General features: G+C 42.3%; 1 protein-coding gene across 1 annotated transcript; it reads left to right on the top strand.

Annotated features, from left to right (window-relative positions):
* The first annotated feature begins 9,836 nt into the window (after positions 1 to 9,836).
* Nup58 (nucleoporin 58) lies at positions 9,837 to 42,848 on the top strand. The gene is made up of 15 exons (XM_051160648.1): positions 9,837 to 10,118; positions 12,694 to 12,836; positions 16,585 to 16,734; positions 17,682 to 17,819; positions 19,593 to 19,703; positions 22,289 to 22,313; positions 23,714 to 23,779; positions 24,958 to 25,132; positions 27,901 to 27,980; positions 29,622 to 29,740; positions 30,150 to 30,232; positions 33,616 to 33,817; positions 39,073 to 39,171; positions 40,816 to 40,911; positions 42,329 to 42,848. The coding sequence occupies exons 1-15, from the start codon at positions 10,012 to 10,014 to the stop codon at positions 42,496 to 42,498; spliced, it is 1,764 nt and encodes a 587-aa protein (XP_051016605.1). The 5' UTR covers positions 9,837 to 10,011; the 3' UTR covers positions 42,499 to 42,848.
* Positions 42,849 to 59,014: the final 16,166 nt, after the last annotated feature.

The following is a 59,014-nucleotide window of genomic DNA, read 5'->3' as shown; positions in this document are numbered from 1 at the left end:
CACAGAGAGACCCTGTCTCGAAAAACTAAAAAAAAAAGAAATAAAAAAAAAAAAGAAACAAAAAACTGTTCATGGTAACCCTGGGGGCTAGTAGCTGATCAAAACTTAATTAACAACTGAATGTGCGATCAATCTAACCGATACAGGCTGCCTCTGGCATTGCTTCTCTTCAGCTTTGGTTCTCAACCCTCTACAGGTGCACTTTGCTCTGTTCATGCCAGTAACCCCTGGTGAACTCCCTCAGCTCAGATTTCATCTATTGTATGTTATGAATTGTGGTGTTTTTTACAGCTTGTGCAAATTTTTCTACTCTTATAGAAAGAGCAATTCAATTACAGAAAATGGGACTTTTCATATTGTCCTGTTATCATTCCTGAGCATTTATCAAATTAGTGTATCTTTGGATTGAACTGTATTGGAAAAACATAGCCATCTCTGCTTTAGTCATTAATAAGTAATAAAGATGCGTGTTTACAAAAGACTTGCTTTGAAAAATAGATGAATGTGGTGTGTTGTGCCACGCCTTTAATCCCAGCATTGCAGAGGCAGGGGCAGGTGCTTCTCTGTAAATTTCAGGACATACTGATCTGCATAGTGAGACTGTAGAAACAAAACAAAAACAAAAAACGAAAAAACCAAGCAAATTACTATCAGCAAATGTTTGGCTTGTACACCTATTTTGTATATCTATGTAACCAAGGACAAGTAAAAACTTTTCTGCCAAAAAGGAGTCATGGGAGAAAAGTTTTTTAAAAACATTTAAACAGGCAACCCTTAAGTCCAAATCGATCAATTTTGTTTGGTGTTGGTGTGCATTTATTTTCTCCTTAGGAAATAATTTTAATAACGTGAGATCTTTCACAAAAACATACTTTAAAAAGGAGACAACATTAAGTTAACGTTGGGCAGAAATGAAATACTTCTCAGTAAGAATCTGGCCAAATAACTAGACCTGAGTAGGAAGTGGGAGCCAAATTATCATCTTTAGTTCCGTAAATAGTCATCAACTTACTGCCCATTTTTGTGTGTGATCTAACACCATTATGAATGTTGTATCTATCTTTTTAGAATGTAGGAACAAAAACCTCAGCTGCTTCTAACCCAAAGGCTCACAATTTCATCAGAGAGCACCTGAGACCAGTGCAGAGACTGGTCTGCCTTGCTGTAACCTAACTTCCTGATGTTTCCACCCATGGGACTGCAGAATGGCTTGATTTGTAACATTGTTCTGTTACTATACAAATCTCATAAAATTCCTAACGTGTTATGACATGGTATTTGGGGTAATCTGGCTCCAGAATAAACTCTTATTCTCTTTGAAAGTTGTTCTTATGTTGGAAAAATGTAAATCGTCAAAATATGTCCATTGTGTACAAGTCAACCAAATGTAAGGTACTGCTAGATTCTTCCCTTTGTGTTCTTGAATGGAGAGTAATGTACTTCTGATTCTGCCATTAAAAAATACCTTTAAGAGCCGGGCGTGGTGGCGCACGCCTTTAATCCCAGCACGAGGGAGGCAGAGGCAGGCAGATCACTGTGAGTTCAAGGCCAGCCTGGTCTACAAAGCGAGTCCAGGACAGCCAAGGATACACAGAGAGACCCTATCTTGAAAAACCAAAACAAACAAACAAACAAATAAAAATACCTTTAAGCCTTGATTCACATTCAAGAGTGTCACATTTCCAACTCCTAAGCAGCTATGACCAAAAAAAAAAAAAAAAAAAAGTAAATTTCTCTTTTGGAAAGGCTGTTCTACTTTTAACTTCAAGTTGAATTCTTGTTATTTGTTAGTAATATTCAGACAAACTTCTTTTTATGATTAATTTTGTTTTTATGTATACGTGTTTGTCTGTGGGAATATGCACTACAGAGATGAAGGTGCCAGAGGAGGTCACAATAGGTTGTTGGATCCCTTGGAAGTGGAGTTCCAGGAGGATGAGCTTTTTGGTCCTGGAAACTGATTACCTGGAAGAGCAGCATGTGCTCTTAACTGATAAACCATCTCTCCAGCCCTGACTAATATCTTTTAAATAAAAACAGTCTGCGGGAAGGACTGTAAACTTTATCACAGGTGAAAGCAATCTTGGCGGGCTTTGCCCTTAGACACACCATGGATACTCCCTTAGATTAACCTTGAGATAGACTGGGTGGAGCCATCCTGGGCCTGGAATTCAGGAAGAGGACCAGCCGACTCCACTTGGACTATCGTTTTTCTAATCAACCCTCAATGGGAGAAGGAGACTGCCCTTGGCACATGAGACAGCAGGCAGAGAGGAGAGAGGTGCTGCAGGTTCAGACCGGGCTTGAGAGCAAGTGGATCAGCGAACAGGTTGGACCAGCATGCAGGCCAGAGACACCTAGGGACTCGTCCTGTGGAACGGATACCGGAAGGTTCACTTTTTTCCCTTTAGCCTTTTTTCCCTCTTGTGTAAGCTAGTTAGGTTGTATAATAAAGTTTAATTGTTAAAAAACAGAGTCTACAACAGTCACTCACATAGCATCTGAAATCCAAGTGTAGTTTTATCTACAAACCTGTGTTATAGCCTGATGCTTGGCAGCAAAGACCATATAAAATGAACTCAGAGACTAATACCTCTATGAAAATAAAAGGCTGTACAATTCTGTCCCCTGAGCACCACAGCTGTCGCCACCTTAGTGGGGGCTGTGTGCTACTGCTCTTGTTGTAGAAAAAGGAGATGGGGCGTGTGGCTGACGCTTAGATGAGACTCCAGCTACTTCCTGTGTGTCTCCTTTCCGTCACGTGTGATTCTGGCCACGCTGCACATGGTCTTGGTGGTGCCAGAGTATAGAGTGTGGAAGGCTAACAAAAAGTGTGTGGGGGGCGGTGTTCCATCAGCGTAGCTGTCATCCAGATTCAGGGGAAACCATTTGGAGATGCAGCTTTTTGGAGTCACCCACATTTCATTTTGCAGGACAACCTCGATCCGTGCTCCTATAAGTCCCAAACCTCATCAGTTCCCCACACTAGATTTGGGTGAACTGTAACTTTTGTCTGTCATTGGTGCCTTATCTGAGGTGAGAAGACACCTTTCACATCTCCTCAGGGAAAGTAGACACAGTAATCTTATATGCATACACAGATTTTTAGATCCATTTTTTAAAGTCACCAGCGTATCATTGGGCAAATGCTGAATTCTGCATTATCTTTTCCCCCCTTTTCCTTTTTTTCAAGTCAGTATTGTCTTATCTCTCTTTAAAAATACATCAGTACACAAACACTTGAAGTGCCATGAGTTAATGCTGCGGAGAGTATGCTCAGCACTTAAAAGCGACCTTCTTCAGCTGAGAAGCTGGAACTACTTGCAAGCTCAGGCCTGCTGACATTCTCTCAAAGGAGAAAGGGCTGAGGAGGGTCATGGGGCCCTGAGAGTCCAGCCAGTTCCTCCTGTACCTCCGGCTGTCCTTTGTTGTATGTTTCTGCCCATAGCTGCACACGGCCTCATGTGTCCAGAGGTGCTGCACTATAGGATGTTTGGAAGGTTACCTGAAGGAGTGACCTCATCTATGCAACAATAGAGGGTTATGCAAACTGGGGTGAGACTTATTGATATAATGAGAAGGAGTTTTAGGGTCACATGCTATATGTAGTTTACATATTTAGTTTTATAATTAGATATAATTACAAATATGTTTTAATAAATTAAAAATAAATTAAAATCTAAGTTATGCGCAAAGTGAGTATAAAAACTCACCCAGCAGAACAAAGCAGCAAACATTGTCAAAGAGCATTTATGGGCCAAAGAGACAACAGGAAATCCTCACAGTCAGGTTGTGACTGTAGGATTGATATTATGTTCCACATGGCCATGCTTCCTTTAATTAAATCTGTTAAGACAAACAATGCCACAGATTGTTTAGTAAAATGCACTTTGCCTGATAGCTAAAGATGCTAAGAAAAGCAAATGTAGCAAAGAGGTATAGAATTTGAGGAATGTTTTAAAAAATCACTGTGACCAGAAAAATTCATAGTAGAAAAGAACAATTTGTCATGGACATGAAAATTTTCTTACACATTCCACAGATGTGCTGAGGAGATGACCCGGGAAGACTAACAGCTGGACATATCACACTTTGTTTCCTGTAGATTGACTGAAAAACATTAAAATGTTAAGATTTATTTCTACTACTTTTAATTTTGTGTGTGTGTATGAGAGAGAGAGAGAGAGAGAGAGAGAGAGAGAGAGAGAGAGAGAGAGAGAGAGAGAGAGAGAGATTGTGTGTGTGCAGGCACCAAAGGTATCAGATACCCCTGGAGGTAGACATAGAGGTGGCTGTGATCCACTGGCCATGGGTGCTGGCAACTTGAGTCCTCTACAAAGGCAGCAGGTGCTCTTAATTGATGGGCCATCTCTTCAACACCAACATTCCACTTACAAAAGACAACTATATTACATCCTGTCATTAATAATTCTGTCAAGATTTTAAGCCTGAGACTAATAAAGATCTTATGTACAGGATTTAACCAAATAACCAAGCCAAACCTAGAAAATTCACCAACACTTAAAGAATAAACCAATGATTTTTTTTTTCCAGTATTGGTCATATTTTCTTATTCAGGCCCCTATAAGTACTAATTGAGACTGCCAAAACACTGTCTGATTCTAAATCTTTTAAAAATAAATGGTAAATCACACCATGTGTCAACAACATCATGGTTAGCACATTAAAACACAGTTCTAACATGCTTTGGGATCTGTGTCTTGGCTTTTCTTTTTTTTTTTTTTTTTTTGTTTTTCGAGACAGGGTTTCTCTGTGTAGCCTTGGCCATCCTGGACTCACTTTGTAGACCAGGCTGGCCTCGAACTCACAGCGATCCGCCCGCCTCTGCCTCCCGAGTGCTGGGATTAAAGGCGTGCGCCACCACGCCCGGCATCTTGGCTTTTCAAACCAGCACCAGCTATTTTCAAAGCTCTCCAAATGGCTGAAAAAGCTATGCAGTGATCATGGCTGACTGATGTGGCTCCTCATGGTTCAGCCTCAGCCACAACTGTTGGTTTATGCCAGACACTTTGCTTTCACAAACCTTCTCTAGATGATCTCTAGATGCCCCTATAGCAACTTCCACTTAGACTGGAGGAGGAGGAAGCACTTATGGGTGGCCTACCAGGGGAGGGCCATGACTGGTCCTAAAGAGATGATCCTGTAAGGACAAACGTGGGATGCTCTGTGATGGATGGTACGTCCCTTCTTCTGCTATAGAAATGGGCTGTCCAGCTTCACTTGACCAGTCAGCTGAGAGACACCCTCTTGTGTTTTCTGTTGTAATATTAGGCCTAGCAAAAGGTTTCTCACAACTTCCTTTCTTCCTTGTTTGTTTGTATGTTTGTTTGTTTTGAGATGGGATCTTCCTGTGCAGCTCTGGCTGTCATGGGACTCACTGTGTAGACCAGAGTGGCTTTGAACTTACAGAGATCTGCCTGTCTCTGCATCTGAGTGCTGGAATTAAAGGCATGCATTATTACACCCAGTTGACATGTTTCTTTCTTTCTTTTTTTCACGTACTTTTAGCAATGCAGAAAAAAGAAGCAACTGTGACAACAGCATGGCTGTGGCAGTGAAACATCTGGGAAGCTGGCAGGTCAAGCCATAAAAGCCGCACAAAAAATAGCTGACAGCCCAAGAAAGTAGCCAGGGTGAAAAAAAAAAAAAAAAGGTAAAAGTAGATAGGACAGAGCTGAGGCTAAAGACAGTCAGAAGGATGACTAGAACCAGGTGAGGGACAGGGCAGGTTCTGGTCCCTGAAAGATGGGTCTTAGATGTGACAGGACACGGCATAAGAGGAACTGTATGTAACACAGCTCACGTGCTGAAGAATCCCTGGAGTGAGGCCAGCCTGGAGGCTACAATTCCATCTTGTACCACAGGCTAAGGTGGCCCGTTCCTTGGGCCATCCCTGAATTGTAACAATCACACAGCTTAGGATGCCAGGACCTAGAGCCTGCAGTAGAGCCGCAACACTAATGGGTCCTGCCTGCTATGGCCCTCGCTGATTATCAGACACTGAGGGCTACACAGGCTATCAAAGGCCAGCTTCTCCCTGCTCACTCCGGGATTTCTACACATGTAGAGGAAAAGGACACAGCCCGATGGTTAGTAACACTTGTGTTTTAGTGTGAGAAGTGACTCTATTGCTCATTAGATTTATTCCAAAGAGTAGTTTAAAACAGTGAGCTTTAGTTGAAACAATTCTCCATTTGTAATTGCGGTGGATTCATTCCTTGGTACTGTAGGCATTTGTTAAAATTAACCCTGTGGGGGCTGGAGAGGCAATGGCTTAGCAGTTAAATGCACATGCTGCACAAGTATGAGATGTGGAATTCAGATTCCAGCATCCACATCAAAGCCAGTTTCACATTGTAATTAGAAAATGGTACTTTTAGGGCTGGTGAGATGGCTCGGTGGGCAACGTGCTCGCAACAAAAATCTGACAACCCATGTTCAATCCTTAGAACCTCTACACATATCCTGTGCCACACTTGCATGCATACACACACACACACACACACACTTTTTAAAAAGCTGTATGGGTGATTTGTCTGCATGTTTGTGTAGCATGTGTGTGCTTGGTTCCCAGGAAGGCTAGAATTGGATCCCCAGAGACTGGAGTTACAGATGGTTGCGAGCTACCATGTGGGTGCTAGGAATCAAAACAGAGTCCTCTGGAAGAGCAGGCAGTGCTCTTAATCGCTGAGCCATCTCTCCAGCCCCAATAGTAAGCCTTTACTTTTCATTTTGTTATTTTGTCTTTTTTTTTTTTTTTTCCAGAGCTGAGGACCGAACCCAGGGCCTTGCGCTTGCTAGGCAAGCGCTCTACCACTGAGCTAAATCCCCAACCCCTTACTTTTCATTTTGTTTCCTAGAAACTTTCTCATATGTGTGGCAATCTTTGTGCCGAGTGTGAGGATTAAAGACCCAAGCCGCCAGGACTGGCTCTGTCTTTGTGCCCTGAGTGCCTACTGTTTCTCAAATAAGTTGCTAACGTGGTAAGGGTGTTGAATTAACACGTTACACAGGATGGAGATGTAAAGTAAATATCTAATCAGGACGTCACTACTCAGAAATCAGTGTTGGCATAACAGCATCACACACACGCACTGCTCTGAAAGGCACATTACACTGTATAGCAGACAGCAAGACTCTCACAGGAAAGCTTCTTACGTAATTTTACCTCAAACCATTGTCATAGGGCTTTCACCCCCTTCTTGTTTCTTGACAGTTATCATTCCCTCTCTCCCAAATTGTCTGACAGCAGTACTGACTTACGTCTGTTGTGGTGATCAGGTGACAAAGGACACTAAGTACCTTACCAGTGTTAAGGGGAAAGTACCGTTTCTTCCCTCGTATCCAAGGATGACAAAAATGAAATACAATGAAGTCAGCTGTCTGATATTACAGAGGAGAAACAGTCGAGACAGATAAAGCCAGACAGACTGACTCCAGAGCTTATGCTTTTATTAACCATTCCATATCGGCTTGCTTTTCCAAATCCACATTAAAGTTCCATTTATGGTAATATGAGAGGCTAGAAAATCACTCTGCTTAAAGCAAAACCTCAGGTAATGGACACTATAAAAATCAATGCTTCTACAAAGCATTAAATAGCTGGCAAGACAGTGACAAGTTATATATGGAAATATGAAGGGATGTATGCATCCATAGAGGTGAGCGGGACGCTGTCGCTGATACTGGCAGGTCAACTTACTATCTGCTTTGACACCCTCCCAGGATGCCCAGCTAAAAGCCCAGGTGCAGGGCCCACTTTAAGTGGGACTCCAATGCAAGACTTATCTACGTAAAGCAACAGTCTGAAAGAAACACAACCAATCCAGTGCCCCAGAGAAGGAAATCCAACCTGACAATGAGACCAGGAAGGGGAGCGCCTGTCTTAGAGACATTACTGTTGCTATAAAAAGAAATCCCAAATCGTTCAAGTTTACCAGTGAAGACTCAGGAGCCAGATGCTGGGTGGACACCTTCTAGCTCAGAGAGGCAGAGAAAGCACCCAGCTGACCTTCCTACTCAGCTTACATCTTGAAGGAAAAAGCCCTTCTTACCCAGCTCTATTCCTGTGACTTAAGTGTGTGTAGGGTCTTCTATAACTGGTCCTGGTGAATAACCAAGAGAAAAGGCAACCGTCTTTTTTGTTTTAGCAGTCTATGGGACCTTTCTATCAACCCACAGATGGTGCGTTTGTTTGCTTGGACTACTTTAACTAAATACAATACACCGGAGTAGTAAAAAAAAAAAAATTTACTTGGTGCTATTGTGGAGTTTGAGAGACTAAGATCAAGGTGCCTGCAGACTGATTTCCTGCAAACGGCCTTATTCCTGCCTTTCAGAAAGCCCTTCACGAGGTGGAGAGCTCCTTAGGGCTTAGAAGTTACTAATCTCACCATATGCCAGACACGCCTTCTGACATCATCTTAGTCACCTTCCAAAGGGAAATGGTGAGGAACAGGACATGATCATTTTAAGTTATTTGGGAAGATGGGGCTACACTATGAATTTGGAGGGTGCTCTAATTCTTTCTGATTTTTTTTTTTGAGACAGGGTTTCTCTGCCTGTTTTGGAATTCTCTTTGTAGACCCAGCAGGCCTCAAACTCACAGCAATCCACCTGCCTCAGCCTCCAGAGTACTGGGATTAAAGGCGTGTGTCACCACGCCTGGCGAGGGTGCTCTACTGTGAACGTCATCATTTTAAGTATTTGGGAAGAGGACAGGGCTGTTATGAATTTGGAAGGTGCTCTAATTCAACCAACTGCAGGTCACAATGGCCGAAGGCAACACAAAAGAAGCGCTCAGTTATGGGGGGGTAGTGAGAAAGTAAGTTCCCAGGATCTGTCATATAAAGGGCACTGAGTGCTAGACTTAGGGGCCACTGGGCTTTTGTTCAAAGAACTACGATGGCAAAGGCTGTGTGTGCTTTAGAATAAATCTGAAGGATTTGATGATAGGATTAACTTCATTGAACGAGACCCTGCAGGTAAGCAAAGCACTTGCTGGAATAACATCCAGTTCCTGACAGTTAAAGGGTTACGTCATGACGGCAGTGCCCCCAGACCGCCGCCAAGAAGCATTTTCTGGTGCCCATCTTGCTCCGGGTCCCCGTACATTCCAGCTTACTTAGATCCCACGTTTCTGTCCTTACACTTTCCACTTCGCAGTTCCTCTAGCAAATATAGCCCAGGCTGCGGGAAAGCCACACGGCCACGAAGCAGCCATCAGGGACGGTCCCCAAGACTGTCACGCGTCCCACTCTCTGCCCTTTAGGACTTGGGGCAGCGTGGCCTGACCTCAGACTCGGGGGCAGAAGAAACAGGCAGTGTGACGCGGCTCCGAAGAGCCCCTTCCCGTAGGCTGCGCACTTCGGAAGAACCAGATGGAGGGGCTCTGGCCGGAAGTGTGTGTAAATTAGAAGCCATGGATTTCCGGACCGTCAAAAAATATAAGACACCTTCCTTTTTGTCGGGTGCAGTGACACCCAACGAAACCCAGACGCCCCCTAGGAGTAATGTGACAACCAAGATCCTCCGCCGTTCTAGGGCTCTTCGCACGGTTTCTGACAGGAGGCCGGACTGAAGCAGCCCTTGAGGCTCTTTATTCAGGGAAAAAAAAAAAAAAAAAAAAAAAGCATAAACTATCGCGAGAACGTCCTGGCACTTCCGGGGCTTACCTCTTTAAGAGAGTAGGCGGAGTGCCCACCCTACTTCATCCTAGCAGCCTCGCTCTAGCACCGCCTCCACTCCGATCCCAGAGTCCCCTGCGCGGCGGGAACGCTTCCGGTTCGTTCGTAGCGCGGGCGGCGTCGCGCATGCGTTCGCGCGTGGTTCCGCCCCCTCCGGCCTAGCCGCGGCTCTGCTTCGGGTTGAGCTTCCCGCCGGGTCCCCACTGGGCAGCAGCAATGTTGCACGTTCCTTCTTGGCAGTGAGGGGGACGGAAGCATCCCAGGCCTCTCCACCCTTGCCGACGGCTTCGCGCCCAGAGCCGCCATGTCCTCGGGGTTCTCCTTTGGGTCCGGGACTCTCGGCTCCACCACTGTGGCCCCGGGAGGGACCGGCACGGGCAGCGGATTCTCCTTCGGGGCCGGCGCGTCTAGGTAAGGATGCTGACAAGCTTCCGGTGTCCCGGTGCTTCCCAGCGAGCCCCGCAGCGGCCCGGCGACGGTGGGGCTAGGGACCACCGCCCCCCTGGGACCTCGGGGTGCGCCCCAGACCTGCGGGAATCGGCCTGGCATCCCGGCCTCGCCTTTGTTACTCTTCAATCTCAGAGATAGAATGGGTCTTGAATGAATGACAGCTTGTCGCTGGCCTTTAGAAATTAAAAAAAATAGGAAGAGAAGTTTTTTTTTTTTTTTTTAAAGTCCCTTCATTGTAGTATTTACAGTTTTGAACGTTACGGTGCATTGAATTTATGATTATTTTTGTCTCACGTGATTTTTCAAGTCTTTGTGCCACAGGGTCCAATCTATCTTTTTAAGCTTTTACAGTGTTTATTAGTAGTAATTTTGTGCCATATGCAGATTAGTATAGCATCGTAAATTTTGTATTATAACGACCCACATTATCTTTTCCTTTCACTACAAGCTTAAGTAGTATATTTTTGCAGTTTTCGTAATCTATTCAGGTAGTGGCACATGTATAGCTAGGGATTCCAGAAAGCCATTTTAGGGAAAGAGTTAATCTTTTGTAAAGAGTTCATAAAATCAGGAATTGCCTACTCGAAGGACAAGCTATCACCTGAAGCTTCAGAAGAATGTGGTTACAGGAAAACTCGGGTTTTTTTTCCAGCCCTTGTTAGATACAGCAAATCCAAAATAACAGTACCATCAGGCTGCCCCAGTTAAATCATATTTTTGCGTTTACTTTCTTAGTCGTACCCTCTGTGTTATCTAGACACAAGCCACTGTATGCTATACTGTCTCTTTTTAAACTTTCACTTTGTTTTCTTGTTTGATTTAATTGGTCTTAGGTTTGTCGGTTTTTATGGCGTATCTCAGTTTTTTTTTTTTCTTTAAAGATTTCATTTATTTTTATTTAACGTCTGTTGGTGTTTTGCCTGCACCTGTGCACCATGAGTGTGCATTGTCCTCAGAAACCAGTAGAGGGCATCAGACCGCGCAGCCCCCTCCACCCCCCTGGAGCTACCACGTTTTTAATATAAAATGTGCGTGGGAGGTTGGGGAGCCTGACCTTGGTATGCTACAAGCTAAAGGACAGAGGCTATGTAAGTCACCTGGTGTGGGTGTTGAGAACTGAAAAGCCTTACTTTGCCCTTAGCACTGACCCCCCCCCTCCCGCCCCCACATACTTAGTTTTGATTATTGTCAATAATATGTGTTAAAAATACTTTTTGTTTGATGTCCTTGGGAGACCGACACAATAGAGTCCTCCGGCCTTTACTCATCCTAAGTTCTAGTTCTTTAAGAAGTTCCTTTGTCGCTGTGACCGCTCATTAGGCGTCATAACTCAAGCTGCCCCGTGGAACGAGTATACGTTTCTACTGCTTAAACTGCAGCTTTCCCCTGTTGGGCTTCCAGTGCGTGCAGAAAGCTGCTTGGCTCTTCTGGCTGACTGTGGGATTGATGGTTCCTGGACTTAAGGAGCTTGGACTGTGGTTGTTACCAAACCTGGCATCACTTTGGCTTCCTGAAGGGGCAGAATTGGTAGTAATAAATACATAACACGAGTACTGATATTTTCATTGTGTTTTATGTGTCATAAACACTATTAATTTTCCTACATGATTTTTTTTTTTTAGATTTATTTATTATGTATACAAATCTCATTATAGATGGTTGTGAGCCAACATGTGGTTGCTGGGAATTGAACTCATGACCTTTGGAAGAGCAGTCAGTGCTCTTAACCTCTGAGCCATCTCTCCAGCCCTCCTACATGATTTTTTGAGGTGTCAAATTGTTGAAACTTTTTGCTTATTTTCATAATTTTTCTGCCTGTAGGTAGCAAACTTGGGCTGTTGAGGGTTGATATGAATAATTGATTTGAGCTTCACATTCCCCTGTTTTTACCAGCTGTTCTTTATTCAGGGTTCCAGAACCTCTGTCAAGAGTTTCGCCTGTAAGCTTAGTCTTGACAGAGGATATGGTACTTACTGTAGCAGTAAGGTGTGAACCATTGTCAGTTACTATAAAAGGAGCAGCAGTCATCTTTGGGCATTTAAAGTATTCTAGGGTTAGGAGCAGAGTGTTTGTGGTCCTTGTTAAGATCATCCTGTGAGCTGACATCCTGATTGATTGCTGTAGGGTGTGCTTTCCCAGCCTGGTGGTCCTCGCTTTTGTAGCTAAGCAAGTGCTTACTGCTACTCTGTGTCTCAAGCCACAGTTTTGCTTTTTAAATTTTGAAGTGTGGTCTCTAAGGTGCCCAGTCTGGCCTTGAACTCATGATGCTGCCCAACAGGCGGAGAAGTTCCGGTTCCTTTGCCTTAGCTTCCCAAACAGCTAGCAGGTTCAGGTTTGGTTCAGTAGTGTGTTATTTAAGATTAACTTCACATTTGCCTTGTTTTTAAGGTGAAAAGGAGGGTGTTTGAATTTGTCAGAGTATTTCTTTTAATGTCTTTTGGATTGTAAATATTATGAGAGAAAATAATCCTAAGCAATTAATTTTTTATTTTTCCAAAGTAGACTTTGTTGTTTTGTTTTGTTCTTTATAAACAAGCACACCTTCTGTGGGGCTCAACTTTGGAACTCCTGGAAGCTCTACAACCCCAGCGTCTACATCTGCTTCTGCCAGTGGGTTTGGAACAGGACTGTTTGGAGCCAAGCCAGCCACGGGGTTCACTCTGGGAGGAGCAAGTACAGGTAAGGAGGATGGTCTGCTGTTCTCTCCTGGTTCCTGGCTTCTGCCTTTACTTAAGAAGCTGTGCGTGACTGGGATTGGAGGACTGTGTGGGCGAAGGAGCAGCTCCAGGGAGCACTTGAACACTGTCGTAAACATGAGTCAGGATGATTTTTGTAGTAGATTATATAAGGCAGTATTTATTTTTCTTTAGTAAAGATGCTCAAGGCAGTTTTGCCAATTTGCTTTAAAATTTGGCATTAAAACAGTTTTAGCAGAAAAGAATGTATGTGGTTGTTGTAAGTCTCTGGCACACATTGAGTGACAGCTTCCCCTAGTATCTGTAGCTTTAGTGCTTCAAAGATCTTTCGTTATTTACCTTTTATTCTCCGCCTGCAGAGCTTCTTGGTTTCCGTTGCTGCCTTTCGTTGGCCGTTCAGTGTGTGTGGCACATTTCACAGGCGTGCCCATGAAGTGAGGTGATAGCAAGGGTGCCGACCAGAAAGCTTACTGAGATAGTTCTCAGTTCCACGGCTTTGTTTGGAATAACATCTCCCTCCCTCACTCTGCACCTGGCCTTAGCTTAGGTAATGCTTGTACTTAATCCACCCTGTTTACTTTTTTGGTTTTTCGAGACAGGGTTTCTCTGTGTAGCCTTGGCTGTCCTGGACTCACTTTGTAGACCAGGCTGGCCTCGAACTCACAGTGATCCGCCTGCCTCTGCCTCCCGAGTGCTGGGATTAAAGGCGTGCGCCACCACGCCCGGCACCAAACTCTGGTTTTCTAATAAACTGAGTGGTCTTGCCCCTCCCGTGTAATAGTTGTGAGTAGGGGAAGAAGAATAATTAGAGAGGACTTTGTATGGAGTCTACATAACTGTTCTTCACACACCTTTTCAGGGTTAGGGTATATAAACCCTGAATGCTTCTGCACCATGCCTCTGTAAAGCACACATATACCTTCAATGCAGATGGCTTTTGATGGGATTTATGTTTCGTTACATTTTCAGTTATATGACTCTCTAGTGGAAAAAGCACCAGACTTCATGACAGCCTTAGAATTAAGTCCTGTTTGTACCTCTGAAAGGTTGTGAAGTGTTAACAGTCCTGTTACACATACCTTGGAGCAGAACTTTCAGTTACCTAAAACCTTACAGAAGTATGAGGCTGGGGCATAGCTCAGTGGAAGAGCACTGCCTTTGTGTGTGAGCTTTCATCCTTGCTGCTGCCATGTTTTTCAAGGCAGTATCCTGTGAAGGTTTTAGATATTTGTCCACCTTGAAGACATAATAGTTTCTTAGTGATGAGCCTGAGGGACTGTGACTGACTAGAGCGCAGCCTCCCTTCAGCCTACGTAGCAGTATAGTGGTGGCAGTAAAACAGAGTGAAGGATGGGAAAGCCCAGTGTGGCGGTGCGTGCCTGGGTGCCCACACCCAGGAAGAACATAAGCTGGAGACCAGTGTGGCTTCTCAGTGACTCCTGGGATAACTAGTGAGACTGTCTCAAGAAAGGTGTGTTTGTGTGTGAGGGGGGGGGGTCTTGTGTTGACCGGCAGACTTTACTAGGATGTTGCTTACCTGTTAACTAACAAGAGTTTTGACAAGCCTGGCAGTGAGGTAAATGGCTTTCTTGTTCTCTGAGGCTATACAACCCGTCCACACATAGAGCACTGTACTTGTGATGAACTTCTGGCTCTGCTCAAGACAATGCGGAAGCACGCTTTCTGACTTTTTTCAGTAACTCAAGAAGGCCAAATATGGGCTGTTTCTTCATTTAGTGTTATTTGAGCAGTTAGTGCTTCCGAACTGTGTAGCCCACATACACATCGTGCCTTGAACATTCAGTGCTAACTTGAATTTGCAGTGGTGAACATGGTGCTAAGAATTGGTGGCAAGGACCATTAAGTGCAGGGGAAGGCAATCATGAGCTCTGATGTGAGGGACAGGCCAGCATGGCAACATGTTTTCGTGTCTGATACTGTGCTAATAGACAAAGGAAAGGCAGTACGGGAGGCAGGAAAAGGAGAGTAGGCTTGTCTGGAGACAGGAACTATTTTGGACATAGGAATCAAAAGTACAGTCTCAATCATAAAAGATCTAAGGGGATGTAAAATAATTATTCTTGGAGCTTAGGATTCAGAAGTGGAAATGGGAGGAAGAATTAATATTTGAAGAGCAGGTTGAGACCACATAAGAATGGGCAGTATTCTAAGTTGCCAGGCCTGTAGACAAGCCTGAGATCCTTACGGTGGCTAGAGCTACCAGGTGTTTAGAGCACTGCCCGCTTAGCTCTTGCTGTTTTCAATTAGGTTAGCTGTGGTCACTGGTACTTGGTTCCCGACTTGGGACTCACAGGGTTGGACCCACTGACATTCCCTCATGGTGAGGAGGGAAGGCTCGCTCACACTGGCCTGCTCTCAAGGCTGGCCTCGGGACCTGCCCCCCCTGAGAGAATAGAAACAGTGTGCACTTGCTGTGGAGGAGGAGCTTGTTTTCAGTGCTGCTTCTGTAGAAACCCTTCTTTAGGCTTCCTTGAGTCTCCCCAGCTAAACCCACTGACCAATTATTTCTTTCAGGTGTTTGGATTTTGTTTTTGTTTTTCTTCAAACTGGGTTGAATAGGCACTTAGTCTTGACTCCTAAAGAAAAGTTAATGCCAACCAAGATACTGTTAAAGTAACTGCGATAATGCTGAGAGTAGATGAGAAATTGGAAGAGACTGGCACATTAAAAATGTTGTTAGAGGTGGCCTAAAGTAAAGTTTTTGAGGGTGCCAGTAATCCAGCAATATTTCTGAAATAGAATTTAATAACTAATAAGATTTTTGAACTAATGTAAAGAATGGGAAAAGTATTAAGGTTTCTGTCTGGTGTGGTTAAATTGACTGAGGCTAGGGACCTAGCAAGGTTTTGTTTTGTGGTGAAATTCATGAGTCAAAGGGACATCAAGGTTCACCAACTAGTGGGGATTCGGGGAGGCATAGATTTAGACTCATGGGTATGGTGGTGCCTGTCTGCCTTCTTAGCTCTGGGGAGGCTAAAGCAGTGAGATTTCCCAGGCTACTTAGTGAGATACTTCCTCAGTAAAGCAAAGAAGCTGGTGGCAGCTAGATTCATGTTCCTGTAGTGGGAATGATGGAAGTGGAGAGGTCAATGGGGAAGCAGCAAGAGAACCCTGGGATAAATTAAGGCCTCAACAGAGGCAGGAGATCTACAGACAGGGACAGGAAAGGAGGAGTAGGAAGAGATGCTCACAGAGATGGAGACCAGGAGGAGGATGATTTTCAGGAGTACAGAATGGTGCCTCTTTTTATAGTCTGAGACAGGAGGGACTGTTTTTCTGTTGAGCACAAAGGGAGTGCTAAGAGTGCTATTCAGGCACATCTGGGGATGGAATTGAAATTGATCAAAATATTACAGTTTTTCCTTTCTAAGACATGGTCTCGCTGTCACTCTGGCTGTCTTGGAAATCATTATGTAGACCAGGCTGGCCTAGAACTCACAGAGATCTGCCTGGCTTCGCCTCCTGAGTGCTGGGGTCAGAGGTGTGAGCTACCACACCCATCTTGCGTTTCTTTTTGTTAGCACAAAGGACCATCTTTTTTATATTCACCATGTTCAGCCCCAAGTTGATTCTCTTTATCCTACTTCTTGTGATAGAGAGAGGGATCACAGACACAAAATACTAACCAAGCCCAGCATAATACCTACATGATTACAATAAAGTGAGGGCTTCTGTCTGTCTGTCTGTCTGTCTGTCTGTCTGTTGTACAGGAACACCAGCTACTACGTCCGCATCGACAACAGGCTTCAGTTTAGGATTCAGTAAGCCTGCAGCATCAGCCACGCCATTTGCCCTGCCTGTCACTTCTACCTCAGCTAGTGGCCTCACGCTCTCGTCTGCTCTGACATCAACCCCAGCAGGTGAGACAGAATGGGCAGAAAATTGAATTTGATGGTTACATTAAACTTTTCCTTTTTTTTTTTTTTTTCCCCGAGATAGGGTTTCTTTACGTAGCCCAGGCTGTCCTGGAACTTGATCTGTGGACCAAGCTGTCCTCGAACTTGCCTGCCTCAGCCTCCCAAGTGCTGGGGTTACAGGTGTGCACCACTACTGCCTGGCTTAAATTTTATCCAGTAAGAGAACATGAGTAGCCATTTATATTAACCAACACTGGGCTGGGGAGGTGGTTCAGTGGGCAGAGTGCTGTACAAGCATTTAATTTAAAAGTTAAAGCGCTTTGGGAAATGTATTTGTTAGTTAGCAGTTCTGTCCTACTGAATTATTGGCTTTTCAGAGCTAGGCTTAGTAGTCCACATCTGTGCTTTGGGAGGGTGACAGGACAATCTTGAGTTCAAGGCAGGGCTTGGCTATTTAACAAAACTTGATCTGGAAAAAAGAAGTTAGTATTAGCCATTAAAGCACTGTGGCCATCTTGAAATACTCTGCTCAGAATAAAGAGAATCAGGGTGAAGTGCAGGGATGTTTTTATTTTCTTTGTTTTCAAGAGACTGTTTATGGCAGGAAGTATAAAGACATTACCTGGTTCAGGACTCATTTGCTTTTAAAGGCATAATTGTTGCCTGGGATTATAAACTATATTGTTGGCTAGAATTAGTTATTGGGTACCATTATAAAAGTACCCAAAGCTATTTTGTTGAGTGAGAGGGGCTTACTGGTTTCTGCCATAAAACTACAATTACTCTTTATTCTGAGTATTTCTAACATTTTCTTGAGCAAGTGGTTTCCCCAGAGAGTCATATGTGTCGATGGGATTCTGTTTTTGAAAATACACTCCTATTTTCCTGTGGTGTTTTCAAGTGCTGTTTCTGTGTGAAGCCTTATTCATCTCTCTCTTTCTCACTTTCAGCATCCACGGGATTTTCTTTAAATAACCTGGGAGCAACACCAGCCACAGCTACAACAGCGTCAACGGGGCTTTCCTTAGGGGGAGCCTTAGCTGGTTTGGGAGGTTCACTTTTCCAGAGTGCAAACACAGCAACATCAGGTAATTGATAGTAATTCTTTTCCAGAATAGTAAATATTTGTATTTAAATTTCCTTTATTTTCAAAAAACTCCCACAGAAATTTGTCTTTTAAATAAATGTCAGTTAAGTCGTGTTGGGCAGGGGACGTGGGTCAGTGGTGAAACTTGCTTAGTGAGTTATAAGGGAGTTTATATCCTAACTTCATGTATTATAGATAGATAAACCTGGCTTCTAAGTGTGTTTCTTATTCTAGTAGTCAGGAGAGGGTAATTTTGAGAGTAAGGCTTTCTGTTATTTGAAGACATCATAGAGTTATTTCATGTGGGAGTGTAACTCAGGAATTTCTGGCTAATGGTTCACCAATTAGGAGAAGTTGATCTATATATTTAAATGTAGAAACCATAGTAATCTTAGACCCTACTTAATAGCTTTTCCTTTGGTTGTATAATATGGTGAAAAAGCAATTGAAAAGGTAGAAAAGGAGTGGGCCAGGGTAACCTGTAGAAATCTATAGTGTTCCCATCTGCCTTATAGTTTCATTACTAAATTTTGCCGATCTCTAGTTTGTATTTACTCAGAATACCTTCCAGTGACCAGACATACAGTGGGTGCGTCATGGCTTCTTGTAGCACAAGCATATGAACATTGCTCACACGGATTCATATAAAATCAAAGTGAAATGCAATAAAAAGGAGAGGCAGGAGGTCATTTATAACTTCCTAGTGCTCTGAGTTTGCGTTTCCTATTGCTGTAACCAGATACCCAATAGAAGCACCTGGAGCTCTGTTAGGAGTCCAGCAGAGGTTAAGGCACAGCCGCTGGGGCAGTGCTACCTGTGGTGGCAAGAGTGGGCGTCTTCCTGTCCTGTTCCCGTCGCCACAGGGTCAGGAAGCAGGAGATTCTTGGCCAAATCTGCAGCACTTCTTGGACTGTGGACACAGTGCTCAGTGCTCGCTTTATGCCTGTGCTAACTTAACAGCCATTAACTTTAAAAGTTACAGGTGAAGTATCACGTTCATAAAGTGCTTGGAGCCGGAACTGTTTCTTATACTGGCACATTTCAGACTGTGGGTAGGGTCATCCAGCATAACTATTCTTTTAGTCATTGCCACAATTTAAATCTAGTTTTCCTTACCACATCGCATTTTCTCTGCTTTTAAAACAGATAGCATCTTGTCTAAACAGCAGACATCAATGAAGGAATGCATTGGGTCTGTGGGAAAATAGGTCTGTCAACACAAAATCAGGTTGGCTTGTAAATATAATTACAATGACTAGTCCATTTGAGCCTTTTTGACAGTGAGGTGAGATTTAAATAAGTAAATAAAAGTTATTTACTCTTTAACAAGTTTTTCCCTTTAAAGAATAACTTGGGGATATGCACTTAATATTTAACATTTAAGGTCTATCACTCTTACATTTTACAAATTCGCACTAGATTATCTTACAATTGTACAATTCTGAAATATCAAACAGCCAGATGTATTTACCTGAAAATATATGAAGTAGATTTTATTGAAAAAGTTTTAAAAATAAATAAAAATAAAATGTTTATATCAAATTAGATATAGTTGGGCCTTTTAATAATGAAAGATCCCAACTTCTAAATATATCATTAAATCCGATAAGAATACCAATATTTACCCAAAGTATGCTCTAGATTGTTTTGTGTTATCTTCCTAAAACAAGTAGGAAGAGAAATCTATGGTCTTAAAGTATTGAGTGCTTTGGTCAGTAAGGGGAGTTCTTTTAAAGTCAGGAAAGTTGATAAATGGTGTTTGGTTCGTTTACAGGTCTCGGACAAAATGCCTTAAGCTTGTCTTTGGGAACTGCAGCACCTACTTCCACTGCAGGCAATGAAGGTCTTGGTGGTATAGATTTTAGTACCTCATCAGATAAAAAGAGTAAGTAATGTTACTCCTGTTTCGTGATGTAACAGCATTGCTAAGATGCTTACAGGGCACTCAAAATTCCTGCCTGAAGGGATCACTAAGATTCGTTAGTATGGTACCTTTAAGATTGTTTGCATTATCAGTATTTCACACGTGTGTGTGTGTGTGTGTGTGTGTGTGTGTGTGTGTGTGTGTGAGAGACTTTTTGTACATAGCTTAAATAATATATGTATATATAAGTATATGTCTTCCTTAGCTATGTTAATGTATATGTTAATGCTTATTTGTAAATCAGGACAATTATCTGTATATTTTGTAATATATTCTTAGTTAACATTGGAAATATTTGTGTCAGTAATTTATTTCATTGAGATTTTCACTCTGAAGATAGGAGTAACAGAAGTGCTCAACTTTGTTTCCCTTCTGTTCCCCATTGTCCTGTGTTTACACTGTGAGCTAAAGGAGAGCAGAGCTTACGTGTAGAAGACATACTCACGATCACACGTACCCCCTCACAGACGCCCTAATTGGTGATGTGCCACGATCACACGTACCCCCTCACAGATCCCATAATTGGTGATGTGTGTCAGGATTCTTTTGTTAAATCATAAAATCCCCGCCTTCTCTGTTATATGCACATGTGTGTGTATTGGGGATGTAAGTGCTCAGAGTCCAGAGAAAGGATCAGATTCCCTGGAGCTGGAGTCCCAGGCGGTTGTGAACTCTGACAGGTGTATTTGTAGCATAACTAGGTCCTGTGCAAGAGCAGTCCATGCTCTTAGCCACTTGTGCTGGTTGTTTTGTCAACCTCACACAACTTCGAGTAATTGTAGAAGGAGGAACCTCAATTGAGAAGACGCCCCACTAGATTGGCCCACGGGCAAAGTCTGCGGTGCATTTTCTTGGTTGATGATTGATTGGAAGGACCCAGCTCACTAAGAGCGGTGCCACCAGGGGGCTGGTGGTCCAGTGTTCTCTAAACCCTTTCAGTCCACTGTTGGTTTTGGTCAGGATGTTTTATCACAGCAATAGAAGTCTCTCTGAAACACCACTGATCCATCTCTTGAGCCCCAGTATGCCAGGTAGCTCTGGGCCTAGATCCATGAGCTTTATTTAGCCAGATGGAAGGAAAGTAGTGGGAAATAAGGGAGGAGCAAGATGGAATGGAGCTTCCCCTCCTGTAGAGTTAAGAGTCAGTGTAGGGCCCAGGTGCCAGACGCCACAGATTATTAATGGCTTTTATACCATGTTGAATTTTGTAATTAAGCGGAAAGATTTTAATGAGATGTTTTGTTTTGTTTTTTTAATAATAAGATTTGTTTATTTAATGTATATGAGTGCTCTATGTAAACCTGCAGGCCAGAAGAGGGTATCAGATCACATTTTTTATGGTTGTGAGCCACCATTGGTTGCTAAGAATTGAACTCAGGACCTCTGGAAGAACAGGCAGCATTCTTAACCTCTGAGCCATCTCTCCAGCCCCTAGTTTTAAGATTTAAGAACATTTCTTACTGTTCTTCATAGCCTAAAGGTAGACCAAGCTAGGTGTTCATCAGGAGACAAATGGTTATAAAGACATGGTGCTATATTCACAGAGCAGTTGGGTTCAGCATGAAATGACAATGGATGGTCTTGGAGAACACTGTGTTAAGCAGATAACCCAAATATCACTTGTTTTTCTCCCTTCTGCTTCCCCTCTAGCGTGTAGGCGGGGGTAAAAGGAGAAGGGACTAGGTCTAAAGGAATAGGGGAGCAAAGCCAAAAGAGAATGGGATGGTTGTGCCATGAAGCAGGAGTGGGAAGTATTTGAGGGGAAGAAGGGAACCAGCAACACAAGAGGTGGGGACGGGCAATTAGAGCAAATAGTGATATGTGTGTGGAAAAATTAAAAGGGGGAAGTGGAAGGTTAAAAAACCAAAACATTTAGATGGCTTGTGTGGAAACATGTACAGATCACAGGAGTAAGCAGTTCACAAATGGAGAAAACATACTTACCTAATGAACATTTGAAGAAAGTGTTTGGCCTCACGACTACTGTAAGAAATGGAAGTCGAACAATAGTGTGTTGGCATTTTAAGTGACCTCCATTGTGGAGGGTTTGCTGCTGTCTGTGCTGTGGCAGATGGGAAGGTGCGTGGAGATGGTTGTCTTAGGATGGAGAATAGTTTATGGATAGTTAGGACAGCGATGCTGGTGATGGTGGTATTTAAGTTTCTAGAGTTAAGCTGGTAGGCAGGGACATAAACTATCCACAAAAGAAACTTCTTTAAAAAGTTGCTTCTTGAGTTTGAGGCCAGCCTTGTCTACAAGCCAGGGCTCTGCTACACAAAGAAACCCTCTTTCTCTCTCTCGCTCTCTTCAAAAAGAAAAAAACCCAAAAGATTGTTTCTTCTTGAAGGAAGTAGGTACAGCTGAACTCTGTAATATGTCTGCTTGGTATCAGATCTCCATCAGGACTCCATGTTTTCCTTAAGTTCAGGACAGGGCATCACATATTTGTGTTTGTATTTTATTACAGTTTTGTTAACTTAGAACGTGGAATATGCTAATGTGTTGTTAAATGACCTATTTTTACATGAAGCTTTTGAATTTTCTAGGTGATAAAACGGGAACAAGGCCAGAGTAAGTTTATAATTTAACTTTAAAATATTTAATTACATTTTATTTACTAAATTGTTGGTAGATTATATAGATAGAAGTAAATTATAACCAGGTTTACATTTAGAAGGCAAAAAAATTAGTGTTTGCTAAAATTGATAATTATATTCTGGAAACCTTCTGAAGTGTCAAATCTTTGATTACTAGTCAAAATTTTCTTCAGGAAATTTTCTTTTTTAAAAAAAATATTTTATTTAACTTTAATCTGTGTACATTGGTGTAAGGATGTCAGATCTTGGAGTTACAGACAGTTGTGAGCTGCCATGTGGGTACTGGGAATTGAACCCGGGTCCTTTGGAAGAGCAGGCAGTGTTCTTTAACCACTGAGCCATCTCTCCAGCCCTCAGGAAATTTTCTTTAGGAAAAGGTGGTTGGCACTTCCCAAGTAATACAAATGCTTTACCTTTAGCCTCCTCAGTGCTGAGTATGGCCCAGGGCTCTGTGTCTGCTCAGTGCGAGCTCTTCCACTGAGTTACTCCTGCAGCCTTACACTGTCAGGCTCACATGCACAGACCACTACCCTAGTACCGTTTCCTCGTGTCTTCAGCCAGGGTAATAGCTTCCATTGCATCATATGCATGCTTGGAATACGATCAGTTCTTTTTACTTGACCGTCACCACGATCATTTGTGTTGCTAGTTACCTGCTTAGTTTGTGTTTTGTTAAATGAGTCATTTGTAAAGAGGGAGTCGGGTTCACTCCTCACAAGCGTGCATTGCTTTAACCTATTACCTTGAGCATCCATGAAGCCAGAAGTGTTTCAGAGTTTGGATATTTTTTAACAATATTATTTATTATTTATCTAACCCAAAATCAAAAGGTTTAAACGCTTTGAACGAAGGATCTGAGAGACTGGGAGTTCTAGCCAACATTGTGAAATGATTTTACAGCAGCATGACAAGTTTTAATTACTGTTTGTTATTTATAATTATGTCAATAGGCTGTATTTTTCCATTTGAGTGAAAGTTATAAAATACTAAATTGTATTGAATATCTCATGAAAAAAATTGTAGGCTTTCTTTAATATTTTAATATTTTTTAATTGACTGTCGATCATAGAATATTGGAATCAGAAGAAACTTGGTTCAACATCTCATTCAATCTAGTATGTTCTGCCTCCCCCCCCCCCCGACATTTAAATAATTTTAAGAATATTTATGATGAACACAAATATTGGTGTCAAATAAATTGATAGAATTATTTTCAAGTCAGGAAAATATATAAAGACTAAAAATATAAGTAGAGAGCATTGTTGTATTCTCACTTCTTTATATAGGAGAAGAGAGATCATTTGTCAATTCCTAGACTCTGTGTAGTGTTAACGCGTTTGCATGGCGTTAATGCAGGTGTGGCTCTTTCCTCAGGGACAGTAAAGCTCTAAAAGACGAGAATCTGCCTCCTGTCGTCTGTCAGGATGTTGAAAATCTCCAGTAAGTACAGTGCACTTAGATAAATAACACGTGAAAATTCTTTGCTACGCTTTAGGGGGACCATGTTTCTTCTAAATATTTTATAGATGGGGGCTTCCCATATCAATCATTAGTCAAGAAACCCTGGCTTGTTGACAGGCCAGTCTGATGGAGGCAATTCCTCAATTATTTTTCCTCTTTCCAAGTTGACAAAAGTTAGCATGCACACACACAAAAAGTGGAAAAAAAATTTAATCAGAAAAGTAAAAATAAAAATTAGTAAGTATCAGCCGGGCACGATGGTGCACACCTATAATCCCAGCACTCGGGAGGCAGTTCAAGGCCAGCCTGGTCTACAAAGTGAGTCCAGGACAGCTAGGCCTACACAGAGAAACCCTGTCTTGAAAAACCAAAAAGAAAGAAAGAAGGAAAAAAAAGTGAATCAAAGTTTTCAAGCATAGACCATGACCAGCTTATTTCAGATGTGCCTCTTTTTCTGTAGGGAAAAAAAAGAGGGGGCGGTTGTTTGCTTTTAAATCTTGGTCTCTCTTTATTTATGATACAGAGAAGTTTATTATAGAAGTGTGGGGGAGGGGCACCCCAAGAGAGAGAACAAGAGAGAGGAAAAGAGAGGAAGAGGAAGAAAGGACAAGAGCCTCTTTATTTCATTTTTTAAAAATTTTTTTTAAATGATTTATTTTTATTTTCAATGCGCTGGCTTCTTGTGTCTGTGTGTGTGAGCATGCTGGATCCCCTAGAGCTGGACCTACAGGCATTTGAGTTGCTTGCAGGTGTGGGAATTGAACGCAGGCCCCGGGGAGAGTGCCTGCTCCTCCTAGCTGCTGAGCATCTCTCCAGCCCTTATTTTATGTTTTTTACTTACTTTTTTTTTCTGAAGCATTCTTTTATGTGTATGAGTGTTTTGCCTGCATGTGTGTCTGTGCACTGTGTGTGTGTCTGGGGCCTGAGCAGGTAGGAAGAGGGCCCTGGACTGCAGTTACAGCCAGTTGTGAGTGGATGTGAGCTGCTGTGTGGGTGCTGGGAACAGAGCCTGGGTCTTCTAGAGTAGTGTGGCCCTCTTCCCTGCTGAGGCACCCTGCAGCCATCTGCGTGGGCGTCACTCCCACCTCTGCTTCTCCACCTCCACCCCCTTCTTCTCTGCCCTGACTCCTGTTGCTTGTGTTCTTTTGCTATTTTAGGAAATTTGTCAAGGAACAAAAACAAGTCCAAGAAGAAATTAGTCGAATGTCTTCCAAAGCGATGCTGAAAGTCCAGGAAGACATCAAGGCTCTAAAGCAGCTTCTGTCCTTGGCTGCCAGTGGGTTGCAGAGGAATACCCTCAACATCGACAAGCTGAAGTTGGAAACGGCTCAGGTAAGCCAGTCAACGGTCCATTATTCAAGAATACTTTATAATCTTTTAGGTACTATTATAATGGCTGTTTTAAACCATGTTTAAAAAGAATTGGAAGACTTTGTCTATTCTTAGGGTCCTACTGTCTAATCTTTTTATTAATTATTAATACAGTATTCCTCTTGTGTTTTTCTCAGTCATTTTTCCTTTATCACTGGGTATTTTCTAAGAAAAACAAAATGTTAATTATGCCTTAGATAAGTGAATATTTAGACTAATTAAACATGAAATTATATGAAACTGAATTTTGCATGGGGAATACTTGAATTTATATGTTCATAAAAAGTTACATTAGCCAGTAAAGGAGCTGGCAAACCAAGAGAGCCTGTTAGCCAAGGTTCTCCAAGGCCAGTCAAGGTCTAGAGCGCCAGAGCTTACAGGGTGAGTTTCTATGTGTATAGAGATGGCATTTATTAGAATGGCTTACGGCCTGTGGTTTAGCTGTTCAACAGTGGCTATCCACCAGCCAGAGGCCCGAGAGTCCAGTAGACTTTACTATCTGGGAAGGAGTGGACTCAGCCGGGAGAACGAGGGGCAACAGGCAAAGAGAGCAAGCTTCCTTCTTCCTGTCCTTTATTTGGGCTGCCAGCAGCTGTGGCCAGGCTGAAGGTGGTCTTCCCACCTCCAAGATCTGGATTACAAGCGGGTCTTCCCGCTCCAAATGATTTCATTGAAAAAAAAAATGCCTCCCAGAGAGCAGGGTTGTAGTTAATTCCTGCTGCAGTCAAGTTGACAGCTAAGAATAGCCATCCTTTCACTCAGCACTATGCTTGGGGTGACCGAGGCTTTTGACATAGAAAGGCAGTTGGGCCAAATGAAGTGGTACAGGCTTAGGTACAGCTGAAGGCGATAAGACACAGGCGGCAGGGCCTTAAGGAAATGTCGCCTCAAGTTTCTTCACAAAGCCTTACAGTCTGTGTCAAGAACTAACACTGGGGGCCGGGCGTGGTGGGGCACACCTTTAATCCCAGCACTTGGGAGGCAGAGGCAGGGGGATCAATGTGAGTTCAAGGCCAGCCTGATCTACAAAGAGAGTCCAGGACAGCCAGAGCTGTTTACACAGAGAAACCCTGTCTCAGAAACAACAACAACACAAAACTAACACTGATCCAGAGTTTGAACTATCAGTTTAAGTAGAACACTGAGTCCCTTGTGACAGTATTACAATCTTTAAAAATTTTTTTCAAAGAAAGCCTTCCCAGGAAGTGAAGGGATTCTCTGGTGAAGGGTAACAGACCAAAATCTGATGGATACAAAGCCCCTAAATACTCACTCCCACCTCCCTCTGGTTTTGACAAAGTAACTCAGTTGTCATAGTATTCAGTGAACTCTATTTTAAAAGTCTGTATTTTTCAGGGATTTTGGGCTTTAAGGACCAAATACTGATTCTGCAAAAACAAAACAAAACAAAATCTCCTTAAATCAACGAGATAGAACATTTGCAGGTACAGAGGGCTCAACTTGACACTTTTACCATGAGTCTAACGTGTGATATGTTTATGTTGAGTCTTGAAAGGTTCTTAAGACTTACAAAGGCTTGTGTGCAGGAAAGAGAAGGGGCAGGGCTTGGAGTGAGACGTGGGCACATGTAAGATCTGCCAGCAGCTCATTGCTGCAGAATGTCTGTCAGGAATCATGCTCGTGGGCTGGAGGGATGGCTCAGAGGTTAAGAGCACTTAACTGCTCTCCCAGAGGCCCTGAGTTCAATTCCCAGCAACTACATGGTGGTTCACAACCATCTATATTGAGATCTGATGCCCTCTTCTGGTGTGCAGGCAGAGCACTGTATACATAATAATAACTCTTTTTAAAACATCATGTTTACATAAGTAGGTAGTGAGAGTTGCTGGGGTGGTAGAAACCCAAGGGTAGAAAGGCCATGCCAAGTAGAGTGATGCAGGAGGAGTGACTTAGGAGGTGAGGCGGGGGATCATCTCAGAAACAAACAAAAAGTAAAATGGTACAAAGAACCTTTGTGATTTTATCAGTTTGGTAGTTTAATAAAGGGGGACCATTACTATGGGGAGCATAAATTTAAGGCATTTCTTTAAAAAATAAGTTAAAAAAAATAAAGGCTGAAAAAAAATCAGTGGGACGACAGGAATGTGAGGTATAAAGTGTAAAAGGGAGTATTAGTCCTGAAGACTCAGTGGATAGAAGATGAGATGACACTGAGGACAAGAAGATGCTCAGGCTTCCCACACACAGTGTGTTAGTGAGTAAAGTCTGTGACTCACTTCCTCATTCGTGAGAGAGAAGCAGCGGTGTTCCAGGCATATTCTTGAGTGACAAGATGGCACGGAAGAAGCTTCAGCAGTGTTAGTGCACGGAAGTCCAGGAGCTAATCCTTGCTGGCATCAGCCTCTGCTCTTCTGAACTGCTTGCCTTTATTACACATTTCTTTCTGCGTTTGCAGAGTGATGGTTTTAAAACTGTATAATTCTTTAATTGTAGTTGAGTTTATTTTATAAATTTATAAAATTTTATGATAGCACCTCAAAAAGATCAGTATAAATTTATCATAAAGTTGATTGGCAGCTTAATTTGTCTTCTTTTGAAAGAGTTCCTGCAATGTGTAAAGCAGCTTGCTCTATGACCTGTTTTTAAAGCATGTCTATGCAATTGTTTGACATCTCAGTCCAGAAATAGCTTGTATACTAGCTTGCCTCTTACCTGGCTTTTTTGTTTGTGTTTCCTATGTGTGTTTTTAAAATCTATGAATGTATTAGGAGTTAAAGAATGCTGAAATAGCTTTAAGAACCCAGAAAACACCACCTGGACTCCAACATGAAAATACAGCTCCTGCTGAGTAAGTTACTGCATTTTTCTTTTTCTTTTTGTTTTTTTGTTTTGTTTTGTTTTTCGAGACAGGGTTTCTCTGTGTAGCCTTGACCATCCTGGACTCACTTTGTAGACCAGGCTGGCCTCGAACTCACAGCGATCCGCCTGCCTCTGCCTCCCGAGTGCTGGGATTAAAGGTGTGCGCCACCACGCCCAGCTTGGATTTTTCTTTTAAACAAGTTTTTCCTTTTATAAGAGCAGTGCAGTAATCATACACAGACTTGACTTGATCTATGATTTCTCCTACTTGTTCTTGTCTCACTGAAAGCAAAGATAAGAATTCCCCACTGCTTTGATAGAGAGCAATAGCGTAGTCTAAGTGCTGCTGTCTGCAGCCAGTGTGCTCAGCTCTGGCCCTTCGCTACCTCTTCTTTCAGTCCATCACTTCTAGTCTTAGTGACCTTGGAGGTCACAGAGGCAGGTGAGGGGAGTGTGCATATTTGTGTGTGTGTGTGTGATTCTTGCTCCTGTACATTACTCTTTTTCCTTTTCCTTAAGGAAGTTATTTTAGACTTGCAGAAAATTTCAACAACAGAAATTTCCCATTTACCTTTTGCCCAAATCCCTTAATTACTAAATTTATCATGTGTATTTTGTTTTCATATTCTGTATATTTGTTTATATCTCACCTCTAACACCTTGCAGTATTTGCAAACAATGTTTTTTTATATTTAACTATGATTCTGTAAAAAGAAGGATAATTGCTTAGATAACACTACAGTGAACCAAGTGCAGGAGATTACTGGGATGCTCATCATTCACATGCTTCCATTCTGCTTTGCCCTTTTCATACTCCAGCACAGTTCATGTTGCCAAGCCTTTTCCCAGCTCCTTCTCCCCTCCGCTCCCCTCCCCTCCCCTCCCCTCCCTTCCCCTCCCCTCCCCTCCTGTCCCCTGTCCTCAATCTCATTTTCCTTCTTCTTTGCCTGGCAAGTGCCTTACCACTAAACTGCTCTCAGCCATTGGCTACTCACATGTTACATAAACAAACATACATTTCTTTTATTATCTAAAAACTGTTAAGTACTTGATTATTACGTTTGGTGATAGCTTTACTTTGATTTAACATTTTAGACTTTAGACTCCTAGAGAATTGGTAAAAATAGCAGTACAAAGGCTCTGCGTAAATCTCTTACTTCTCTGTCCCTAACGCTAACATATTGTAGAGCTATGGTATATTTATCAACAACAGGAAACTAATCTTGATAAAATGTTTTTAACTAAAACAACTTACTAGAATTTGACTGATTTCCCCTTCTCCCCATTAATGTCTCTCTCAGGTTCCTATGTGTAGGGGTGAGGGACTATATATATTACATTTCTTTGTAATTTCTTTTAATCTCTGTCTGTAATAGGTGGGTTCTAACTTGTGTTGGATGATCTTGTTACTTCTAAAGACTATGAAGTCACTTTGTGTAATATGTCCTCATGATTGGATTAATGATTTGCCAGTAATAGTCAAAAAAGAATTTGCTTCAAACTCCCAATCTGTGAATTTTATCCTCATCCTAAGTTGACAGCCCCACTTAAAAGAGGACATTAACTTTTTTATTTGTGTTTTAAGTATAAAGGAAATAACTGTCGTAACTGTTTGTTGAACTCTTCATAGCTACTTCAGAGTCTTGGTTCAGCAGTTTGAGGCACAGCTTCAGCAGTACAGGCAGCAGATTGAAGACCTAGAAAACCATCTTGCCACTCAAGCAAACAGCTCACACATAACCCCTCAAGGTAACATTCCTGCTGTGGTGACTCTGTGACAGCACCGCTATGTTATTGATAGGTGCTCACACTTGTGTAGTAGGTGTGCGAACAACTAGTGCTTGTTAAGCTGCTTTAAGAAAATGACCTAGAAAGTCTGTGGTAAGTCTTGGTTCTCTGGAGATGCAGGCACTTTATCGTGAGAAGTCACTTTGGTGGTGGGTGTGTGGGCAGGTGGGGGCTGGTCTAGAACGGTCCCTTCCTTTCCAGGTCACTGGTGGACATGCCCTCTCTGAGTCTTCTTACCCTGCTGTCTTCTGTAGTTGTAAAGGAGCAGCAATAGGCTTTTTCTTGTGCACATTAACTACCAAAACTAGGACAGAGGCGTAGAAAATTTAAATTAATTGTTACATACTTGTTTCATAATTTTCTCTTATAGATTTATCAATGGCTATGCAGAAAATTTATCAAACTTTTGTAGCTTTAGCTGCACAACTTCAGTCTATTCATGAAAATGTCAAGGTAAGCGTTCATTGCAAGTTCACCGCTCTGCATACAGGACCCTGGAAGTAACTTTACTGTTAACACCCGTTTTCCCTTTCATTATTCTTAGTAATTACACTGAGTTGGTTGTGTGTTTATTTGATGCTTGTATAGCCCACATTCAGATTGCTGCCATCTCTTTTCTAGTATAACTTACACTATAGAAAACAAACATCCCTAGTGACACAGTCTTCTTTATGCTGATTCAGTATAATGTGTGTTTTATTAATATTTATTGATCATGAAGTTAAAGAAATCCTGGTTATAATTCCTTTTTAGTACTGAGAACGCCTTACCAAATAATGTAATGTTTATATGAATAATGTAAATAAAATAATTTGTCACTGAGTGTTTTGATCTTTATGTAATTATGTCAATTTCAAATTTTTTACAAGCAGGCTAGACAAATGGCTCTTTTTTAAAAAAGTGATATGGCAGCCGGGTGTGGTGGCACACGCCTTTAATCCCAGTACTCGGGAGGCAGAGGCAGGTGGATCGCTGTGAGCTCGAGGCCAGCCTGGTCTACAAAGTGAGTCCAGGACAGCCAAAAAAAGCTACACAGAGAAACCCTGTCTCGAAAAAACTAAAACTAAAAATAAAAATAAAAAAGTGATATGTAAAATAAAATACACATTTTTGCAGCTAATTAAACAAATATAAGTTCTTAGTTATCTATTCACCAGAAAATCCTTGAAACTTTAAAGCTGCTAAAACTGACTCTAAATAAATTATGTAGACATTTCATTATGTTCATATTTGCTTGATTCATATAGTTTTTAAAATGTTAACTATTTAAAGCTGGTCATTTAAAAATTGTTAGCACACACCAACAGATTTGAAACTTGAAAGCATTTTAAAGAACATTTCTGAAGGAAGAATATCAGATTTTCTTGAGAGTCTTACCAATCTGTGATAAACACTGCTCTAAGGGTTTGAACAGGTAAAGATGATTCTGGGCTGCGGTCTGCCTTGCGCTGTTCTTCAGTGTAGTTTACTAAAGTGCTTCCAACAAAGTAGTAGGGCCGGGTGTGCTGAGTGCTCAGCTTCCTCCGCTTCACCTCGGCCACCGTCAGATCCTGCCTGCTTGATCACTTTGTTGCTCTCAGAGCTTTGTTTCTTTTATCTTAAAAATTATTGAAAAGTTGTTTTGAGTGTATAAATGTTTGCATGCATGCATATCTGTGCATTATATGTGTGCCTGTTGCCCATGGAGTGCATCAGTTCCCCTGGGACTGGAGTTTCAGATGCTTATGAGCTAATAACTGCACAGGCCAACCTTGGGCTCACTCTTCATCCCAGGCAAGCTTTCAGTCTCATCTGGAGTTCGTGGGATTTTAGACCTGTGATACCAGTTGTCTTCAATAGACTTTCACCCCTCTGTTGAAAAACAGCCTTTTTGAGGCCAGAAAACAGGCTCAGATTACCATAATACATCATAGTGGAATAATTACTGTCTCTCATCTGTTTTCTATCTAAGACAGGGTCTTGCTATGTTGCCTAAATTGGCCTGGAGCTCCTCTAGTTGTTTTCTTTTTTATTTATATATATTTTCAAGAACCAAAGACTTTTACTTTGATCAGATTTGTTATGTGTCTTGGTTAAGATTTTTTTGCTGTGACAATTGGGAGAGGGGTTATTTCCTCCTGCAAATCTCAGGCCACACTCCCTCACTAAAGAAGACTAGGGCAGGAATTGGAGGCAGGAACTGGAGTGGAAGCCATGGAGGAGTGTTGCTCACTGGCTGGCTTCCTGTGGCTTGCTCAGCTTTGTCATAACACAGGACCACTTACCTGCCCAGGGCTGGCACCACTCACAGTGATCTGTGCCCTCTCACATGAATAACTAATTAAAAAATCCTTGGCAGACTTGCTAGTAGGCCAGTCTTACAGAGGTGTGCTTTCTCATTGTCAAATGACTAGAGCTCATGTCAACTTAACAACTAGCTAGGAAATTATGTTACCATTTATTTTCATCTTAATTAGTAAGCAAGCTAAACATAGAAGTTCTAGATTTGTGCATATCTTTGTGAATCTCACAAGAAATTTCTGTAGTTTCATTAACTAATTGAAAGAGACTTGAATTGCCTTACCCTGCACACTTTAGTGATGCTGACAAAGTGGGGAGTTTTAAAATTCATAAAATTCATCATATATTCAAAGCCAGCCTGGTCTACAGAGTATGTTCCAGGACAGCCAGGGCTATACAGAGAAACCCTGTCTAAAAATACCCAAGATTTTCCCGGAAATGAACAATTCATCATATAAGCCATGGTTGGTGTTCAGTGTGTGGTTGGTCTCCTCTCCTCTTTTGAACAATGTTTTCTGTGAAGTCTTGAGTCATTACTTCCTATTATTGGAAGTTGTGCTCTGTGTGGGAATGTATGTGGGGCACAGGGAAAGAACGCATGGATTTGAGAACAGATGTGAGATTGATTTTCTTACCTTGTTGCTGATGCCATATTCCTTGGCGTTCAGTTCTTAGCAGGTCCACTTTAGTCCTGTATAGCAGTAGTGAAGCTGGGAACTGGAGTACTAAACATGGACAGCCACATAAAGGGTGACTGTAGCTTTAAGTGCTATAAGTAACAGTAAGATCTGTAAGTGTGTGTTTGCTAGTGGCAAAGAGCCTAGTGTTTAAGAGAGGTAAGTAACATGAAAATGTTACCTCTGTTCAAAAATTGGAATAAAATCTATATAATTAGGCTAGATATGTAATAAAAATGTTTAATGATTAATGTGCAATAAGGTTAATGGCCTTAATAGGGGTATATATTGAATTAGGTAGTTTGATAATTGTTTTACTCTGGAGTTGTAAAACTCATGTCTTAGGGGTGAGAAGGAAGAGTGTTGGGTATACAGGCTTACGTCATCATTGTGTGACTGTCAACCTTCACTGCAGAGTCAAAGCCCCGCTTGTTCCCTCAGCCTTCCTGTTAAAAGCATGAACTCTTCCTTTATCATATGGTACCTTGTCATTTAAAAATATTTATTTAGCTGGTATATATTAGTACTTCCAAATCTAAAGGTTATAAGAAAGCTTGATCCTTAAAGGAAAAGTTTATGATAAACTGAGGTGTCTATCTATATATTCTGCTTGCCTGTAATTTAGCTTGTAAAACCAGAATAGTTTAGGTAGAGTATTGTAACTATTGTCAGAGCAGTAACACATTGTTCACAGGAGCAATAACGCTTTCGAGCCCAGGCCTTGTCATGTCAGTGTCAATTAGTAGTCTCATTTGTAGTTCCCAGCAGTGTATAATGTGGCCAGTGTCTTTGATCTTTGCCAACTCATTTCATATAATTACATGTTCTCAACATGGAACCTAATCATCTCTCTTCCCTTCCTCCCTTCCATCTTTTTAGGTGCTTAAAGAACAGTACCTCAGCTACAGAAAAATGTTTCTGGGTGATGCTGTCGATGTGTTTGAAGCCAGGAGAGCTGAAGCCAAGAAGTGGCAGAATGCACCCCGAGTTACTACTGGACCCACCCCTTTCAGCACCATGCCAAATGCAGCAGCCGTTGCCATGGCTGCAACACTTACACAGCAGCAACAGCCTGCTACAGGTCTGAATGCATTCAAGTTATAGCTTCTTACTGTTCAAATGCAGAGAACATTATGTGCAGTTTATAAGTCTTCCTTTTGTGTGAGCACTGACAAAATTTCTATGACTAGCTGTTCCAATCTAAAAAAAAAATGTGATAGACACAATTATAAATATACCTGAAACAAAAGGCAGGGTAGTTTAGCAATAATTATATATCAGATGTTGAATATTGTAAATTTACTTACTGTTATTTGCTGTATTGCTGTGGATGCCCTTTAGAACATAGTGTTTCACTACTGAATTACACTTAAGAAAAACATTAGATTCTCACGTTGTGATTGTGCCCTTTATGTTTTAAAGTCAGAGGTGACCCCCACCTGTACGTTGCATATTTTAGGTATGACAATATTTGATGGTGCATTCTCATCCATAATGATTGCAGAGCCCTTGCGCTCTGGATGCAGTTATGTTTCTGTTGGTTGTTGGTGTGTTGCAGGTCAGTAGGTTCATTTGGATGTACTTTGACTGGAAACAAAATACCAGGTCCTCTAGAAGAGTCTAAACCAGATTTGAAGAATGCATGCTAGGGTTTTTGTAACTCCATAGTGGACTGAACATAGCAAGATCAGGAAGGTTTGAGATTGGATTGTACATTATGTAGGACCTTAGTCGTTGGTTGAATACCATTTACAGTGGTTTTGTGATGTGGTTCTTGGGTGATTCATTTGGAATTTTGGGAGTTGATTGTCTTTTCCTGCTAGTTTTTATCAGGTTTGAAGTTTGACATAGAATAATGCAGTCTTTATAGATTACCTTTTCCCCTTGATCATTTATCAATTTTTGAGTGAGGCTTAATTATTCTGTAATATATGTCTTTCTGACAATTTCACATACTCCAGTAGTAAACTGCAATATTAAAAAGTGAAAACCAAGCAAACACATGTTTGGGTTGCGTTCAGGCCACATGTACTTAGAGAAGCATGCTCTAGTCGCTGTCTTCATGTTTGAGTGACAGCGTTGACCTGCCATCAGAAAAGAGTTGCTGATGGATTTTGGCCAAATCCTCCACATTCCATGGCTGGATCTGTGTGAATGGCGGTTCCCGTAAGCACTATCTAGTAGCTCTCTAGCTGGCTGGAGTGTAGACTTCTGTGGACAGACTATGGGGAGAGTCTTTGCTCTGCTGTGATGGAGTTCTCAATCCCAACAGCATGGTTTTCAGTTCTTATTATTTAATAGCTAATCAGTCACAGTTCATCGTCCTAAAGTAGGTTAGAGAAATGTGGTTTAGATAAGGGTTAATAAGATACACTTTATTTTCAAGAGAATAAATAAAGCTTGAGAAAAGCAGTGTTCACACTCTTAGGCTCTTAATCAACCTCTTCTGTGGTAAGTGACTAAACATGAAGCGGAACCACCTGTCAAGTGCTGTGCTTTTTCTCCCTTTCTAAAAATACATGGACTGTGTAATCTTGAAAAGTCTACGGGCACAGACATGAAGTCAAATGCCTGTCCTAAAAATGGGTGTCCCCTGTGAGCTGGGTTGCTGAAGTGCACAAGTAGGCGATTCAGGGACGGCCTTTGCTCTTGTATCATACAGGGAATATTTGCTTAACTTTGCAGGGATTCTTGGGAGCTTCTGCTCATGCGCTTTAGTTTTGCCTATTACTTTACTACTTGGCTTTCCCCTCCCCCCACCAGGAGCAATTACTGTTTTTAGTGTGTTCTTGTAGTTTTAGGGTGTACATAAGACTTTCTAATTAGATGGGTGGTAGAAATTGGAATTAGTCAACCTTAGTAATCCTGCAGTGTTTGTACTTTTGAGTTCTATCTAGTTATTGAGCTATTGATACATATCAGTGGTAACAATTTTGCGTTATGTTTCTTTCCCATTTTGTTTCCCTGAAAGCTTCTCCCAGGCTCTGTAGTCACTTTATATACCCTCCTGTTACAAATGCTAGTCTAGTCTGTAGGACACTGGATCATGATGTTTAGGAGTGCTGTTACAAACATGGCTAGTGCTGTTGTGAATTGTATCCCTTTTAGTTAAGCCCTGTTACATTTTGTTTTGTGCCCAGGGAGACACTCCTGTGCAGTACTTTTCATGAAATCCTCGTTAGTCCCAGTTTGAAACCATCTAGAGAAACTGGACAGAGCTTATACTTTATATACACAACTGTTTCTGTATAGATGTGAATTATTAAAATGGTTTATTTGCATATGGATTTTTTATTTAATTGATGTAAACAGGGACACAAAAGATGTAAACAGGGACACAAAAGGACAACAGCTTTTCTTAGATTGTTACTTTTTTTTTTGAAAACTTTTTTTCCCCCTGTTGTCTTTCTAGGAGGCAGAAAGATGGACTTGATTTTAAAGGACACACTGTTTTGTCTGTGTTGGTTTGGCTTTGGTGGTGGTGGTGGTAGTACTGGGATTGATTCCAGGACCTTGTATATGCTGATAAGTACATACTCAACTACTGAACTGCCTCCCCAACACCCACTTCCTTTTTTAATAAAAGCAAAATGTAAAATTGGGATTGGGCATGTTTAATATGTGGTTGGTGGTTGTTCATGAAAACTCAGTAGATTATTCATTCATAAAGTGAACAGACATCAGTGTGTGGATAAAAGTTAGTGTGCTCTTGTCCACAAATACTCCTCAGACTTCCCAAAAGCCTTATTGGATTTATATTCAGTTTTTAGTATGATCTTGATTTAGGATGTATTTTTTTCAGTCAGTGTTCTGAGGTTACATTTTTTTCTTGTGTTTTCATGTTTAAAAGTCTTGGTGTTTACGTAAGAGTTTTTCCTCATGTGACTTAGCTGCTGTTTTTAAGAGAGCTGAGGCATTTGTGAGGAATTCCTGCTTTCTAGCTTTAGGTGAAGGTTTGGACATTTAAAGTGTAGTGTTAAATCAGAAATGTTAAATATTTCATCTTGGTTTCTTGTGGTTTCAAGATTTTGTTGATTTAATAACCAAAGGAACATTCCCCATTAAAAGTACCAAGAGTGAGTTTTTCTTACAGGGGAAGCATTTTTGTTATTTTAAAATGTGACTTACAGGTAACGATGGTGATTACATTAGACATTTTTGGTAACCATGGAAAATTATAAGAAATTCTAGCACTTTAGTCCTTTTCCTATAAATGCAGTTTTACTTTAAATAAGATAATATTTATTCTAGAAAATATGAATTACAGTGCTAAACCTAATTTTGTTGTGTGTGAATTTATCATGGAAACTTTTGTAAAATGTTATTTTTTATGTGGAAATTTCACTCTAGGCAATCATTGGTCTACATTATTGATTTGATTTCACTTCTAGAACTAAGAGCCCCTCATTGAATGACTATTCAGATTTCAAAGTGACTTGAATTGTTTACAAAGCTTCTATCTGAAGGATTTAGAATCTGTTTTCTGATAGTGAAACTAATATATATGTTGGCCAGAGTATAATATATGTTAATACTTTGGTGTGGGAGATAATTTATCATGAGCTTTTACTATTTAAAATGTTATACATTTGCCTACTACTTTTATAAATGATGTTGCCTTCAGAATTTGTATGAAGGTAGAAAACTCAAACTATTTTGCATCTATTGTGCAATGGGAAGTCTTGTCATTGTTAGATGTGTTTTGATGTCATAAATATGATGATTGCAGAAACTGTTCTGTTGCTCTTAAAAAAATGGACCCACACATGACAAAAACCATGCTAATTGGGTAACTCCGACTTGTAAGGCTGCGAGGACTGTGGTGTGCGTTATTCTTTAGGGTCTTCACCAGCAGTGCCTCCTGCTAAAATGTGACAGTCTCCCGGTGTTAAAGAAACTGGACATAAGCTTTCTCTGTGATTTTTGTTAGACATAAGAAAGTAATAAGCAAGTTTCTTTTTCCTGTTGTAACCTTTTACAAAAGAGCTGCTAGTCAGGTCTTTATTCTTAATCAATCTTGAACTGGATGTAAAAACTTTAAAAATATTTTTTAATTTATTTTTTTAATAGTAGTATAAGAACTCTGGCTGCTATTTAGTTGCTATTCTGGGTTTGTTGTTGTTTTGTTTTGTTTTGTTTTTTTTTTTGGATAGAAGTTTTAAAAGTCCAGTTTCTGTCCCAGGGTAGCAAAATGTACTTCCTCATTTTATTGTTGTTTTGTGGCTTTTATAAACTTACACTACCTTTTGAATATACAAACCTCATTCTTCATTGGGCAACATGAAGGCATTGGCTTTTTTGAAGTAAATTTGAAGATGCATTTTGCTTTGGCATTCCCTCAGCTCTGAGATGCACTAACCACTGTACTGCAGGGGCCAGAACTCAGATTGTACTACGAAACTTACTGAGCAGTTTTCATAAATCATTATAAAATGAGAGATTTTTAGATTTTTGTATTCTGCTTAGTTAAAAACATAGTTACCATGAGGGGCTAGTAATTTGATTCTGTTCTTGCCAAACAAACTCAGCCAACATCCCTAAAGGAGCAGGCATGGAAAGGGTGGCACTTGGCTCTGATTTTGAGTACATTTGAAGGCTTGAATGTATTGGGTCTGTCAAGGTGCACATGTGCCTTTGTAAATGTTCATTTTGATCTCATTAATCAGGTGATGAGTGGTGAAATGTAGCAGAGCTGAAGAATAGCACTCAATAATCACTTTTGTGAACAAGTTGGAATTGTCATGTTACTGTGTAATTGGTTTGCTTTTAAGATGAACAATAAATTAAATAAAATAAAACATTGTCTTGTTTTTTATCTATTTATTATATATACCATTTCTTACTATGAAAAGTCATACCTAATATTTTGGGTACCTTATGAAGTAACATGATAGTTTTGCTATGTTGGTCTCTTGATCACTGGGCTCTAATACTATTTTAGAGCTATTTTTAAAAAGGAAAGTAAACCTGTACTTATTACACCAAATAATGTTATCAGAAAACAAGTAGAGAGAACTGAAGCAATTCTAGAAATATAAAAACTACAACTTGCGATGCATAAATATTTCAAATTATTAGTATATTAAACTTTTGAACATTTTTCATTGTAGTAAGCCTCTTTTAACTGTATAGCTATAGCAGATTAAAAATTTTTTTTTCAGATAAGACATTTGGGATAGATAAGCTAGGTTAGAAAGACATCGTGAAATCAAAGTTTTGACAAGTGGAATTTGTTAAAAAGTTGTCAATGTTCAGCTTAAAAATAATCTAATAAAGGAACTTTAACCTTGAAAGAGTAAGGCAAATTTGTTTTTCCCCCGTTTTTTTTCATACCAGGGCCACAGCCATCTCTGGGAGTTAGTTTTGGAACGCCATTCGGCTCAGGTATTGGCACTGGCTTGCAATCAAGTGGCCTAGGTTCTTCAAGCCTTGGAGGTACACTTTACCTTTTCTCTGTTACCTTTGAACTGACTGTAGCCGATGCACATTTCTAAGAGGATCTGCTGCTATTTGGGAAGTTAAGGTTCCATCTGGCAAAAAGGATTCTCCGAACATAATCATTGCTTCCCAGCACTAGCTTCAGAGCTTAAAAAGGCATTTTGTCCTGTATGGAAAGTAGAATTAAAAAGCACTAAAACCAAGCGGCAGGGAGTTTTGTGTGTTCCAGTCAGTGTGCTGAAATGTGAAATTGAGAATTACTTAGTTTAAATCAACTTAGTTTTAACTGAACTTTAAAAAATTAGTTCTAATATAACTTTGGAAACTAATCTATTAGATCATATACATAGTCCAGATCGGTATCTTTTTTTTTTTAACCTGAGAGTGACCACTTTAAATGGAATTAATTTTATTGTAAGTTAAACAGCTTGACTCATGTCATTTCTATGCACTCTGCATATTTGACTGTATACATATATAAGCAATTCAGATTATTCTAATTCCTTCCTAAATTAGTAAGGTAAGTCTATAAAAACATGCTAATTATAAATGCATTAACAATTCTTTGTGGACAATTGAGAGTTTATTATATTTTGACAAAAGTATTATAGGGTAATGAAGGTTCCTGTATTTTCCTCTAAAATCTAAAGACAGGCTATAAGCTACCACGGTTATCTAATACAGATTGTTCTACAGTGAGAATTTTACAACTACGGCAGGGAGCATAGTCCCTCTTGAGTGTAGTCACTTTCCATCATGTTTCTTATAGGCAGGGATAGCTCACTGTCAACTTAAGTATCTTAGCACACCATTGCAGAAAAACAAAAAGTTCGAGCTTTGCTGGAGGTACATCTTAACTGGCATAGTGCTTACCTAGCGTGCATGAAGCCCTGGTCCCTAACTGCAAATACAGGCAGTAGGGACGCATACCTGGAATCCCAGTACTCAGGAGACAGGAGGATCAGAAGTTCTGGGTCAGCCTCAGCTACATGGGGAAATAACATGAGACTCTGTCTCCAAAATAACTACAACAACAATTATTTCGAGTTTATGTAGAGAATTCTTGGTGGACTATCTTGAGTATTTAGAGTTTCTTCATGGACTCTGTATGATGAAAATATATTTTAAGAGGAAAGACTGTCAGTGCTAATATGGAGAGTAACATGGCAAAATTTACTGTTATGGAATAGATTGGAGTAGTAGGTTGTCCTGCCATTAGTAAGGACCAGAGTGTACTTACATTGGAATATTCTAGTATTGACACTGTTGTGCAAGTCATGCTTGCTTATGAATTTAGCCAGCCTTTTTATTTTTCAGAAATGAAATGATGTTTCAGCTAAGCATATATGTAACAGTCTATACTCATTTCAGTGGTGAAATAACCTATGTGATCTTGACTTCAGTAGCCTCGTTTAAAAATTGCTGCTTGGTCATAAGCTAGTCTGGGTAGTTATAAATTAGTGTTCAGAATTAATCTGCTCAAAGAGTCTTATGTGGAGGAGTAAGCAGCAGACTGCCTAGCTAAGTCTGTGTTTGTGAACACTGCATTTATTTGACCTGTGGTGGTGGTTGGTTTTCTTGTGAGTACCCTGTAATCTGTGTTTTATGTGCACTGTGTATTTCTCTATTACCTTTCACTAGGATTTGGAGCTAGCTCTGGTTTCGGATGCGGCACCACAGGGGCCTCCACATTTGGATTTGGAACAACAGATAAACCCTCAGGAAGTCTTAGTGCAGGTTTGTGTGCTTCCGCCTGAACTCCAGGCAGACCAAAGAGTGAAAACCACTCAACTGAAGATCATCCACATGCTTATTTCCAGGAACCCCTGAAGACCCCCAATTCCCCGAGGAAGCATGTATGCCAACTAAATTGTATAGCCATACCGTTGGTGGCTGGATGTGACGAGACTTCTTAGTTCAACTTACAAACAGTTAACTAGAGATCCATTTGAATTCTAGCGACTGGCTTTACAGTTTAAGGCTTTTTTCCCCCCCTCATTAATCCAGTAGTTACGTTTTGGTGGGTTGTTTTGGTTTTTATCCAGGAGAGCTTTTTATTTCTGTTTTGTGCTGAGGTGTAAACTAGGGTTTCCCAGCCTAGGAAGCACTGTAGCACTGTGCTATTCCTCCAGCTGCTTTTCACTTTTCACTAGGAGCTGTGGCCTCACTGAGTTGCCCAGGCTGGCCTTGCACTTGTGCTTTGCCTCAGCCTCCCGAGTAGCTGGTGCTGTAGGCCTGTGACGCTAGGCAGCCAACTAGGAAAGACAGCCCAGGCCAAACAGTTGTTAGGACTTCTGATTTTAAGGGGTTGTGTAGTTTATAAATGATGACTAACTTGGCTCTTTGTTCATTTTTAAATAGGTCGAATTTACTTCTAGTAGAAACCCCCAAATTTTATCTACCTTTCCATTCAATTTATATTTGTAAATACTGACTAATGAGTGATATAGGGATAAATAGCATGTGTAAAATAATGATGTAACACTGTTAAAAATATGTTCAAATTTAGGGAATTCCACTTACTGTCAGTAGTATTTAAAGTCTGCAGTGCTAGTGGAGTAAGATTTGTAATTAGTGGTATCAGGACTAGAATTTAAATACTGTGTTAGGTAACCAGGCCATGGTAATGACTCTTACACTATGCATTGTTGGCCTTGTCTTGCATTCAGGTGGGTTGAGGCTTCCTTGTGAGCCTGGGGGTTTAAGGGCCGCTGCAGATGCCTTGAGTGTCTTTCCTAAAATGTTTTTGGTGAGTCTGAGTAGGAAGACATTGACAAAATATGTAGGTAATGACGTAACGTAATTTTATGCACATATATACTTATAAACAGAATAATACACGTTTGTATGTGCACATAAAACATGTTAGCATACAGACGAAGTTTCTGGCAGCTTGAATTTTCCTGTAGATTTCAATTATCTGTGCTAGCTTGCTTTCTTGGTCTGTATCACCAGACTTCTATCTCTCAAGATAACTTTTCAGCTGCTAGCTGAATCATTTTTCTGTAAAGTTCCATGTTAGAAATTCATGGGCCACAGGCCATTTCTGCTCTAATACATTGTGTATTCTCAGAAATTTTCACTCATCCCTGTTTTTTATATTTGTTTTTGTGATTTAACTTCTCATTTGAATATTTTCTTCCCTGAACATAAGGCTTTGGCAGCTCAAGTGCGTCTGGGTTTAACTTCAGCAATCCTGGCATCACGGCATCAGCTGGTCTGACATTTGGGGTGTCCAATCCTGCCTCTGCGGGGTTTGGAACAGGAGGACAGCTCCTTCAGTTGAAGAGACCTCCGGCTGGAAACAAAAGAGGAAAGAGATAAACATGCGGGGCACTGTGTGGGCAGTGCGCAGTCGGCGCCGCTTAGCCTAGGAGTCTATTTTTCTAATGATGTAGTGATTGAACTGCATCTCGGGAGATTTATAAAGTTTTGATATTCCTCACTCTGGAAATTGAACTTTGTTTACCTTACCAAACACCTTTTTTGTGAATTCAAAATCTAGTTGCAGTTTTGTTGCTATTACTTTTGATTCTACATGTAAGAAATGTTGTGATTAAATTACCAGTTAATAGTAATGGAAAAAAATTCATCAACCTAAACGTATGATTATCGTAGTATTAATAGCAGTGTTTGGCTGCTAAGGCTCATGCTGTGAATACATGCACATTGGTTTCTTATGCAGATGGTGTGAACTCTAGGGCCTGGGCTACAAGTAGTTTGTTCCTGGAAAAGGCCTTTAGGACTGTGCTGCAGGGCATCTTGTGGATATGTATGTAATTATATAGAGTAATGCACACAGTGTGTGTGCACATAAAATATATATTTACACAGCTATAACTCTTGCCTCAGACTGTTCTCCTTTTCTGGTGTATTCAGTTACTCACTGTGTTTCTGATCCTCAGCACTTACTGAAGGAGTAGCTCGGGGAGCCTTGTCCCTTCATCTGTTTACTAGACATAAGTGATTAGTGACGTAAGTATCGAGCCCATTCAACTCTACTGTCCCACTCTTGTGTTTCTATCTATACCGTGACTCTTGGCAGCTACTCCAACTGAGGAATGCTGTAAGGTTCATCAAGCAGATTTTAGAAACCTTTATTACCCTCTCTATATATTCTCCTGCTACTATATAGAATCTTTTTTTGTAAATGAGGTGGACTTTTAGGAGTGTCTATGAACGTGCAAAGAGCTATTAAGCCAAATTGAATCTATGCAGGTGGAGGACGCAATGTGAATTCAGTAAGAGCCTGTTTAGCTGTTCCAGTACAGAATTCTTTCTAACAGGGCTATTGAGAAACCAAATGAAGTGACTTCTCAGCCTCTTAATGTTGTGGGTGCTTAATTTGGACTAGAGAAACTGCATTTTCAGAAATGACTTTGTACTAACTATAAACTTCCTGGTTTGAAGAGTGAATAGGACTCCAGTGAATGCCACAGAAGTGTGTCAGGTTGTGTCCGTGTGACCTCTGTCTGCTGCCATTCTTGGTGTTGAGTGAGTGGAGAATCACTGTAACGGGAATTGCCTTAGGACCATGTCAGCGTGAAAGTAGTTTCCAAGTGGGATAAAAACATGAAATTGCACGGAAATAGTTTAATTTTTTTACGTAGAAGGGTTTGTATATAATGTTCATTAGTGAATATTTTCAGATTCATTTTCACCAAGGCACCTTTTTTCTAAAATAGGTGTGGTGTATATAAATACATATACACATATATATTTTTAGTATAATGTTAATTTGGTTTGATTATAAAAGTATTGTTGGTCTGTTTTATTTATCTGCATATAACAGTGATTGGCATTCCTGAATTCAATACCCACATCTTATGCATTAAAATAAGGAGAGTTATTTGTTTAAACTTGTTTTTATTTGTATATTTTTGTAATTCTGCAATCCTCAGTCCAGACTATGGTGGAAGATAGGAAAAAGGTGTACTTTGACATTTTAAATAACTATCAAGAATTGCATATACCATTACAAAAATATGCTTTGTTATTTTTTTAAGGACATTGTATTGTGCTGCAAATATCTGAATATTTATATTTCTCTGGGTTACTTTTTTCTTTATATACATTTTCATATGTTGAACCTCTGGAGACTTGTAACATTCATTGTGGTAGGAGTCAGAGTGTTGTCTTTGTCTCTTTTGTCTTCACCTTGTCCAGAGCCTATTATGGAAACAATAAAATTGTGTTAGTTGCTTTGAATCTTTGTAGGTCTCAACAGTTGTACGTATTTAATTTTATTATTGCTTCTTTATTCTCCTTGGTTAGCTTTTACTATTTCCTATGCTAGTAAGTTATAGTCTTGTTCTCTTTTGTTTTTAATGAAAGGCTAGAGACAATGTAGTAAATTCTGACTGGACAGATGGCCCAGTTGTTAAAGTGCTTATTATGTTGGTGTGAAGACCAGAAATGCAAGTAAATGCTGCGTGGGCATGATGCCCTCCTGGTTCCAGCCCCGAGCAGAGCAGAGCAGAGACTCCACACCAGCAAGCTCCCTGCTGTGCCAGGAGACCCTGCCTCAGCCAATAAAGTGGAAGAACATTAACTTCAGTGTGCATATCTACACACACACACAAATGGGAAGAGGGAAGAGAGGTAGTAGGTTCTTTGTCATGTGGTTTTATCTTCTAAAAATTACGACATTAAGTAGCATAATTAAGGAGATGGGTATTTGAGTAAAAAAACAAAGGCTTCCTCAGCTGAGTCTCAGTCCTGTCCTGCGTCTGTCTAGGCAGACTGTTCTAAAAATGTCCTATTGTATGTCTGAGTGGTCATTCTGCTTTCTTTTTCTTCTCTTGTATTCTCATTTTATTGTTTTCTCTTAGCTCCTTTTTAAACAGGCAGGTTGCCAACAACAAAAAACCCACAAGTATTCTCAGACTTTGATGTTTTTTCCCCTTTGTGGCATATTATCTACTGTTTGCTGTGTCAACTCGTAGAGATTTTCTTTTGCACACTTCCCTTCTCTGTATCCTGGCGGCTGGGCAGGCAGCTGCTCCCTGTTGATGGTCAGTCGAGCTCAGTTCTGTAGAAGTTGTGGTGAATAATAGCCTTGTACACGGCATGGTAGAAGGCCCAGAAAAGCTGACAGGAACCGTGCAACAGGCTGGTCAGCACCTCCACCATCTCACTGCTGTAACTAAATTAATCTCCTCTGCACTACAGATTGGTTGTGATAAATTCTGCTGCTTGTTTATGGGGCACTGGAGCAATCTATTCAGCAAGTTTGATAAAACCAACCGGGTAAGGGGAGGGGACAGAAAGGAAGAAAAGCCTGTCTAGCTGAATGGCCTTCATTGAGCCTTTAGACTGTTGACTGCTGGGCCGTATGTCTGTAGTAAAGCTGCTTCCTGCCTCTCAGCTTGGGTTTCTGTTCCCTTGGTCTGCTGCAGCATTTCTGATACATTGACCAGAAAGTACTTTCACCTCTTTTGCCTCACCCATTACCCCCTGGGCTGTGTGGGAGTCTCAGGGCATTGGGAGTTGCTACTTGCCTAGCACCAACGGGTCGATTAATCTGTAGATTGGCCCTCCTGGGGAACTGGGATAGAGCTCCCGAATGTGCACTTGAACCCAGGCCCACGAAGCATGTCAGGGGACCCCACTCACCAGACTGGTAGAACCCAGGTTCTTTTGGTTTAGGTTCCAGTTAACTTACTCCATTGAGTGGAAGAGACGAACAACTGCCTATGTGTCCCAGAGCTGTCTGAGTAACCTGGCTAAAACAAAACCAAGCAAGCAACAAACAAAAAGCAAAAGACAAAATCCAGCTCTGCAGTGGCTTCTGAGCTTTGGGCAAGGAGTGGAAGTGGAGTGAGTGAGTGTATCTCCTGACCATGGCAGGCGTGCGGAATCTTGTGCTTGCACAACTGAGTTAGTGGCTTGAGTAACCATCTGATGCATGGACAACAGAGTAAGCCTACACCTTTAGACTGTATTACCAAAAAATCTCCAAAGGGGATATTCAGGAGATAGACAGTGTATGTCAAACTCTCCCAGAAAACTGCCCTTCTTGTGAGACAGATTTGCCATATTTGGGATGAGATGGCTCCACAAGGGGGTCACTGGGTAAAGAGATAGATAATAAGGTGTTTAAAATTGTTGCAGATTGAGAGCACTATGATCAGTTTCCTTACATTGACTGGTGGCAGGATGTTGTCCTCAGTATGTGCTGCCTAAAAGCCTGCTTGGAAAAGAGCTATAAAATCAGTGGTAGATAGAGTAGAGAGAGCCTAAGCCTGAGAAGAAGTCTCTCTACCGTATGTACAGTTGTACCCCATCACTGCCGCCACCTAGGTCACCAGCACCTGATGGGGAACCCTGAGACTCCTGGCCTTGCCAGTGCCAGCATCATCACCAGCCCTGGTAGCTGAAGAACCATCACTTGGAACTGTCCCCTCCTTGGAAATTTAACTCCCTACACCCTGGTGGGGAAAAGCAGTGGAAGCCAGACCTTAGCCCCTTGGATATGGTAGATAGATGTACCATTCAATGAGCTTTGAAGGCCCCTCTATTTTGATCATTAAGGACAGTTCCCAGGGAGGGGCAGTGTACCTTCATTTATCCCTTTTTGCCATTGACTTCTTAAATTGAAAAACAAAAAACACATCGTCCTTATTCAAGGGGCAGGGGACTCCCCTCAGGTCTTAATTGACTTAATTCAATCTTATCTAAACCCGAGTGGGTTATTACATGGGCAGAATGCTGATTACTACTCCTGATTCTGCTGATCCCAAAATGGCTAAAGGAACATGGCCCAGATGGCATCCAAAGCCTGTTTCCCAAGGAGGTCCCATTAGGACCCCAGTGGTGAGAGGCTGTGGGGTTGGAGAGGAAAAAGCACGTAGAATGGCAAGAAACAAGGGCGGCGGGGGGCGGGGAGGGGGTCCACGGAAAGCCTGAATCTATTCTGAGAGTCTCTGAAGCATTCAGTCTACAGTCCATTTGACTTCAAAGCAGCCAAGAACCAACGAAGGGTTAATGCAGCCTTTGTTGGCAAGGCTCAGAGAAACCATGTGCAAGCTGCAAAAAGTCATGGAAGGTTTTGAAGGAATGCCAGCCAGTTGCTAGGGATGTCTTGGAAAATTCCAGAGACTAGGGAAGCCAGATGTAAAGCACATCAAAGGTTAAAGAGAAAAGTAGGTTTGCTGGCTGCTGCATTGATAGAATGTTCAGGGCACCCATGGGACAGTGTCCCATCAAATTGGGCCTGAGGCCCCTGGGGAGCCTGATAGGACCATCCTGCTCAGAGGTAAAAGCGACTCAGAACCAGTGTACATATTGCCATAGAAAGGCCACTAGAAAGACAAATACCTACAGAAGGCAGAGAATGCCTGCTCAGGTGCCAGGCAAGGAGAGAGGCACTTCCACCCTGGACAGTGAAAGAAGCTTAGCTGCCACAGAAACAGGAAGAGTAAGCTAGACTGAATTCCACTGGGTGTATAGGAGCATACAGTCAGAACAACTGCTGGAGCTGGCCAGTTGACCTTACATGGACACTGGGGCCACCTGTTTGGTTGTGATGTAACCCATGGGTCTCTCTTTTCAGAAGCACATTACTGATTTTGGGAGCCACAAGGCAGTCTTTGCTCGTCTGCAGCCGTGGGAGTCTAGGAAGCCATGAAGTTATCCCTGAGTTCCTATCCCAGCCTTGTTACACAGCACCTCCGCTGGGTTGGCCTGAGAAAGCTGTAAGCTCAAATAACCTAATGCCCCAGGACCAGAAACCTAAATTCTCAGAAGACCTGAAGTAAAACTGTTGACTCCTACTGGTCCCCGAGAAAAGGGATGCTGCCTGTTTAGCATGGCTGAGAAGCCACAAGAGGGACTTGAGCTCCTTCTCACGGTTTTTGGCTGAGGTCAACCCACTGGGCTCTCCTGAAATATTCCTCTAGTGGACACAGAATTAAGGCAAGGGCAGCCCACTCACCAGAGGCAGTGTCCCTCTTGAGGCACAAGTTTTGGGGTGTTAGGGTTCAAAAATAGTCGTATACTGACCGCTCAAACACCAGACTCAGATTGATGGAAGTGTCTTTGAACGCTGAACAGGGACTAACCAGTCAGGGCCACAGTCTGAACTTGGAAAGCAGACCACAACATTGGTTTGCTTTTAAGGCAAGGCTTTTTATAGGAAACACCGTACCCAGGTAACAGCCAGGTAGCAGGGTAAGGGCAGAAGTATAGCATTCTGGTTAGCCAAACATAAGAATTGATTGTGTTCTGAGCATAATGTACCCAGGTGGCTAGACAAAGTATTTTAAGCTGGTTGGCTGGGGTTTAGGGTAGGGGAGCTCTTGGGGGCTCTTGAGCTCTGGGAGTAAGGAACATAGCAGGATGTTGTGACCTTAACTCCAATAGAGCATGCATTTATCTCTAACCCAAACAACATGCATTTATCATATATTGTTTTATTCTAAGCAACAAGCATTGAACCTTCCTGGTTTCAGCCATGTAGGGCCTGAGAACGTTAACTTAATTTTACTTTATAATTAAAATGGAGACTTGGAGTTAAAATGGTTTCTGATATGCTAAGAGCTAGTCATGCTAGGAACTAAAGTAGGTCTCAAGGGAGGAACTATAGATTGGTTAAGCAGGTTACAATAGGGGGTCTTAAATGTCTGGAAAAACTCTTAAAATGTAGAATTCTCTAGTTCCATCAAATAGCCTGGGGTACACCTGTCTTGCCAGGCCAGAAAAACAGGGCTGATGATCACCATCCAGTACAGGACTTAGGGGCAGTAAATCACAATAACTTGGCACCCTGTCTCTAACGCTTACACCCTTCAGGGTCTGATTCTGCTCACACTATTTTCTTTAGTGCTGAAGGACCAGTGTCTAGGTCCACACCCCCAGCTTGGCAGCCTATTTTTGCCAACAGCGGGGAAGCCCTGAAAATAGTGACAAAAGTCAATTAACTTGGATCAGATTGCCCCAGATTTAAAAATTCCTTTACCATTTTTGGCACTGTTCCAATATGTAGATGTATTCCTGGCCAGAGCCACCGAAGAAGACTGGAGGAGGCATAGGCACTCTACCCTGCAACAGAAAACTGAGTAACAACTCTGGTAAAAAGCTCCAGTCTAGTCAGGTATTCTGGTCTTTAATCCCAGCATTTGGGAGGCAGAGGCAGGTGGATCAAACTGTCTGAGGCTTGTCTGGTCTATATAGAGAGACCCTGTTTCAAAAACAACCTCACCACCCCCACAGATCTGCCAAGAAAGAATTGAATATCCTGAGAGGAAGCAGGCTATTTGCTCTGTGAAGTTCTGCAGACCCCACCCCCCCATGTCAGATTTGAGGGTTTTTTTGAGAGGCTGGTATCTTTTTGAATACCAAATTTCTCTGTTCGGTGATGGGGTGTGGCGGCTGGGCGGGGTGGTGGGGGCAGCTTCATGAAGCCACAGCACTGGAAGAAAGATTAATAGAAAGCTTTCCAAGAGAGCAGGCGGGTCCTTACAGCCTTTGGACTCCCAGATGTAATAAATCTTTATTTTTATATGTGTATGAATATGCTGTCAGATGTTAGAGTCTTGGCATTACCTCATAGCTTATCTTTTTTTCAAAGATTTATTTATTATTATGTATATAGTATTCTGCTTGCATGTACACCTGGACACCAGAAGAAGGCACCAGATCTCATTATAGATGGTTGTGAGCCACCATGTGGTTGCTGGGAATTGAACTCAGGACCTTTGGAAGAGCAGGCAGTGCTCTTAACTTCTGAGCCATCTCTCCAGCCCAGCTTATCTTTCTAAACAGCTGAGCTCTATGGCTTTGAGCTGGTCAACCTATCTATATGTGGCACTCGATGCCACAATACTCTTGGTAACAGTGGCTGACAAACTTTAAGGACTTAATTGTTGGTGCCATCTGCAGTGATAACTTTGATGGGATACAAAGGCCAGTACTGGCTCACAAATGCTAGGATGGCGAGACATCAGGCAATGCCATGTGAAAACCCACGAAATCACCTACAAGTGGTTCAAAATTTTAAACCCTGCCCTGCCATGTTATGCCAGGCTAGCCAGATCCTGTAGCACATCTTACTGATGGCGATTGTTTTCTAGGAGAACAGCTCATTGGGTGCTCTGATGACCCTCAGTTCTACAACTGAGGCAAAGCCTTTGCCCAAGGGGTGAGCACAAAAAGTAGAACTCAGAGCTTCAACAAGAATGCTGCAGCTGGGAGTGGGATGGATGTAAGCGTACAACTCTTAAGTGTGCTTGCACCACGCTGTCTGAGCATGGGGCCCTATATAGAGAAAAGGGGCTGATCAGCTCAGAAGGGAAAGACAGAGTATGGCAAAGAAAGCATAGAACTCTTAGAGGCTGTGTAGCCCCTAAGCAAACAGCTGCCTAGCAGTGTTGAAGACACTAGAAAAGAAATGCTAACAACTTGTGGGGGCAACTGCAGAGTAAATTGAAAGGTGAAAACTACCAGATTCCAAAGGAAGGGCAGAGCTGGCAATTGCTACGGCCTCGTTATCTCCAAACCAGCTGGGTATATGGCTTGGCTTAAGACTGAAAATGGGTACTGTCTCCCCAGTGGGTGGTGGGGACTTCAAAGATGGAGCTAGCCACCCCTGAGGACATGCCCTTGTATTTGTTGAAGGGTTCCATCATGTCAGCTGGTTGAGACTTAGATTCCCTGCCCCCCTGCATAGCTTGACTACCTCGTGATTGGAATAACACCTGGGCTGAGGGCAATAGAAAGCTGTGGTTGCCCCATTTACAGAGCTCCCCTAAGGTAGGGGCTCCGAATGATTGCTTGTCCCTGGGTGCGCATCTTCAGATTAGATAGAAGCCTTCCTACGCTCATGGAAAGGGCATTTGAAGTTATACGGCTTCTAAAAGAAAATCTTTTCTGGGCTTCGGTATCCTATAGGGTCAGATATCAGACACTGGGCCAGTGTTGGTGGCAGAAAGCAGTACAATTGGTAGCTAGAGGGTTAAAAATCTGGAAGCTGCACCAGCCATACCTTCCACAGAAGCTCCTGGAAGGTGGAGTACGTGAACTGGACAGTAAAATAACAGATAAACCATGGCAAAGGGCTTATAAACTTTGTTAAGAATCAGATCTACTACTGAACAGGGCTTTCTGTTTATGAAATCCTTTACGGGTATCCTCCCCTAGTCAGGGGAATATGTTGTGGTTTATTTATCCGTATGACCTAATAACGTTTATTATCAGGCCTATAATTATTATTACGGCGCTATTTTCTAGCCCGCTAACAATCAAGACACAGACACCTATTATATTTTAAAATAGCCTTAGTTAACCTGGGGCAGGGCAGATATTAATCCCCTAAATTACCTCCCATAGTTGGCCAGGTATCCCACACCCTGCCCCCATCCCACGCCATCTGCTTCTAATAATTTCTGTTGAGCTACTCCCATCCATAACCCCAAATACTTGATAATTATCATCATGTGGTCCAAATCTCCATGTGCTTCTTCCACCTAACCCGTGGCGCCGGCATCCTTCCACCTACTCTACTCCTCCAGTCTCTCTCCTTCCCAGGATTCTCTTTGTCTCCCCAGCCTTGGAACCTTAGCCACGCCTATCCCATTTGCCCTCCCCAGGAACGATGGCTCTTTATTGGTCAAGCAGGAAGTTCCTTAGGCAAGGTTACACAGCAGCCTTGGGGTACAGAGACAGCAAGCAGTAATTAGCGAAGTATCAGACCAGCCTCCCACAGGAATACAGGGCAATTGAAAAGGATTGGGTAATATCACTTTAAGACAGCAGATACAGGAGCTCTGCTCAGCCCTGGCCACCGTTCCTTACACAGCCAGGGAACAGTTTCCTGTAAGCCTAACTGCAAACACACTCCTTTAAACCAGGAGAAGCAGTCTGCAGAAAAGAATGCAGTACCCAGGCTCCAAAGCCTTCGCAGAGAGGTCGATTCACTGTCATTTTATCCACTCCCACTGCAGTAAAGACGGCCAGGACGACTCCCGAGATTCATCACAGCAAAGAGGATGCAGCCTCCAGTACCTGGGAATGTGTTCTGGATCCAGCGACCCCGAGCAAGCTGACCATCCGAAGGAGTCCAGCTGTACCAGCGAAGAACCCGAAGCGGTCAAGAGACAGAACCAGACCAGAGAACAGCAGCCCCACTCCAGTCGCTCCCGCAGCAGACTGACCTACTCATGAGCCATCGGTGGGACGAGCAAACTGCTGCTCTTCTTACTGTCTCACGAATGCAGTGCCAACGGCTTGCTTTTACCTCTTCCAGTCCGCCCACTTTGTGCCTTGGTACGGGATTCAGATGGCTGCCCCAGCAGGTGGGACCAGTGGCCAGAGGCTCCTGTCAGCCATCTCTTTCCTCTTTTGCACAGGGTGCATGGCTGTTACCTCTTGCTGTTAACTTGCCTCTCTGTCGTGGTCTCTGGACCATTCTGTACTCTTGCATGAGGTCACCTGGATCCTGCTCTGACACACTATTTTGAATCTCAGGGAAAGGCCTCAACCTGTGAATGTAAAACCCAGTGACCCTGTTTTAACTCCTATTAGATTCCCACCCTACCCCCTTCCTTTGGGAATGGTTTGAAAGTTCAAAGATGGAACGAATCCCTACTAACAAAGACAAACAAACAAACAAACGAAAAAAAAAAAAAAAAACAGGCAGCACTCAGAGAGGCAGAGGCAGAGGCAGGCAGATCTCTTGTGAGTTGAAGACCAGCCTGGTCTACAAAGTGAGTCCAGGACACCCAAGGCTACACAGAGAAACCTGTCTCAAAAACCAAACAAACCCCAGAAAAAACCAAAAACACAGGCTTTGCACCGAAGACGATCTCTTTTGATGTATGTGGGAACTTAAGACAAGCTCAGTCCACACAACAGGCCATTTGGCTGCCTCCAACAAGGATGGAAGTACAGTAAATCAAATAAGTCGCACGCAAACAGCCCTCCTCTCTGCTGGGCGTAGGATGAGTTAGCTGTAAAATTCTTGGGGCCAACTGGTTCCCAAAAGAAATCGAGGCCACCATGGTGAAGGCATGCCTTCAGTTGGGTAGTTGCGTTGCCTCCAGGTGGATGTACCCACACCTTGCTGTGAGTCAGGGGTGTGTAAGCATTTGGACTCTACTGTCTTCAATTCAGCAAGCCCAGAATTGAGAAAGGGTCTCTGGTTTGAAATACACGTAACCAACCCTGGGACCGTCCTGCAGTGCTGACGGGTTAGTGCCCTGCACTGAGCCCCCAGCTATGCAGTGTTCTTTCTACTGTGAGGTTGCACTCTGTTCTTAATTATGGCAGAGACTATAGTCTAGTCTCTAACCTTCTGTTCTTGTTGTATATGTTGGGGGACTGACACAGGAAATCTGTGCCTCTGGGAAACTAGACAATTTAGTCTTCTGGAGCCCGGTAATGAGATCAGACAACCACACCCAACTACAGGGGTCTGGCTCAAACCTCCATCTCTGGGAAACACTGTGTCACCCAACAGGGAAGCAAGCTCACTTCTCCTGTGGGCAGCTTAATATGTTTGGGCCCGAGATTTTAGTATCTTTACTCCAAAAGACTCTGGTGAAGATCCTCTAACTACACTGGGCCAAGCTCCCGTCCACTGTCCAGTTTTCTCACCTCTGACAGGGATGGGAGGATGCTGAGCCCCAAGTGGAGTGTCGGCTCTGTGGGAGAAAAACGCGTGCTGAACTCCACCAAGTTTGCCAGACTTCAATCGATGGGTGCATCGTTTCACGTGGCCGTTTTCTCCCTGCCCCCTCTTGAGGGGGAACAGCCAGAGGCAGATAATGCTGAGATAAAACAAACAGCAGCTATAAAAATTGGAGATCAGGAGGACAATGACTTGACGCTCTGAACGTATAACTCAGTAGTCAGTGGCATAGGCGATAGGTCTCGTGGCTAGCATACTGTCCCTGTAGGGTAACCATCATTAGGCCACACTGTTGTTCTTGAATTTGTGACTAATACAACTTAAAACCGCTCCTGAGTTGCTAGGCAGTCAGCAAGACACGATATGTACTGTAGTGTGGGATATCTCAACCCCTTGGTCTTAGGCTATCTGCCTGTCTCTTTGGAAGGGTCAGCCTATACAGAACAGCAGAGGCTATAGGGGACATCCCAGGTGGAATGGCAAAGCTTGCTCACGCCTCATTCCAAATCTTAAAGGCTTTGGGGCCCTGGAGATTTATTTGGAGGATGGTTTGGATACTTGGGGGAGTTCAGAACCATTAGAGGTGCTATGCTTTGAAATCCTGGGTGGTTGGTTGCTTGATTCCCTTGGCTAAAGACATCTCTACGCTCATAGAGAGCACAACTCAGATAAAAAGCTGACCCTCATGTTACGATGCTACAGAAATACAAGCCTATAAGCCAAGATGATGCTCCAAGCCCCCAAAAGGGCAGCTCTGGTGAAGGCCTCGAGAAGCAACCGGCTTCCTTGAGATATCGCACTATGTCTCTTCTGTAACTAAATTTCTCCCCCTTCCTTCTTGCACTGTAAATGGCTTGTAAATTCTGCTGCTCGGGTGAAAAATTCTGCATATGGGGGAGTTGAGCAAACGCTATTAAGCAAGCTTGATATAACCAATCAAATACATGTATCACTCTGCATTGCTGTGTGCGGGGGGGGGGGGGGGGGGGGGGAGGGGCACAGAAGAGTATAAAAGTCTCCATCCAGCTGACTGGCCTTCAGTAGGCTGTTGAGTGCTGGCCTAGTGTGTGTCTATAGTAAGCTGCTTCCTGGCTCTCAGCTTGGGTTTCTCTTCCCTTGGTTTCCTGTCTTTCGTGCATGTTTAACGTTTCTTTGTGATTGATTCTGAAAGGGATTTGTTAAGTGGGATATGAAGTATATGTCTTGACATTCGATTGTCTCTGCCCTCAAGTTGCCCTATACATCCCTCCTAGTGCGCGGCAGTACCCATTTCCTCAGAGTCTCTGTAATACTGGATCTCAGTTGTAAATCGATTGTTGTTGGGCCTGAGCTTTCAAATGCGTTTAATATGTTTAAATGTTTGCCCACACATGTCAGCTGTTTGCATTCATGAAACTGCAAGCAGCAGCTTTTGTCTTTTTTGTTTGTTTTGTGTTTACACCAGGTCACTTGGCAGTTTTGTTTTTTTCCTGGTTGGCTCATAAGATCTGTTGGTGGGTACTAAAAAAAATTTTTTTTCCTGTGAGATGTTTGGGATGAGCTGGGTTCAGACCTTACCTTAACACTGTGATCTTTTCTAATCTGGACTTCATTCTTTTCAGCAGAAAATAAACCTGACATGCACGGGTGGTTATATTCAGAAAACAATCTGCTGGAAACAGTTTACAAAGAACCCTGCCTTTTCTTCATTCTTTTTGTTTTTGTGTGGGATATCTATTCTTTGGTTTTTGAGACAGGACTTGGCTGTCCTGGACTCAACTTTGTAGACCAGGCTGGCTTTGATCTCACAGAGATTCCCCCTGCCTCTGCCTCCCAGAGTGCTGGGATTAAAGGGGTACACTACCTGGCTTGTATTTAATTTTTACTGACAGTTTTGTTCGTTTGTGAATTTTAGTTGTTTTCACTTTTTTTCATTCTCCTTTTCTCCAGTGGAAACCCTTTTCCTCAACAAAGCCCCTCCTGGTTGGTTTTGTTGTTTTGTGTGTATGGGTGCTTGCCTGGTGCTGGAGGAGGCCAGAGGAGGGCACTGGAGCCCTTGGAACTGCAGTTAACAGATGGATGGTTGTGAGCTGCCATGTGGATGCTGGCAACTGAATCTGGGTCCTCTGGAAGGGCAGCCAGTGCTTCTAATGGCTGGTCATCTCTCCAGCCCCACCCGGCTCCTATCATTTCTCCCTTTTGTGTGTGACCTGCTGAGGTTAGAGTTTCTTGCCGAGTGTGACTGGGAAGTTATTTACAAGGGCAGCTGTATCACTAAGGAAATGACCCCCCCCTTCCCCCGCTAACAGCTGTTGAACTGTCAACAGTAGTCCTTTGAGAAGATGGGGCTTCTCTGGCTGTTTTGGTTTTAGCTTCTTTTCAGTTTATTTTCGTATTTTGTGATATAGCTCCAAGTCACATCCTCCTGGTGCTGCCCTGAAGCTGGGATTGCACATCTCCAGTGTTCAGCATCTAGGATAGTTACTGTTTCACATGTGTTTTCATCAAGTCTGGTTTTTCTTTAAAAAGTCTCATTGAGATTTTTATTTTATTCACACAAAGTTACATTAGCATTCTGATTTGGAGAGAAATGACATGGGGGAGGGGCAGTAAAACAGTGGCAGAGCTCTTGCCTAGCATGTAGAAAGCTCTGAACTAGGAGCAATTCCTAGTTCCCCTTCAAATCAAAACCACGAAGGCAAGTTATTGCGGGTAACTTACTATCCTACTAATCTCAAATATTTATTTATTTGTTTGTTATTTATTTGCAAAAAGTGACCATGATATCTCTGGAAATACTGTTCTGGACTATTCATTTTTTGACATTTTGCGTCAGCGCTGAGTTTACATTTTTTCCTGTGTCCCTCTCCTGTGAGTATGCCAGTCTGAACTCAGCTTAAGGCTTGCTCACAAAGTGGTTCTTTTTTAAACACAATATTTACTGTGCAGAACCTGTTCTGGGGAATTACACTTGACCATCACGCGCCTGACCTTATAGGAGTCTTGTATCATCCCAAGAGCAAACATCTCATAAAGTTTTCTTTTTGCTTTATTTTTGCCACAACAGAGATTGAACCCAGGGTTTCACTCACACATAGAAGGCAAGTAAGTGCTCTACCACTGAGCTACACCCCCAGCCCTCTTTCTGTTTTTTTATTTTGAAACAGGGTCTTGCCGAGTTGCTCAGACCTGCCTTGAGCTGTAGCTCAGCTGGGCCTTAAACTGGTGATCCTCCTGTTTCAGCCCTCAGAATAGCATAGATTATAGACCTATGCCCTGAGGCCTGGCTAGACATCTCTAGTTTATAGAGGAAGGAACTGAGGATGAGGGTAAGCAACTCGAGGTCACAGGACTGTTAAGTCACAGAGCTTAAGCTCGAACCCAGCTCTGTTCAATTCCAAAGGGTAGTTTCCAGCCGGTGTCTGTGGCTTGGCATAGTGCACTAATGGGCAAGCCAGCTGCTGCAAAGCCACAGGGTACTGGCGCCATCTAACTTATGTGAGTGATTGCAATCATACCACGGGCTGTACAGCAGGGCAAGAAAGCTAGGTACCAAGGGCTGTGGGAGTTTTAAAGATGAAGCTGATCCTAAGAAGAGGTAGCCCATCGTTGACCCTTCACTGAGAGGTTCATGGGGAAAATGCACTTACACCAGCAAGCAGGGTTAGGGCTTTGCCTGTCCTGGAGAGGGCTGAGGGGCAGCTGTAACTACTGGATTGTTAGGAGTTGTTGAAGAGACCTTTAGAAGCTTGTGTCACTCCTGCCAAAGACCAGCTCTCGCCTGTGCAGAGAACTCCAGCTGGCCCTTTAAATAGCCCAAGAGAACGCCTAGGTCAGAGAGAAAAGATTACTGGCCCCAGAGTGGTCTTTTACTTTCCTTGTTCAATCCAATGCATTTCTTTATCTTCTAACTAATCTACTTGTTAGTACAATCAGAATTGCCGTGCTGGCTCCCCAAGGTTGCAGGGTCCCCGAGTGTTTGAACCTGAGAGACTACCTTGTCTGTATTCATGAATTCAGTACACATTTTATAATCCCTTGGTGTTGTCAAGCACTAGTGTGAGGCTAGGGTGTTATCAGCAAAGGTAAAGGATGCTTTTGGTATCTAATAATGTTAGCTGTCAGCCCTAAAGGGGCCAGAACCTCCTCTTAGGTGCGCCATATAACAACTCAGCCCTGGGAGGTGAGTGCCACCTCTAACAGAGGACCTGGCACAAAGACAAATAGCCTACCAGGGACTGAACTAATAAACGACTGGACCTAGATACAAACAAGCAAACTGTGTGCTTATTAATTTAATTACACACTGCAAGGAAGGATTCTTGTTAGTCAATAGAGACACAAAGAAAATTAATTTGGCTTGAGAGTCAGAACGATAGTTGGTTTTTAGCAATGAGCATGCATTTGATGAGACAAGCCTTTTCATTAAAAGTAGCCTTTGGGGTGGTGAGGCTGGCTTAGGGTAGAACACTTGTCCAGTACATGAGGGCCTGAGTTCAGGCCCCAGTGCTGTAAATGGTCATCTAGAGTTGAACACATTAAACAGCTCTAAAACGCAAGCTGTGCCACACCCCACATTGCTGCTCAGCCTTTTTGCGTCTTGCGCCGTAGTCAGTCTTAGTTCCTTTTGGTAGCTGCATGGCTCTGCCTGCACTGTTTAACTCCTTCTTGGTGACTTCAGAGTATCTCTTTTGTTTACAACTAGAAGTAACCCTGCTGCTAGGATGGGTGGCGTTGGTGTCTAGTCGCGGCAACTCTAGTTACTGTGTGTGACCTCCTTTGCCCTTGAACGGGGCCACAGAAGCAGCTAGGTGAACGTTGTGCGAAGCGCTGACACCAAGACGCAAACGCACATCCCAGGCGTCCTTCACTCAGAACCCTTGCCACCTGCCGTCGGATGGGCCGCACCTCGCTCTGGTGCTTCCCCGTGTTAGTAATGCTTCCTGTGTTCCGAAAAACAGAAAAGGCAGGAGGAAGATTCCTCTGTGTGCCTGTCTCTCCTGTAATTTTACCCTGTAACCAAACTCAAGGACTTTGGAGACCAAGTCCAGATAAACAACGCAAGTGTCCTGTTGAAGTCCTAGATTGTGTCTCTGCAGGTACTGCTTTGAGAATGAGAAGAAATGCCACTGGACCTCCTAGACTGTGCTTGTTGGAGCTATGGTTCTACTGAGTTTTTCAAAACTGCCTCTCTGAGACAGATCTTGTGTTGTTTCTCTTTTTCAGTACACACAC

The sequence above is a fragment of the Acomys russatus genome, chromosome 18 (genome assembly GCF_903995435.1).
Source record: "Acomys russatus chromosome 18, mAcoRus1.1, whole genome shotgun sequence".
In the NCBI taxonomy this organism is placed as follows: domain Eukaryota; kingdom Metazoa; phylum Chordata; class Mammalia; order Rodentia; family Muridae; genus Acomys; species Acomys russatus.
The sequence above is the reverse complement of the archived record's forward strand: the minus strand, read 5'-3'. Positions and strand labels throughout refer to the sequence as shown.

What these genes read in the sequence shown, in the direction of transcription:
- Nup58 (XM_051160648.1), top strand. Translation starts at nt 10,012, where the DNA reads ATGTCCTCGGGGTTCTCCTTTGGGTCCGGGACTCTCGGCTCCACCACT. An exon ending in TCTGGGAGGAGCAAGTACAG is followed by an intron (nt 12,837 to 16,584) that starts GTAAGGAGGATG and finishes TCTGTTGTACAG; the next exon opens with GAACACCAGCTACTACGTCC. An exon ending in TGAAGTTGGAAACGGCTCAG is followed by an intron (nt 25,133 to 27,900) that starts GTAAGCCAGTCA and finishes TGAATGTATTAG; the next exon opens with GAGTTAAAGAATGCTGAAAT.